Source organism: Bactrocera neohumeralis, unplaced genomic scaffold (assembly GCF_024586455.1).
Source record: "Bactrocera neohumeralis isolate Rockhampton unplaced genomic scaffold, APGP_CSIRO_Bneo_wtdbg2-racon-allhic-juicebox.fasta_v2 cluster10, whole genome shotgun sequence".
NCBI classification, from domain to species: Eukaryota; Metazoa; Arthropoda; class Insecta; order Diptera; family Tephritidae; genus Bactrocera; species Bactrocera neohumeralis.
The window spans coordinates 21005502-21077590 of NW_026089623.1; the positions used below are offsets into that span (position 1 = coordinate 21005502).

Consider the following 72089-nt stretch of genomic DNA (forward strand, 5'->3'; position numbering starts at 1 on the left):
AACAGTCCAATCGAAAGAGTTAAAAATTTCAAGTACCTTGGTTGTCAGATCAATGAAAATTGGGATTGTTCAAAAGAAATAAAATGTCGAATCGAATTTACGCGAACGACTTTTCTCAAATACAAAAACTTATTATGTAGCCATGACCTCAACATCACAACCAAAATACGTTTTTTAAAATGTTATGTTTGGTCAGTGCTTCTCTATGCGATGGAAACTTGGACTCTAAAAATCACAGATATGAACAAGCTAGAGTCCTTCGAGCTATGGCTTATTAGAAGAATCCTAAAAATCCCATGGACAGATCGAGTTACAAACAGTGAAGTTTTGAGAAGAGTGAACCGCAATAGAGAGTTGTTAAGGACTATAAAACAAAGAAAAGCAGCCTACCTAGGACATATTATGAGGCACTCTAAGTATGAGCTCCTACAAATAATTATCCAAGGAAAAATTGAAGGAAAACGGGGTATTGGCCGTAAACAACTTTCGTGGCTTCGAAACATTCGACAATGGACAGGAATCCAGAACATTGGCAACCTTATAGATGTGGCGAGAGATAGAGAGAAATATGCTGCGATAATTCAAAATCTGTGATATTTTTATTTTTTTTTTCTTTCAATATACAATATATAGTATATATTTAACATGTAAATACATTATTATATTAATATTAAGCTTATTAATATTGTACATAGTACTAAATGTTATATGATCACCAATATTCGAATACGAATTGGCAAATAAAGAAGAAGATAATAACAGAAAGAAACAAGTAAGGAAGGGAAACTTGCAAGAATTAAAGCCAAGGAAATACTTCAAGGTTTAAAACGTCAATTAGTGGATCTGAATCCAAGCTATTTTAAATACACATATTCTATATTTAATTCATACACTGTATATATGTAGTATATGGGAGTTGAGGTAATATCGACCACATTTTATCTATTTTTGTCAATACCACATACTGTTAAGATGCCGCATTCTAAAAATATGTTCCCTGGGTTTCATAAAGTACAGCACATATAATCAGCAATTATATGGAGTAAAGTCAGCCGGATTTTCGAAATCCCTGATATTTGTTATACGAAGACTGGGCCAAGTTTACGCCCAATTTTATTCACAAAGATATATTATGAGCAACACATATATATCACATATTAGACGATAAATGCGATATGAAGTCATTTATTAGATATATGTATAGGAGCTCATGAAAATAATGATTGTATTCAACCCATTTGCACACCACAGAAATTCTACTCTCAGAAAACGATTTTCTACAAATTTAAATTATATATCTCACATTATATTTGTTAAAAGTCGACTTTAGCTACTGGTATACGCATATTCGATACCTTGGGACTTGAACAGTGTTGGTTAGACTTGGACAAGTTTAGTCATAATCTAAAGCCATTACTCGTGCAAAGTTTTATACCGTTATATTAATTGCTTCTTGATTTGTGTATTGGAAAGTGAAAGATTCAAATGGAATTTAAAATTGAGCTATATGGGAAGTAGTAGTGGCTTGTAGTGCAATTTCGCCGATTGCTTCCCAATATAGGTTATGATCAATGGCCGTCCTTTCGGGACATGTTCCCAACCGTATAGATAACCATTCTAAACTATCACAAGCAGAACACCTGTACCGTCTCAGGTTTCAGGCCGTATCGTTAAGTGATTCACTTTGAATGACGACTGGTTTAAACTGGTTGCTAACCAAACATCTGTTTTAATTAATTTGCCAAAATTGCAACAAAAATCCAACTAGGAATTTCAAAAATTATACTTAACGCTTACTAATTGTTTATCGGTGTTAGAAACACAAAATATTTCATAGGATCCTATTCTAGAAAATATTTGTGCGACATTACTCGATGCTGCTTTACTACTCTGGAAGCAATCCCTAGTATGAAGAAAGATCTTCAAAATGGCACCAAATGATAGAATTCCTAACTGCTCTAAATGAATTAGCAGAGCGAGTGTACAAAACGGTTGCTAAATAGAAAAGTCATCAACTTGACTCAAACAAAAGCTTTTTAAAACTATAAGCGAGTAATAATAGACATGTTAATAAAAGCCAAACATTCATGTCTAAATCAATGCAAGCATTATGAGTAATATGTGCCACAAAATTAGAAATCTTACAAGAAATTAAAAAAAAATGTCTGCTGCATATTGTTTGATAGCAGAAACTCTGTATCAGAGAACATAAAACATAGAGAAGGTGCAGGTTCGACAGCGAATATTTGATAAATTTGCGACACGGAATCTCACCACACAAATACAGAATTCACGCTGTGAAATGTTAACATTTTTCAGTTCTCCACATATTCAACAAAGAATATGAAGAGAAATAAATATATGTATTTACGGCATATGATGAGATGGCATATACATATGCTCAAGCAGAGAATATTGAAGAAAAATAAGTTCTTTGATATTTCACTTTTAACAGCGAAAAATGTGTACAAAACGCACGTCTCACATAGAGAACATAAAAACGTTTTTTATTGTGTTCTCTATCTCACATGCCCAAGAATATGAAGACATAAATATATGTATGTATGCAGGCTCCTTATGATACTCCCAACCACATCATTGTGATATTTTCATGCTTCAATTTTAGCTTTGAACCAGGCAATCGCAATGTATGCAAATATGTATGCTTTTGCGTTTTGCCGTCGGCATTTCCATATTGGCATGTAAAAATAATTATGAGTATAAACGCATGAATAGTAATATTTACAGTCAATTTGGACTTGCATATTTAATAATTTTATTTGATTTTTACATAGTATACTCTAATATACTAATAAATATTTTTGTATTATGTTTCTTACTAATAGAAATTTAATTTATTTACATACATAAATATATCGTCTATCATATTAATCTTATTATCTGCCCATATGATTGCATGTATACGCATGTGCGCATTCAGAAATTCAAATCATGATTTTATCACTTATCAATACACATATTACATGTGCGCGCATTGAGCTGCATGTTCATATGTACATTCATATATACTTATATGTACATATATTTGCATACATTGCCGAACAAGTAAGGCAGAAGCATACAAACATAAATGCGTACACATGTGAATATGTCACCAACAAAAAATTGAAGCATTGTTCTACAAAAACAACAATTGCCTAAATAGCATAAGCAAGGCAAGCGAATATGGAAGCCGAATTGGCGAAGCTCAAATGTAGTAAATTTTACAACAAAAACGATTTCATTCATAAACGCAGGCGCAAATTCCGCAAGCGACTTCGCTTCATTCATAAAAACAGACGCCGTAACATCTCCCCGAGCATGCCTTCGCCTACAAGCGTCTTTGGCAAAAGCTAAAAATCATAAATTGAACAACTTTCTGATGATTCTTCACAGAAAGAAGTGACAAAAGTGGCAACATAGCCGTTGTCGATTTACAATATTTGTCTAAAATATTTTTCCGTGACTCGCAAAAATCTGCGACAATCGGCGATCGTTTGTTAGTTTCTTTCGGCACAGCTCGGATTTTCTACCAACAACACAATGTTGTGGCGCTTTACCGTCGCGTCAGTGTTACATAACTGTGTTCATAAGAACGTGTGTATTTGACAGATGTCGCTTGCAGTCTGTCGTGCTCAATTTGTTCAGCACTTGACTCTTTGACTCTCGCATGAATTCAGTCGCTTTACATATATTTCTGCCATTGCACATGCTCAATTCTGCTAAATAGCAGCGAGAATGGTGAAATTCCGTCTCGCAATTTTATAAGCTCTGTTAACCGCCCAATCGAACGAATCATACAGAATTCAATTTGCGCCTTCTCTATGTTTTAAGTTCTCTGCACAAACCTACGTGGACGACCTTTTATCAGGACAAAGCACTAAATTCAGCCGGGTTTCCCCTAAAGAAAATAACTTCAAATCATCCTGACTTAATAAAAAATATAAAAAGGTAGATTTATTAGACATGAACTTCCTTAAATTTGAAAAATCCATTACAACAAAAATTCTGGCAATTCAATGGCATAACCAAACGACAAATAATGTCCTCAGTGGTTAAATTTTTGACCGCAGGATGGCTTCCTCCAATAATGATGCAAGCAAAAATCCTCATTCAAGAACTGCGGCAAGAACACTGACACCGTTTCTGTGATGCCTCTGAATCGGCTTACTGCGCAACAATTTACGTACGCACGATAAATATGATAACACAAACATTTCACATCTTTTGATAGCAAGAAAAGTCGCACTCTTGAAAACACTGAGCCTTCCACGGCTTGAACTGAAAGGTGCTCTTCTATTAGCAAAATTGGTTTCAGAGGTTCAAACCAATCAAAAACAAACCCTTCTGGCCACCAAGGCTCCCACATTAATTAATAAACCGTTTCGAAAAACTTAAGATTCCTCATCATGAATTCAGCCTCAGGTGGAAGGAAGACAACCTTAAGGATTTACATAAACGATACTGGATGAAAATAAACCATAAGGAACCCAGCAGGAGAATGACTCATAATAAACGACGATTGTCTTCCTTTTACTTAGTGGCGACTTGGTCAAATTAAAGCTGTACAACCGTTGTCAGAGTAGGATTATCCTTGAATTTTAATTGTATACAAGGTGCATTCCAAAGTAAACAGGAAACAGAACAGATGGTTTTTTCGGCAAAATCAATTTATTTTATTTAAAATAGTCTCCTTCTGCTTCAATACAGCTTTTTGCACGGTCGAACGAGTGTTTTAACTCTTTGGCCGGTATGGCCGCCAGTATGCGTGCAAGCCTTTTGAATGGCCTCTATGTCTGCATATCGCTTTCTTTTCATGGGCAAATGCATTTTTCCGAAAAAGAAGAAGTCGCACGGTGCCATATCAGGTGAATACGGGGAGTGAGTAGTTAATAATTAAAATGTGACTTTTGGTCATATAATCGGTCACAAGCGTCGATCGATGAGACGTCAGTCAATTTGTGCGGAACGAACTGTGCACACACCTTTCGTAAGCCCAAATGTTTGGTTTCGGTCAATTTTTGATGTATTCATGCACAGTTTCGATGGAATTTCCGGTGATCACGGATTTCATCAATTGAAACGTTTCTGTAAAAGTTTTACCAATTATAAAATAAAATTTAATGTTAGCTCTTCGTTCGAAGTTAATTTTCACACCGATAACACAAACATACTGACACTTAAAACGCAATAACTTCAAATCGATGAAATGTCCTGAAATTCTGACTGGACAATCGATAAAGATAGTAGATTCTAACGCACAAGTCGACATATAGATGGCGCTACCAGGGGTCCTGTTTTCTTTGGAACGCACCTTGTATCTTACACATTGATCGATTATTTTTTTCAAAAGTCAACTATAGGTACTGAGGTCCAAATATTTTAACCATTTTTGTTCATAGGGTGGCATATACTAAAGGCATTGCTCGTGCAAAGTTTTATCCTGTTATTTTAATTGCTTCTTGATTTGTGTACTGTAAAGTGAAAGAATCAAATGGAATTTAGGATTCTGCTATATGAGAATTAGATGTGGTTGTCTCGTGGTTTTGTCAAAATCGGTTGGTCTAGTCCTGAGATATGAGATTTCAACCATTTTCAGTCTGTCGGTAAGATATTTATATTATAATATTATGCTGGCCGAGTTTGGTTATTGTAGCTTTAAGGGTTTAGGAGATATGTACATTAAACTTATTAGAGGGCGGGACAAAGCCCACTTTTTCTAGAATTTCTGTCCACAGATGTTCGTTAATACAGCAATTCCCTGTGCAAAATTAGAGTTTTATACCTTAGCTTAGTCCATAGTTATGGCAGTTTGTAAGTTTCCCGTTAATGACGTTTTGTGGGCTTGTAGTGCCCCGATAACGCCCATATACGAATATTTTTAAATTTAATTTTTTTGTATAAAATAACACGCATATCAGGTTTCATCAAGTTCTACGCAAGTTACAGCATGCACGGACGGACGGACAGATAGTCAGTCAACCCGGATTTCAATTTTTCTCGCCATCATAATCATCTATACTTGTATATAAACAACCTTATGTGATACGAACAACCATAAGGTGAACAAATACGCCAAAACCTGTGTTGTATCATGGATTTTTGCCATTGTCAAAATGCTTTTATGAAACAGTGCATTGTCCTGATGAAAAAGAAGATTTTTCTTATACACACTGGGTCTTTTTTCAACTGTTCGAAAAGTTTGCAATAATATTCAGAATTAATTCTTTTACCAGTTTTCAAATAATCCACAAACAAAATTCCTCTCGCAACCCAAAAAATTGATGCCATATTCTTCTTGGCCGATTTATGTACACGAACTCGTTTCGAAGCCGAACAACCAGGTTCACACCACTCTTTAGACCTTGTTTTGATCCAGGATCATGGCGATAGACCCAAGTCTCATCCGTCGCACAAAATCCACTTTAACCTTCCAAATATATAAAAATAATATTGCTGAGAAAGTCGCATTCGAAAGTATTTGTGTTCCGTTGCTAGCGAATGCGGCACCCATTGTGCATACAGCTTTCTAAAACCCGAAATTTCACTTAAAATATGGCTCACACTGCCTAATGAGATGTGTAGTGCCTCTACTAAATCGCTCTCAGTCAATCGATGATCTTACAAAACTATATCCTGTATTTTGGCTATGATTTCTGGTGTTGATGCGCTTTTTGGGCGTCCTTCACGTGGACCGTCTTCAAGGCTTGTACGACTACGATTAAATTCAGCAACCCATCTGTGCAAGATTTAAGTTCTTTAGAATGCAGTCCTGCGCATAATTCGTAAGGACACAAACCAATATCAGTCAGCTGATTGCTGAATGATCAGTATAATTGTGTCCCACTCTCGTACGTATACATGTGATCACACATCTTTGTTGCGCTCATTCAGCAGTGCCATATAAAAAGGTATATCTGTCCTGCTCTAATATCCAATCGACGGCTGATGCAGGGTTGGATTTTTTGATTCCTACTTTAAAAATTTCTTAAAATTTCAAACAAAACTTTTTGATTTTTAAAATTTTTATTTTATTTTACTTTTTACATTTTTACATAAAGTTTGTTACAGTTTATATATAAATAAAAATATATTTAATTTTAAGAAATAATTAATATCTGAAAAAAGATAATAAAAGACAAATATCTAAAATAAAATAAAGGTTATTAAAACCTGAAAAAAAAGTGGAAAAAGATTATAAAAGACAAATACCTGATTTAAAATAAAGGTTATTAATACATGAAAATAAATAATAATAACATTTAATTTGTAAAGGAAAGATTAATTGTATAAAATGATAACAATATCTGAAAAAAAAGATTAATATTATCTAAAGGAATAAAATATATTAAATACAAATAGAATTTACTCTGAAAGCAAAGATTAATTAAATAAAAATAGTGATAAAATCTGAAAAGAAAGATAATTAAATAAATATAATAATAACATCTGAAAGAAAAGATAAATATCATTTGATCATTTAAAATATAAAACAAACATTTGTTTTCACATATTATATTGGATTGTGCAGGCCGCCTTAAACGCATAAAATACATATGTGTGTATTTATTTTTGCGTATTATATTGGACTGCGCAGTCCAATTTCAAAGTACACACATTTTTTTCACATACTTACTCAACAATTGATATTTGCCGCTTCTGATGATATAGCTGCTGCTGCTACTTCCAATTCAGTTCTGATTTCCAATGCTATAAAAATAAATGAAGTAATAATTTTCAAAATATTGTTAAAAAATCACATAAAATTTACTTACCTTCTTGTTGTACGAGCCTCCTTTACGATGATATGATCACGAACGACAGCGTCTTTCAATCGTTTTTTTTTTATTACCCTTTTTGGGTATTTCTATTGTCACTATTGACAATTATGTTTTCTCCTTCACACTGTAACAAAAAATAACCTGAAAATGTGCGTTGGTGTTAGTGCATAGAGAAAAAATGTGTAGTTGTATTGGAATATTTGACACAAGCGGGTAGCCGTGGTCGGCAGGGTAGTAGTTTCACTTTAGCTTAAAGTGCCCATACACGAGCACACAAGTGCGTTCGATCGGTATGTGTGCGCTTGCGGTTTATCGTGTATGGGCTTGTTCGCGTACCGATCCATGTTCCCGAAAGAAAATGTTTGATTTTTTACGATCGTGTATGGCGTTGTCTGCGCACAAAATCTCATTTCTCTCGTGTCGCCGAACAGTGAAGATCGCGGACTATGGCAAGTGTTAAGGGGAGAGCCTGCTTTCGAGGCTTCAAAAAATCGATTTTTTTGAGGATTTTTTTGGGAGGGAAAGAAATAATTGATTCAAGCGAAATTTCTAGGCTTTATAGTTATATATTTGAACATCTTTCACAAATGTTTGGATACGAAATCTTTGATATTCTGCCTTTGGGAAGCAATTGCCCAATGCATCTCGCATGTACATTTTTCGGACGGCGGGCAGGATACAGATCGCAATTTCTATCGGAAACAAAAAATTCAAAGAGATTCATATTTTTTATTAATTTATCTTCTAGTTAAACTAAGAAAATTAAAAAAAAAGTCTAAAATTTTAAAATTTTTTTAAAAATTGAATAAATAGTGGCTTTTGACAAAAAAAATTTTACTTTATGCTGTTTAAAAATATGTTAAAACTTGAGTTTTCTTAATATTTTTTTAGTTTAAATAGAAGATAGTTTTATGAAAATGATAATAAACTTTGCCCTAATTCCATACGACGTTTAGTTTTTTTCTATCCTGCCCGCCAATTAAGAATAATTGTAAAAATGAAAAACCGAGAAATCACGCTTCAAAGTTTTCGCTTTTTGCCCAAGCGCTCATACATATGTATGTATAGTATATCTGCTAGAAGCTCGGTCACTATTTCCCTTCTAGCTTCGATAATATTTCGAATTTCCATCTATATTGGGACATATTCTTAGATAATTTTTAAAGAGATTTAAAGATCAAAGAAAAATCGATTGTTTGAAGCTTTCGTATCAGAATTTATTGATCTTATAAAAAATGAATTGGCAATTTGGCAAACGAAAAGTGATAAATATAAAAATAAAATTGAGAAAAATAAAAGTTGAAATAACTTATTAACGAAATACAAAGAAATAGATAAAAATGCTACATTAGAAATAAATTCCAAGAAATGTTCCGCTTGCCTGTCGCACATGTTAACTTTGTGAAGAACGAACGCAAAATGGATTTGTGTGTTGTGTATGGGCAAACGAATACATACCGATCGAACGCACTTGTGTGCTCGTGTATGGGCACTTTTATTGAATGTAAATGTAAATTTACAACATGTAAACTATAGACATACATATATGTATGTACATACATATGTACCAGCGTGATGCTACAATCCGTTAACAAATGTATAGTATATTTAAGGAGGTATTCAATAAAGAAGCAGCCTATTTCGTGATAGACTGGTGTACGATCCATACGAGCTTTTTCAATTATCGGAAATTTAAGTAAACTTTTGTACATCATATTTCTATTGTTTTATTTGTACAACTGATTTTCGTGAAAGTCGAAAGAACAGCTAGTACAAAGAGGGGCTGTCGTATCGAAATGGCGAGAATGCAAACAACCTACCTCGCAATGTTGATATTAAGATCTTAGAAACTGGCCGACAGAGGTAATGATTCAAAATTCGGCAAAAATATGCGGCGACTAATGGAAGATTTCAATACCGTATCATACCACCCAAAATTATGTAACATAAATAATTCCCTTCTTCTTCTTTACTGGCGTAGATGTACTGAATCGAAAACCGTCAAAGCTGGAGTAGTTTCTGCCTTTCGGACACCATGACCTTGCCAGCGCAGCTGCTGTTTCTTGATTTGCTACAATATGTCAATATCGCTGTATATCTCGTACAGCTCATCGTTCCTTCGACTGCAGTACTCACCGTTGCCAACGCCGAAAGGACTATAAATCTTCCCCAAACCCTTTCTCTCGAACACTTCTACGGCCGAATCATCAGATGGTGTCATTTTCTATGCCTCAGCACCATACATCAGGACGGGAATGATGAAAGACTTGTAGAGTTTGGTCTTTGTTCGTCGAAAGAGGACTTTGCTTTTCAATTGCCTACGCTGTCGAAAGTGGCACTTGTTGACAAGAACAGTTATTATCGTTGAGTTATTGGGGCGCAAAATAGCAAGAGGGATATCGTCATCTGACGCCCTTTCTTATTATTATAAAGAATTTGTTTGATCATTTTTCATCTCCGTCTACTATATCCCAAGGGCTTAATATCAGAAAAGTCACGTACGTAGGTAGGAGTGCAGCCCTATCGGGCTCAATTAGCACTTGATGTGCCATTTTGATCCACTATTCCTCCTGTATCTGCTATTACGTTTCACCTTCTCTCTCAAACCGTTTTGAGGTTTCGATGTAACTACTTATGTCTGATATGCTTTTAGTAGAAATCCATTCAAGGTTTGGTGCTTGATGGATTCCTAATGTTATGTGTCGGATCTGTGCTAGAGCTGGGCATTCGCAGAGAAAGTGGAAAATTGTTTCCTTGTTCCCTGCTACTCCGCAGCCTCGGCAGATGTCGTTTTAGGACATACCCATTTTGGACGCATGTTCCCCAAATGGCCAGTGCCCTGTTGTGGTAGCTGTTACTCTGTAGATGCTTTTTCTTGACCTATTTAATACGTCGTTGGTTCTTTTCCTGTCATATGTTGGCCATAATTGTTTAGTTATGACGCATTTTGTAATGTTATTTCACCTGTTATTTGCAACTTCTTGAAATTGTCTATTGATCTCTCCTATGATCAATCCTAGCGGGCTTGGTATTAGTTCCGCCTTGGATTCGTTGAGGAAAGCTCCTGTCTTTGCCAACTCGTCTGCTTTTTCGTTACTAAAAATGTTCCTGTGGCCGGGAACCCAGATCAAGTCTAGTTGGAGCTTGTCTTTTATTGAGCTTAGTGCTCTCTTGCAGTTGCTAACTACGCTGGAATTTGTCATGGGTGAAGACAAGGCCAGGAGCGCCGCCTGGCTATCCGTAAATATAGTTGCTCTATGTATATTCCCGTGGTTTTCTAATAGAACTTCGCAGGCTTCTTCTATGCCTAGTACTTCTGCTTGGAAGATGCTAGCCGAGTTCGGAAGACGTATAGAGAGAGATATGCTTAGATCAGTGGAGAATACCGCCGCACCTAGTCCGCAGTCCATTTTGGACCGTCGGTACAGACGTGGTATCCTCCTCTCCTATTGAACCTCTTCTCCATTCTCGTCTAGATGGTATCCTCACCTGGAAGTGTTATTGAAATCCAGCTTTGGGAGAATGTAGTCTGATTTACTAATGGTGAGCTTGTTTAGGATTACACTATGTCCGTAGTTTTGCTGATTCCAACCACCCAATTCTTTTATTCTTATCGCCGCAATAGCTGCTGTTTTTTGAATAACAATGTCCATTGGTAGTTGATGCGGGATCACATTGAGCGCACCAGTAACACCCGCACATACTGCTCTTTGTATTCCATTTAATATTTTAATGTTGTATTGTTTGTTCAGCGCTGGCCACCATACCAGAGCTCCATATGTAAGTATAGATTTTATGACAGCCGTATACATCCACATTATTATATGTACTTGGTTTGAGGCCCCAATTCTTGTTGACTATTCTCTTACAAGTATAGTAGGCCATGTAAGCTTCGTTTATTCTTTTTTCTATATTTATTTTTCAGGACAGTTTGGTGTCAATCTCCACCCCCAAGTATTTAGCTTTGGGGGATAGAGTGAGTGATGTACCGTTTAGTACCGGAAGTTGAAACTGAGGTATTTTGGTTCTGCTTGTGAATAGCATCAGTTCTGTTTTGTTCGGGTTAACTCCTTGACCATTGTTCTTAGCCCATAAGTTTAACCTACGAAGTGCTCTTTCCATAATCTCGCTGACTGTTGAAGGAAACATACCTGATACCAACAACACTATATCGTCTGCATACGCTACTGCTTTCACTCCTCCACCGTTAAGTTTGAGTAGTATTTCGTTCAGCGCTGCAACCCATAGAAGCGGAGAGAGGACCCCCCCTTGAGGCGTCCCTCTACTCACATAGCTTGTTTGTCTTGCAGCGCCGTTTGAAGCTATAATCTTCCTATTCTCAAGCATCGATAGTATCCATCTGCTCACAGTGTCGTCTATGCCACCATGTGCCAGAGAATTAATTATCGCATTTACTTCTATGTTGTTGAAGGCGCCCTCAATGTCTAGAAATGCAGCCATGGTATATTGTTTGTGGTGTAGTGATTTTTCGATTACACTTATCACCTCGTGAAGGGCGGTTTCGGTTGATCGGCCCTTCATGTACGCATGTTGGGACTTCGATAGCTTCTCCGCCATTATTGTTCTTACGTGTAGATCTATTAGCCTTTCTAGTACCTTCAGCATAAAGGAGGTAAGGCTTATAGGTCTAAAATCCTTGGCATTCTCGTGTGTTCTTCTGCCTGGTTTTGGAAGGAACACAACTTTACTTCTTTTCCAACTTCTTGGGATGTAAGATAGTTGAATGCTAGCCTTGTATATATTTTCAAGCCTTAGAACCATTGGTTCTACCAGTTTTTGCAGCATTATGGGCATAATTCCGTCAGGACCTGCCGCTTTAAATGGTGCAAAACTATTTATGGCATATTGGATTTTTCTTTTGTTTTTTTTTTTGCCAAATAGTAGGGCTTCGATAGTCAGCTGCGTTCAGCGGTGGTTCTGGTTGAACCCTCGTTGAAGGTGATTGCTGACTCCCGGGGAAGTGCGTTGTGATTAGTACCTCCAGAGACTCTTTTGGCGCGGAGGTCCAATCACTTCCCTCAGCCCTAATGTAGGCAGTATTAATATGATCTTTGGATAGCATTTTGCTCAGCCTAGCGGTTCCTCTGCAACTTTCTATCGATGTGCAGAAAGATCTCCATGAGTCGTTTTTAGCTTTCCTGACTGCTTTTTTGTATCTTTTCATACTATCTTTATATGGCTGCCAGATTTTGGTTCTAAAACTCTCATTGACAGCTTTCCTTAGTTGTGTTCTCAAATTCTTGAGTTCACTGTTCCACCAAGGAAGAGACTTTCTTCTTTTAAAAACTGTTAGTGGAGTGGATTTATTGAAAGTTATTGTTAAGATTTTTTCCAACTTCTCTACTTCCGAATCTAGTTCCTGAGGATTTCTAATACTCTTATTGCCTCCCTTTTCAAGGCATTTTGTTGCTATACTGGTAAATTTTTGCCACGCTGTTCTTCTAGGGTTCCGATATGTGAGAGGAGCACTATATTTCTCGCGGATGCTGAAGAGTATCCAGGACTGAACCGATATGGAAGGCTCATCGGATACCCTCCAGTTATCCACAACGAGATTGTCTGTGTCTGTTAATAGCGTGAGGTCCAGCACTTCCTCCCACCCTGGAAACCTATCAGAGCTTGGGAAAATAAAGGTTGGCTAATCGCCCTTGTTGCATATATCTGGATTACTATTCAGAATATACTGCAAGAGTGACTCACCTCTGGTGTTTATACTGGAGCTACTCCATACGTTGTGCCTTGCGTTAGCATCACACCCTATTAGGACATCTTCCTTCCTGTTCTCCTCTACTAGTCTGGTGAGCGGGGCCGGTGGTATGTCTTCGTCATGGGCCAAGTAGGCCTGTGCTGTAATTAGGACAAAGAATTGCATTTATAGTTCTATTGATAAGAATGCATGCCCTAGATTTTCCTTTGTTCCGTGTGTAAAAAAGGTTATAGTTGGTGCTGTTTAGGCCTTTAATTGTGTCTACATTGACCCAGGGCTCCTGTAATAGGCTGATGTCGATGCCCCCTCATTCATGAGGGTTGTCAGATTCGCTGTAGCACTCTTCCAGTGCTGCAGGTTTATCTGCACGCATCTTAAGTTATCGGGCATCTCGGGTTTCTTCGATGCCCCCATTCCTTTGCAACTGGCTGGTGTCGTCGAGCTCTTCCGTGTCGTCTTCGTCAGCCGCTTTGTCGTCTTGGAAGATTTTTAGTCTGGCCTTGCGAATTCCGAAGCTGATTTTGTAGTCAGTCGTCTTGAGAGCCTCAATGGACTCATCACTACCCGTCAGGAAATCTAGCGAGGCCTGGTCAGCGCACTTGATGACCCTGTAGCCCCTGAGGGTCTCAGAGGAGTCAAACTCCGGGTGAGGACCCGCAGGATTGTCGAGTACAAAGCTTAGCACTATACTCGACAATCTGACGTCGATATCCACCCATCTTTCCTGTATAGTGCTCGGAGAAGAGCCCATCTATGATGGCCACTTGCAGGTTATCTCTGGCTGCATCGCAGAAATGCCTTGCCGCTGTTGCGCTGCTCTGTTCGCCATCACTCCGCTTAGGTTTTTTGGGCGGAGTTTCTGGTATTTCCGTGATAAAGCGATTCCTTTTTTGTGAAGTGCTCTCTTGTTTGCTCTCTTCCAGACGATCTGATTGCTTCCTTGTTAGGTAGCTTTCATATTCCTCTACTCTTGTTTTGAGGCAGAAACAAGCCTCGTCAACTGGGGTACCGACTTCCTGGTCTTTGGCTATCTTCCCTAGTATGAAGACTGCCCTCTGGTACCGGTTTTTCCTCAGCTGATTCTGGGATTTCTTGCGCTTCTTTTTGTTTTCTCCTTTAGCCGTCAGTGCACTTTGGTTGGTGCTCATGGCAGCTTTGGAAGTGGACGCTTCCTCCCTTAAATCTGCTGTTTTCACTGCTGTATCTACCGGTATACTTTGGGTGGTATGCCCGGCAGTACTCTTACTCGTCTCCTGGCTGGTGGCAAGTAATTCGTCCTCCTCGGATTCAGTAATGGGATTCCTGTAATTCATGTCCTTAGTCGTCGCTGTTGTCGTCAATTTGGTTGTTGTTGCGTTATTGTTTTCGTTCTTTTTGGTACCACGAGTAAGCCGGAAAGGGTTGGTCACTCGTCCGCAGAGCCGGTATGCGGAGAGAAGGCTTTCATACCTCCGACCTCGCCCAGGCATCGGAGGGGATCGTTCGCGATCAGCTATTTATTATCCCCCGCTAACTATTCAGCCCTCGGCACGGGTACCTCGACACCCTGGCTTAGGGTGTTAGTCACGCATGTATTTCAAGGAATTGTTTTTAATGATTACATTAAGTTATTTTGCGAATTCTATGCACCTCTTCAAAATAAATGTTTACTGCTTTAAATCATAGGAATTATTCTTTAAATAACTGAAACTATCTATACATACTTGTACTGTTATTTTCAATAATCTAAGATTCCAACAGTAATTATCATACCACACAGGCAGACGACGTCATAGATAGCAAGACTTCTCTTGGTACACCAAAAAAAAACCATTTATCTATTTTCAGTCCTTGTTAAGAGTATCTTACTATCTTCGAATTTAAATAAAACTCATTTTTGGGGTAAAAGCAACTTCTTAGCTTAACTTCTTGCGGTTTTGGTAGTAATCTAGTTAAAGCGAATAAAATTAGAAAGGATGAAACGCAAAATTGTTATTAAATTGCACAATAAATATCCAAAACAGCCGGTAAATAGTAAAACCCATCGGTAAAAATTTAAAAGTAGGTCGCACAAGTATCAAGAGCTCTGCAAATAATCATAATCACTTCTAAGCTAACATCTGGGCGTTCTCCTAAGCTGATACAAAGAGAAATTAATGTTTTGAAATCACTTTTTAATAAAAGATCTTTTATCCGAGTATTTTTGGTATTGGCATATTTTAATTGTAGCATCAATTTAAAAAATTTAATAATCACTAATTGCAGCAAACCAGAATAGTATCACTTTCTATACCAAATTTGCGACCCTTTGCGAAGTTTTCAGTATTTTGGATTATTCTTTTTTGATTTTCCTATGAAATGGTGCAGTCTCATCCGCATTATAAACTTGAGAACATGTAAGGTACACCTCGGAAATTTTTTTACGGAGTTTGTTAATAAACGGTTGCACACTAACCGGATCGTTCCATGGCATGTAGTCCTTAAATTTTAGCACAGAGTAGCCTAGCCGTTTCTTTCATGATCACGGATGAAATTGGTGAATTACTTATCAGTTGGTATTAAGCAGTTTGCATAACTAACGGGGAATTCCCAGAAAGTAACAGTCGAAAAAATGAGAATAAATACGTGTCTGAACTTATGATGATTTACCTAATCGAACCAAACACTGTGTATTTTTACAAAAGAGTATCCCTACTTGTACGCCGTCCAAATTATTTCATCCTCCATCCTCCTCTTTTCGTATTTCGTCAATCACATTGTGTCATACCATATAGTGTTGGAAAGGTCAGATTTTAAGCTTCATTTAACCATAAAAACTAAATTCGGGGAAGTTGGAGAAAAGCTACAGCTGTTCAAAAATGAGTGAAAATAATGAAGAAACTCGCCATAATTTGAAATTTTTGGCCACGCGTTGTTTTTGTTGCCTCGACAAAGCTGAAGTAGGCATTTGAGGAATCTCTACGGTCTTGCTGGTAAGGCTTTGAAGCATGCAAGCTAATACCACCAGTTCATATTAGGTTAGCTTAGGTTAGATGGCTGATCAAAGATCCCACGTGGACTAATAGATGCAGTCCTTTGTGATGCCATAGAAAATAGAACTCATGTGTTGGGACTTACAGATTGGCAAAACGCTTAGTAGCCAATACAAATTTGCAAAGGCGCTTAATATCTACACTCACCAGTTCGGTAGGATGTCTGAAGGTATGTGTCCCCAAGTATCTAAGTCTGACCTCCCAAATGCAGGACAGTCAAGAAGGACGTACTGGCTAGTTTCTCCCGCATTTTCTTCCAAGCAGCTTCTGCATACGGCATCCGGTAAGATTCCCAGTCTCACAGCATGTGTGCCAATAGGGCAGTGGCCCGTTAAGAGCCCCACGACTAAAGAGAGGCTAGCCTTACTGAGGGCAAAGAGATCGCTAGATCTCCTACGATCTATCATTGGCCAGAATGCTTTTGCGACCGCGCAAGTACCAATGCTGGCCCAGCGTTGACCAAGCATCCGCGAGGCCCAACTATCCAGTAGTAGAACACAAGAGGACACAGGAGCACCGACCCGTTCACATTCTACCGATAGCGACTCTTGGGTGCCTTTCCTTGTTAGCTCATCAGCTTTGCAGTTACCTCCTATTCCGCTGTGGCCCGGCACCCATACAAGCCTTATAATAAATACTGTCGCCGCCAGGGACAGTGACGCCAGACACTCCTCAAACAGCCCTGAACGCACTGTGAATGAGTTGAGGGCTAGTATCGCCGCCCTACTATCTGAGTGAATGGTCACTTCCCTGAAGGTGGACACTCTCCGGAGTAGCAAATCTGCTGCTACCTTGATGGCTGCAACCTCAACCTGGAAGACAGTAGTCGGGAAGCCTGAAACTGAAGTTGATAGAGAGCTCCCGACAGTAAGCCCTTCACCAACCTTCCTCCCAAGCTTTGACCCATCCGTAAAGAAGCTTACTGCCCCTCTCCTCCAACGGCTTCTTCATACCCATAACTCCCTCTTCGGTATATGGGCAGTAGAGTGATTCAAAAAAAATTTTTTTTTTTCGTTTGGTACACGGAAAAATTGTTTCCTAGACACCTCTAACAAAGCCTCTCCAAACTTGAGTTTTTACTTGTAACGGGAAGGTCCTCCTACATACAGTTTTCTATTTTTTCTTATTATCAGATAGAAAAATTTATATCTCGCTTCCAACTACTTGAAAAAATATCTTGTTCCTTAGATTTTGTAGGAAATTGAATGCTCTACAAAAAAGGTCTATCATGATTTTTTCGTAAACCCAAACGTTTAAAAGATATTAACAGTTAAAGTTTGATTATTTTTGGGGAAATTTTTTATTTCTTATGAATTTTATAACTCAATGAAAAAAAGTTATTATGAATGATGAAACTCACAGTTTTGCTCTTTTACTGCTCTATAAAAATGGTCTCATTTGACTTTTCGATTAAGTTAAGCGTTTACGAGATATTCAGACATCAATGCATATTAGGGTGGATCAAAAAAACTTTTTTTTTTCGTTTGGTACTCTGAAAAATAGGTTCCTACACACCTTTAAAAAAGCCTCTCTAAAAATCTATTCATAATAGTTTTTTTTTTTTGATTGAGTTATAAAATTCATAAGAAATAAAAAATTTTCCCAAAAATAATAACTTCAACTGTTAATATCTTTTAAACGTTTGGGTTTACGAAAAAATCATTTTTGTGACCTTTTTTGTAGAGCATTCAATTTCGTACAAAATCTAAGGAACAAAATATTTTTTTAAGTAGTTGGAAGCGAGATATAAATTTTTCTATCTGATAATAAGAAAAAAAAGAAAACTGTTTGTAGGCGGACCTTCCCGTTACAATTAAAAACTCATGTTTGGAGAGGCTTTCTTAGAGGTGTCTAGGAACCCATTTTTCCGAGTACCACACGAAAAAATTTTTTTTTTTTTTAATCACTCTATCCACACTCTGAATCTTGTAAGGATATCTGAGTGTTCAGGAACACGCTCATTTAGGAACCCAGATTCCCTTAGCCTAATAGCCACTTTTGCGGCCATACACCTTCCGGCAATGTCCACGGGCGTTATGTTCAGAATTGCATTAAGTGCCATGGTTGGGGTGGACCTTAATGTACCGCACATGCTGATGAGCGCAGCCCGTTGAACGCTTTCGAGTTTCTTAGCAAGTGTGGTATTCTGTAAAGCCCTCCACCACATAAAGACTCCATAGAACATTATGGGCTTTACTATGGTGTCATAGAGCCAGAGGACCACCTTCGGTGAGAGGCCCCACCTTTTGCCAATAGCTCATCTACAGCAGTATAGGGCAACCAATGCCTTTTTGGCTCTCTCCTCGATGTTCCGCTTCCATGAAAGCTTTCTATCCAGGATGTGCCCTAAATACTTCATTGAATCCGCCGGTTGTAGGCGAATACCTCCCTTTTGCGGCAACGGTGCCACCGGGATCTTATATTTTCTACTAACTAAAACCATTTCTGTTTTATTTGGGTTGATGGTGAGTCCACTTCCGACCGCCTATTTTGGTACAACGCCGAGATATCCCTGCGCCAACTCATACACGGTGCTAAGGAACTTTCCATTGACCATAAATGCTACATCGTCAGCATAAGCAATTACCCGATAGCCAACATCCTCTAGTTTTTTGTGAAGGTCGTTAACGACTTGGATCCCTAGAAGAGGAGAAAAAACTCCGCCCTCAGGGGTTCCCCTGCTCACATTCCGTTTCGATCACTCTTTCGCACAGAAGACTGAAGATGAGGTGATTGAGGTTCGATTCAACCCCAAGACCGTCTAGAGCGGTTATGACTGCCCCCGCAAGACATTGTTGAAAGCTTCCGCAATATCAATTAAGGTCCCAATAGCGAAATCTTTAGCCTCAATGGCTTCCTCCAGCAACGACACGATAGTGTGCAGGGCAGTGTCCACCGACCTGCCTTTACGATACGCATGTTGCGCTCCTGATATATAGGCTTCGTGATCCATATCATCGTCGTGAGGCATATACGCAGAGATAAGCCAGACGTTTCCGGTATCGCACACCAATTTTGCTGTCACTATGTCAGCGTTGCTAAAATTAGGTAAAAGAAATACCGTTAATTCATTTCTGACCAACATACAGGCTCTATTTCTACCTGCATCCTTGGTCGAAAGCAGCTTATGACTTTTCGTCCTCAAACCAGAAATCCTGTTGCCACTCAGCTAAGGTTTCTGGATCAGGACGACGTCGGCTTCGTCTTGCTCCAGACGAAGCAGTAGATTGGCGGAGGCAGCCTTTGGCTGTTGGAGGCTAATCTGGAGGAATTTCATCCTTCAGACTCTCCTCTTGGAGCGCCAGCTTAGCGCTCATGTCGTGATCGACCCTCACCTCCTCAAACAGTTGACGAACGACGAACCGGCTCCAGAACTCGCCACGTCCGAGAGGCTTTGGTCGTTTTCCATGGTCGTTTGACCATCGTTAACGCCGTCTGTCTTTTCCCCCGCATCTGCAGCTTTGGTACCATCAGCCCTGGTCAGTTACCTGACCAGCATGCTTGCCACCGTAGCACCCTACGATTTTTGCCGTCAATCGACGGTCCGACTTCAGCTTCCTAGCTAAAGCTCCCCTGCTAATGCCCCCTGTGGATAGCTTCATAATTCTACCAGAAGTACCTCTGCTAGTGATAGCGATTCCGCCGTCCACGAAGGCTCCACCCTTCACTACCTCTTTTGTCGGCGGGCTTGCGCCGGCTCCCCTCATCCTGCCGCCTGATTGCTGCAGCTACTCAGCGACGGTTTCGTCGCCACAGGAGCAGCAGCCCCGCCTTAAACGGATCCGGGTGTCGACTTTGACATCCCTTCACCTCCCTTCGTCGATGTAAGTGATCGACTTGTCCATGCTAAGAGGGTCCCCACTCAGAGCCGCTATCCGACCCCCGGAAAAGTAGTCGCCTTTTAAGGTCCCAACGGTTATCTCAGTGAAGAGGACAAGGCAAGGGTTGAAGTACGTACTTATGAAGCAGTACGTTCAGAGCCGAACAGCATAAAGAAGGAGTCCTCTCAACTTACACCTACCACGCCAACTTAACGACGACGCTCAGTGTATTGTTTAATACAAGCTAGGGGGACAAAAATATTTTAGTTTGAAATTTAATATATGTATGTTGGTCGTGTTGATTAATTATCTTAAGTTTCATTGAAAAAATTAATATATTTTTTTTAGATTTACGTATAGAAAACAAAAAGTTGTGTAGAAAATATTGACTAAATGGGTATCAGCCTTCCCACTTCTGCCCGTCAACACCATCCCACACATCCTGGTATGCAACATTGGTACGCCACATTCCCCACACTCATCATCATTTTCTTCGCTGCACACCACGCTCTAACACACACACAATGACATCACACACCATCAACTACTTTCGCCGAACAAAAGTACAAAAGGACAGACAACTGAAAAAAAAGCAATTCTGGCGCTACGACATCGACCCGATCGACACGTTTCTTTTTTGGCGAACGTCTACCGTTTTTTTCTGCGAACATCAAATTAAATAATAATATTTTACTTTTGCATTTTATTGTGCGAGCCACCCATTTAAAAATTAAAGTTTATATGAAAATAAATCCAGAAGTTACTAACAACTTGAAGTGCAGTGAAAACGAATTTTTAATCGCAATTTTGGAAAAAAAATATAGATACGGTGAGTGCGGGAAAGGTGAAACATAATTCTTTACATGGTCCTTCGAGCCTAAAAGAAAGGCACTACGGAAACTTAGAAAAAAAAAAATATATAAATTATATATATGGGAAAGTGACCGAAAAGTTAAACAAAATAATAATAACTAAATCTCAAAACTTAAAATCAATTGTGCTGGAAATATAAAGTGATAAAAAACTTAGTCAAAAAAAAGTAATCTAAGAACATAAAAGCAAGTTAAAGAAAATTAATATGCATACTTATACATAATATAAAAAAAAAGAAAGTGTCAGAGACAACAATACATGGTACAGCAATATAAAGTGCTTAGTGCATAAAAGAACAAAACAGAGACTATATCTCACATCATAAAGGAAAAACCAAAATAACCAAAAAGAAACCAAACGGGCGCGAACTAAATTAAACATATAAAGCTAAATAAAAACAAACTCACAACAAATTATACGGGCGCGAATTCAAACAAGAATCAAACATAAAAGAAAGCAGAAGGCGGGATAACCAGCTGGCATCCAACCAAGAGGAGGAACTGGACAACGCAGCACACTCACACTCACTTCTGATGGGTATAACCCAAAAGCCCCTGAGGGAATTCAAAGTGAGTTGTATCGTTTTAATTTTTTGGTTTTAATTTTTATGTATATATGTATGTATGTTTGCCAGTAACTACGGTTGCATACAAAACCGTTTAAGCAACATTTCATTTAAACGGATTTCAAATACCTTTTTATACGGTATAAATTAAAAAACCGATAGGAAAAAACAAAAAAAAAGTGAGCAAAATTTGGTATTATACCGCCCACGTATACTTACCTTCGTTTATGCAACCACTCACCAAAAATATAATATTATCGCAGTATTCAAGTATTTACTTGTAAAAGTTTTCAGTGAATGGGCCCTAGAAAAGTTGGTAGAAAATCAATACTTCATTCTGCTTAAATAAGCAAAATTACAGCAGTAAGCTGGGTGTGGTTTGTATTGCTCAAAGATGAAACGTAATAGCTATCGTTCGATGCAATAAAAATTATAAAACAAGATGGCAAATATTAAGAGAGAGAGTATAAACATACATATATAGATACTAAAGTCTATATATATCAAATGCTCGAAAAAGTTGCTGTAAATGTCATGAACCAATAACGTTTCAAATAAAGAACCCTTTTATGCAAAAAAAAGTTATCATTGTGGCAATACTTCTTCTGACTAATCTCTAAAGAGAGAGAGAGTATTCATATATAGATACATATATATCACTGGGACTAGTCTCGATGTGGAACAATTGAGTATTAATTAGTCTCAAACGGGTATAATTGGAGATCAATTAGTCTCAATTAATCCCTATCGGGTACTATTGGGAAAAAAGTTAGAATTTTGGCAAAAATACATTCATAAATTTCAAAGCAAAGTTACTGAATTTCCTTCCATTCAATTATCATAACCTATTACATTTAAAAAAAACCATAAGTAATGAATTTCGTACATGTCTTTGCACTAGCAAGAGGCGGTGTACAAAAACATTGAAACTTTTTACAAACTAAAAAAATTTTATAAGAAATTGTAATCAGAACGAAAGATAATTGAACTATCTCCATTTTCATATGCGTTAACATTGTATATTTTTAAACATGCTTATAAAACAAAGCCCATGCTAACAACATTTTGTATTTCGACATGTACTTTTGACTTGCATAAAACAATAAATATAGCCTTGAAGCATTTACAAAATAAATGAATTTTTTTTTAATTCATTATGGATTAAAAGATAATTAAACTATCTTTCTTTTAGTATACATTAACATTAACAATTTCCAAACATTTTTATGAAAAATAGCTTTTTCTAACAGAATTTTATATTTCAATCATGTACGTATTTGACTTAAGAGCGGCATTCAAATGTAGACTTCCATGATGATACTTGGTTTTTAATAAAATCTGGATCTGTAAAAGCATTGATAATAGATTCAAGAGCAACAATATAATCCACCAATAAATGCTTACTTAAAAAAACCAACATACCTTATTATCAAATCCCCTGCAGAACGTTCCAGACTCTGATAAAATAACCAACTGTTGCGCCGGCTATCACATCTGTTGGTTGCTTATGTGATTAGACGTAGAACAAAACAGTTGCATGCTGCAATAATTCATAATATAATTAATTTATTGTGAAATTTACACAACTATATTTCAATAAAAACTTACCAATTGCTTCATTTGGTTGTTTATCTGCACTTCTGCGACTTTGTTTACATTTAAATACAGTGTTGTTAAGTTAGGGAAATTTCCCTTTTTTTGTGCTACTTACGAACAAAGGGGAAATTTCATCGATGTACTTTTTCTTAAATATCGTCGAGCTAAATGATATAACCTAAAAGATAAATATTTAAGACGTTTGGAGATTTGATTTTAATACCTACATTTCGATTCGAAGTGAAATTTAGGTTATAATGATTAATAACCTGATGTTAGAAACAATTAATATGCAAGAGAATATTTTTGCTATACACGAAATCTCAATCTTTGTACTTTTTGTATCACTTATGGTTCAAAGAAATGATTATTTATAATAGCTTTTTCTTCAATAAGAAGATACAATACTGCTTTAAGTAAAAGCCTGGATATTAGGCATGCTGTCAATTATTCTCTAAGCATAGACCTTTGTTTCTGCAAATATTTAGTAAGCTGTAGATCTGAGCAAAGCTTGTATTTAATAAGCATATTATCATTTTTAACAATTATTGATTTGGATTTAAAACCACTCAAGCCAATTCATTTTGAAAATTGTGAGCCTTTTCAACCTAAGCTCGAAAATGTCTTACGTAGTTAACAAATAAATGTATGTATCGAGATAGTTCCAAGGCAGTACTATCGATAATATTTCCCGTATAATCGGTAATGTGCGGCCACTAGTATTGCAACAGATGATTTTTAAAAAGTAAGAAGTGCGAAAAGTGAAAATTGAAAATCTGTTTGGCTAAATCAACATTATTAAAACAAATAAAAGAAAAAAGGAGTAGCAGCAAAGTGAGAAAAGGAGTTTTTGTACAAGATGAGTAAGGTAAGCAAGCGTCACCTAAGGAGAATAATAAGTAGGGAAAGAAAAAAGAATCGTGAAAAGTTAAGACTAGGTAGAAATTACGCTGTGTCGACCGTGTCCACTGCTAGGATTGCTGGAAATGTAGAGGAGGTTCTACCATATGTGCCAAGTCGCTCAGTGGAAGTCCCATTTCAGCAGAAATTGAAAATGTGGTCAATTCGTAATAAAATAAGCCACAAAAGCCTTTCTGAACTGCTTGCACTTCTTGCAGCAGAAAATATTAAAGTACCTAAAAGTGCACAATCTCTATTAAGAAATAAGCCCCAGTTAATGGTGCAAAATATGAGCCCGGGACTTTTTTGTAATTTTGGCATTAAGGCGCAGCTATATAAAATTGGGGGAAAATTGCTTGATTATAACACCATAATTGCAGATATTCATTTTTTTTATGGAAACAATTACTAATTTTTCTTTTTTTCTTGAGCATTTCAAAAAATATGGAGCACCAAATCCCAAAACGTCGACCACAGCAATTCCAATGAAAAAGGCAAGATGTAGGTATTCATCATTTAACAATTATAATCCGTAATTCATAAAAACTTAAAACAAACTTTGCTTTACAGATGGCATTGACACTGCCCACCTTGGACAAAACATTAGTGTAACCAGTGAATGCACTATAGGTGAAGACATCTTCGAAAATGTATTTAGAAAACTACTATTACACTTAAAATGCCTTAATTTTTAGAATCACGTGGGATCAGCGTTTCAACGTCGGCCACTAAATATACCAATGGTAAATTCTTTTAGTAATAGTAAATTTGAATTTGTATGTTCGTCTATGATTCGATAATCTGTACTCTGGAGCATTTAAATTTATTGTTTTAGAATCCAACCAAGGCGTGTTTGAAGTTGTTTGCTGCAGCCACTGCAACACGTTTGAAAAGCAGTTACAGGATATTGGCAAAAAATTAGACGAACTGCAATTGATAGTCGAAGCACAGAATACTGCTATAATGGATGCAATAGCGGTCCAAAAGGTGGCGACTGAGCAATTGATTCGCCAAGAATCAAAAAATGCACCCATCACAAAATATTTCCCAATAAGTGACGTCCCAGAAATGCATCAGTTGGAGGAAAAAATTACCCCTACTAACAGAGATGTATATGTAAGTTAATTTGATATATAGATTTATATCATAGCTCAGTTTACAAATATTATTTAAACATATTTTATAGGAATCTGCGATGTCTGCTATTTTATGCAACAATCTCAGAAATATAAGGCTGCTGTTAAATAAGGACGTCATAGCGTCAATAAACGTGGATGGTTCACATGGAAAGATAAGCTTAAAATCTTTCCCAAATTTTTATGCTTCATTGACTGGTAAGATAAATATTCCATACCATTGTTTTACACATATGTATGTTTTTATTTCAAGTTAAATTAAATCTTCTTTTCATTTAGGAGCCATTGCCAAATTACCATTTAAGGGATTGTCGCCGGAGGAAGCGCTGCGCAAAGCCATTGCTTTCGAAAAAGCTAAATGCTTTAAGAAAGCTTATCGACAAAAAAAGAAGAATTCTGCATCTTAAACTACTACCCCTCCAATTGTTTTTTTTTTTTTTAATATAAAACTGCAATAGTACAAAGTTGTAATATTTCAGACTTTAAATTCTGACTTCTTATTTCTGGACTGAATTTTTCTTTTTTAATTTTTATTATAAAATTATTTAAAAAATGTGATTTATAAAGCTCGTAAAGAAACCAGAACGAATATTTATTTTAAAATTTTCGCAGCTAAAAACTCACAAGAAATATTCTCCTAAAAGTTTGTAGCCCATTTTATTTCGTTTTTTTTTCTTAAAGAATAAATTTTGTTCACGCGTTATATGAAAGCAAGAAATCAACGCGAACTTTTTGAGTGGAGTACAACACTGCGTAAACGATTTTTTTAAGATACATTTTTTTAAATTTTGATGATAATTTCTTTCATGAGTTTTGCAAAAATTTTGATTTGTCAGATTTATGTTAGAGAAGCTGTATTTAAAGTGTTTAAAGTCAATTAAATAAAAATACATATTTTAAAACGAAGGCTTCGGATAAAATTTATCTTGATTGTTAAAGGGATTTTAGAGGTTTTATAACGACTGGTCTCATTCTGCTACCATTGCGACCTACAAAGCGACTAGTCCCTTTTTGTACCCATTTGGGTATAAATGGGTACAATTAGTCTCTTCATAGGACATGCTCGAACAAAAGGGAACAGTTCAGTCCATACAAAGAGATGTAAAGTGGGATTAGTCGCATGTTCCTTTGCGACTAATCCCGGACACATCCCGGACTAGTCGCATTTTTTGCAGGGGTGGATTGTAAGTGGTGATGTGGTGAGTGTGGTAAAGTTTGCGTGTCAGTGTTGTGAGGTTGAATTCATGTGGCGTGCTAACGTGTGTGTTGATGTAGGGGGAGGATGCTCATTTATACAGCTAGGAACGCCTCATACCGAATCCAGTCGGTTCGCGCACAAATATATTAAAATAACATTAAAGTAAATGCATCAAAACAAACTTGAGTTAGAGCAATAGAAATGCACAATCACTATATCAAACAATTCTAAACATTCAAACATCAAAACAACCTTGAGTTTGAATACCACACCAACCTCATCAAAGAACAAGGGGAATGCACTATATCTAAGAAAACAATATATATGTAAACAAACCCAAACAAATAAAATAATATAAATCTGTATCTAAACAAACTATCAATTAGTAATAAGAGAATATACTAGTGATTACAAATAGAAATAAAAACCTTGTAATAAGTTAGTCTTGAGAGTATTAATAAAAAGTACACATTTCGGTGCAGCTCAAAAATTTATTTTTATTTATGTAAAAATTAACTCACGCTCCGAAGTACAGTCGCGGCGGAAGAAAATCAGTCCTATTACTTTCTGGACAATCCCTGTATATCACAGTGTGAAAATGGGGAATATAACCTCTCTTACTCCCCATATAACACTCTTTTAAATTCCACTTGATTCTTTTACTTTCCTTTATACATATAAAGAAGCAATTAGTGTAAATATAATAAAAATTTGCACCAATAATTATTTTAAAGCATGCCACCTTATGACCAAAAACCTGTCAAATCCAACCAAAACTGCCCTAAATACTGGATATGTTGACTTTTGACCAAAATATGGGTCAATGTATGTATATAATCTTTTCTTAGAAATAGTAACACTACGTATCAAAAATGGGTTAATTTTTGAAAGACGTTGAAATGGAGAATTCAAAGTAACTAGTTGGTGCTCCCTCGTGGAAATATATGAATAAAGTTTACACCGTTGGAAAGGAAAAGACGTGCACAAATTTTTACGTTTTCATGAACATAGGTAAACTCCATTGTGTTAATTTCTTTGTTGAAAAGATGTTTTTTTATTATTATTTTGTACAATGTACCTAGTAAAAAAAAATAAAATACTAACAACAATTCTAGTCTAATTAATTAGGAGAAAGGATTCAAAGTGAAGTATCAGTTTGCGATTTAATCTGTATTTCATTCAAACAATTCATCAGTAGTGGCTAAATGAGATAAGCTTCCGTCAAAAACCACCACATCAACACAGCCGAGAGAGCACTCCACATCCACACATGCGAACAAACACCACACTGGATACTACCCATCTAACAGGATCGTCAACTCCATACGGCAGTTCTGTTGAGTTTGCACACCAAACTACACGTCGCTCTTTGGCCGCCGCTCCTCACCTTTTACGCTATGATTTCCATAATTATTAAGCATAATAACAAAAACATATTTGTATTGTGAAATGAAAATTATCCAAAATACTTTGCGAACAATAATTGTAAAGCAAATTGATATTACAAAGTAAATCCGAACCTCTTGTGAAGTAGAAACTGGGTGTTTACTTTAAACATTGGTCCTTGGAGTTTCAAAGAAATGCACTATTATAAACAAGACAAAAATTCAAGCAGTAAAATTAAAGTGTGGTGCATATATGTACATATGTATATACAAAAAAAAAAACACTTTGAAAATCGGAAAATACGAAACGGTACCGTGTTGTTATTACAAAATCAAAAAAAAAATTGTAAACCGTGTGCAGTTATCAAAAAAGAAAAAAAAAACACATACATATATATGTATACATATGTATGGTTGAGAAAGCAACACAGCTTTCTCATATTTCCAAATAGATTAATACCCCAAAGCGGCAGCGAGAAGCATCGGGAGAGCTACCCCCACATAAAAGGCTGCTGAAAAGGTGCAATAAATGACCAGTGAGGCCACGAAAATAATAGATATCACGGGTCAACATAACGCATGTGAAAAATGGGTGGATGTTGTCAAAAAGAGAAAGCCGATTCAGAAGAAAATAAGAACGAAACCGGACGCCATCATTTTAACCAAAAAGGAAGGGTCGACGTACGCTGATATTTTACGAAAGATAAAAAGTGACAGCGGTCTTGAAGAGTTGGGAGCAAACGTGGCCTACATAAGAAAAACGATGAAGGGAGACCTGCTGATTGAGCTAAAAAATCAGGCGGACAAGAGAGCCGAATCATTCCAAAGCGTCTTAGAGGGCGCGGTGGGTGAAATGGCGCTAATACAGCCAAAAACCCATAGCGTCACAATAGTGTGTAAGGATTTAGACGAAATTACTACACCTGAAAAAATCTGTGAGGCGCTAAAAAAAGAGTGCGGGATCCAAAACCTGGAGAAATCAAGCGTCAAAAGTATGAGAAAAACGCGTAGTGGCACACAGATAGCTCTAGTATGCCTACGTGCTCAGGATGTCAAAGCTGCACTAAAGTCGGGCAAAGTTAAGATAGGATGGTCGATCTGTCGCCTTCGAGAATACTCGCCTATTCCTAGATGTTATAAATGTTTTCACCTGGGTCACATGGCGCGTAACTGTCGCAGTTTGACAGACAGATCTTCTCAATGCACCCGTTGCGGAACCGCGGGACATTTAGCAAAGGCATGCACCAACGTTCCGAGCTGCATGCTCTGCAAAGAGGAACACTCAGTATTGAGCATGACTTGCCCCAAGTCTCTAAAGAAATGAGAATAATGTAGTTAAACTTAAATCATTGCGCAGCAGCACAGGATTTACTAGACCAGACAATCACAGAAGAGAACATTGATGTCGCCATACTAAGTGAACAATACTCCCAGCGCCCGGAAAGCACATGGATTGCAGACAAAACCGGCAAGGCAGCAATATGGTCCCGCAAAGGACAACCTTTCAAGACCAGCTCCAGAGAAGCTCATAACTTTTTCACATGGGCGAATATACAAGGGATATATTTTGTTAGTTGCTATGCTCGTCCCAGCGCAGCAATTACAGAATTTGAAGATTTCCTCTTAAGGCTCTCTTTAGAAACCAGAGGCAAAACTCCAATTGTAATAGCGGGTGATTTTAACGCATGGGGCAGCAGATATACAAACCATCGCGGGCGCCTAATTCAAGAATTCCTAAGTCAAACGAACCTAACAATAATAAACAGTGGAACGCAAAACACGTACCAAAAAGGAAACAAAGGATCCATAATTGATATAATGTTCGCAAATGATTCACTCAGGCACATGAAATGGACAGTGTCAAATATATACACATATAGTGATCATATGGCGATTATAGCTCAAATTTCGTAAACCCCAGAGCCGGAACCCCTCAGCAAAAGCACTTCCCGAAAGCGAAGCTGGAAGCAACAGGAGTTCGATCCAGACCTTTTTGAGCTAGTCCGGAGTGCATCAAGAGCACCAGATGACGATGCCGCCCATCTGGTAACTGCGGTGCGAAAGGAACTGGTCGCAGCATGCGATGCAACAATGTGCAGAACAACACATCATAACAAACGGAGGCCTGTATATTGGTGGAATGTGGAAATTTGCACGCTGAGAAAGCTTTGTTACTCAGCTAGACGGCGTCTACAGCTTAACCAGGTTGAAGCGAACGAAAATCGCCTAAAAGAAGAATTTAAAAGCCACAAGAAGCTTCTGAAGTCGGCAATTACCCGGAGCAAAAAGTCATGTTTCGAGAAGCTCTGTAAAGAAGCAAACATTGACCCTTGGGGAACTGCTTACAAAATCTGTATGTCAAGATTTAAAAATAAGCAGCAGCAACCGAAGTATGCATCTTTTATGGGAAAAGTCGTCGAAACATTATTCCCGAAACACGACCAGATTTCATATGCCAAGCGACAAAACGAAGCTGCAGAGTCACCCCCTTTAGTCACAGAAAAAGAGCTCCTGGCCATAGAAAAGAAAATAAAAAACAACAAAGCACCTGGATTAGATGGCATACCTAATAGAGCTTTGAAGGAAGCTATAAGCTTAAAACCTCAACTGTTTGCCAAAATGTACGACGCTTGTATAAAGGAAGAGGTACTCCCCGACTCGTGGAAAGTACAACGTTTGGTTTTGCTCCCAAAACCAAAGAAACCACCTGAAGAACCTTCATCGTACCGACCTTTGTGTATGCTCGACACAATGGGTAAGGTGTACGAAAGTATAATACGAAACCGCTTGGAGTTAGTAATCCAGAAAGCCGGCGGATTATCAGAGAGACAATACGGCTTTATAAAAAAGAGATCCACTACGCACTACGAGAAGTCCTCGATACTGCGAAATGTGCAGTAAGGGGGAGAAGATGGAAAGGTGGCACGAAAAAGTACTGCGCACTGATCACCCTGGATGTCAAGAATGCGTTCAACACGGCAAAATTGGCACACATAATCGAAGCCCTGGATAAAATTCGCGCCCCAGAATACCTCATAAACATTATAACGAGTTACTTTAAAAATAGAAGGCTGATTTTTAATACGGACGAAGGCACCAAGAGCTACTCTATCTCGAGTGGAGTACCCCAAGGGTCAGCGTTAGGCCCACTATTATGAAACCTTATGTATGACGGGGTGCTAAGAAGACAGCAACCAGCAGACGTGAAACTAAGAGCTTATGCGGATGATCTCATGGTCGTAGCAGTGGCCAAACAATTAGCCGACCTGAAAAATAAATGTAATGAGTGCTTAAATGGTTCTCTTCTGTGAGTCTGAAACTGGCGGAGGAAAAAACAGAAGTTTTACTAATAAGCACTAGAAAGATAAAAGAACGAATAGAGCTCACCATAGGGGAGTGCGAGATTACTTCGCAGAAGTAGCTGAAGTATCTGGGGGTAATATTAGATTCTAAATTAAAATTCAAAGAATACCTAGAGTATTCCTCCAGTAAAGCAAACAAAATTTACATGCACTATTGAGAATGATGACCAATACAGTCTGTGTGCGTTCCAGCCGGCGATTCTTAATAGCGAAAGCAATGAGTTCCGTAATCCTGTACGCAGCACCAGTATGGATACAGGCAATGAATATAAAAGCATATGCTAAACAAATAATTGCAGTGCATAGGCTTTCTGCAATTCGAGTAATAAGTGCTTTCCGGACTACATCAACTGACGCTGCTGAAGTATAAGCCAGCCAGCATGCTGCCCGTTGACATCCAGGGAGATGAACTCGAGCGTTTATATCATCTATGAGTGCCTAAAACAGTATCGGCAAAGACAGAGGAGAGGAACAAGAGCATTAAAATGTGGCAGGAGCGGTGGAATTCCTCATCCAAAGGACGTTGGACCCACCGACTTATACCGGACATCCATTCTTGGATTGATGGACGACATGGGGACCTAGACTTTTATCTGACCCAAATACTTAGTGGACATGGGTGCTTTAGAAGCTACTTTTTCAGATTACACAATGAAATGACTAATGAGTCCGAACTGTCCGACGTGTACAGAGCATATAGAAGACTCTGAACATGTATTATTTTATTGCCCTAGATTTTCAAATACAATTGAAAAACTAAAAACCACACTCGGTGGTAGTTTTACAGTCGATAATTTAACGACACTCATGTGTCAGTCGACAGATAAATGGAAAGCTGTCAGCGAAGCGTCAGCATCCTTAATGACAAAACTGAGACTTTTTGAACAAATTAGGCGTCCGTCAGTCCGCGCGATAGAGGAGACTTAAATGTCCTGTCCCTCCCACGAAGTAATACTTAATCGAGTCCTGAGTTGGGAGTAGGTTAGGTTTAGCGGATTAAAGTTCCGCACTCCGGCTTTCGATGCTTCCCCCTACTATAAAAAAAAAACATATGTACATAAAATCCGGGCGAGAAATATTATTTATTTTACAAACATATAAAACGCAAAGCTTATAACATATATACAAACTAGTTTCAATGTGAAAAACGTAAAAAAAACGTGATACAACAGAATAATACAAAAAACCAAACCACAAAGGAAAATCAACAAGTACGCAAGAAACAGCAAAAAGGACACGAAACGGAGGCGAAACGAATTGAACGCAGTGGCATAACCCCCCCATATCTTAAGCACATACAAAACCCTCAAAGACCCTTGAAGGGGCACTAAGTGAATTGTATCGACTCCATTTGTTTCTTTAAAACTTTAATTTATTTGCATATTTCTATGTTGAAAGTTACAGTTCATCTTTCTAAAAACTGTATTCAAATCAATTAATATTTTAATAGAACGGTTGCTGCCAAACTGTTTTAGCTTATAATTATATATATTTTTTTGATATATGTATGTATATATCTGAGAAAAAAGGCCTATTTATGCTTACCCTTGTGTATCCAATACACTTGACAACATTTTCCGGCAATACCCCTTATACTCAAAACAGTATAAGGAAGCATCGAAAGCATCGGCCGGAGTGCGGGACTTTAATCCGCTAAACCTAACCTACTCCCAACTCAAGACTCGCCCACGGAACCACCAGATAAGTTACAAGATATTTTACGTCTCCTCTATAGCACAGACGGACTGACGCCTATTCTGTTGTATCTGTCTTAATGTTGTCATGATGAAAGTTGCCGCTTCGCGAACAGCTTTCCACTTCTCAGAGGACTGACACATAAGTGCAGTCAAACTTTCCACCGTTAAACTATCACCTAGTGTTGTTTCTAACTTTTCCCTTATGTTTAGAAACCGAGGACAATGGAAGAACACGTGCTCAGAGTCTTCTATTGACTCCGTACACATCGAGCAATACGGACTGACGTCGTTTTGAAATTTATATAGATAGCCTCTGAAGCACCCATGCCCGCTTAATACTTGGGTCAGGTGGAAATCCAGGTCCCCATGTTTTCTACTTATCCACGTATGTATGTCAGGTATAAGTCTGTGGGTCCACCGTCCTTTAGTTGAGGTTTGCCACCGTTGCTGCCATATAGTTATGCTCTTCTTTCTCTCTTCTCTCTTTTGGATTTCGGTAATTGGCGCTGATAGCTCATATAATCTCGTGAGCTCGTCACCCTGGATGTCTATGGGCGGCATACCAGCTAGTACTTCAGATGCTTCGCTGGAAATAGTTCGGAAAGCACTTGTTACTCTTATTGCTGTGAGTCTGTGCACCGCATTTATTGGTTTGGCATACGCTTTTATGTTTAGTGCCTGTATCCATACTGGAGCTGCATATAGTATAACTGAGCTCATAGCTTTTGCGATTAGAAGTCGGCGGCTGGAGCGCACACAGCCTCTATTTGCCATCATTCTTGATAACGCGTTATAAATCTTATTTGCTTTATTTGCTATGTTTGCCAAGTGCTGCTTGAATTTCAGTTTGGAGTCCAATATTACCCCTAAATACTTCAACTGTGGTTGTGAAGTAATCATACACTCTCCTATAGTGAGAGTTATTTTTTCCTCAATTTTCCTGGTGCTTATGAGCAGTACCTCTGTTTTGTGCTCAGCCAGTTCCAAACTCTTGGAAGAAAACCATTGGCGCAGACCATTTATGCATTCATTACATTTATCTTGTAGGTCTTCAAGTTGTTTATCTACTGCTACCACTATAAGGTCGTCCGCGTATGCGATTAGCTTAACGTTTTTAGGCTGTGGAATTCTTAGCATCCCATCATACACTAGATTCCATAAGAGAGGGCCTAAAACAGATCCTTGTGGTACTCCGCTCGTAAAAGGGTAGCTCTTGATGCCTTCGGTGGTGTCGTAGATCAGCCTTCTATTTTTAAAATAACTCATAACGATATTTATGAGGTACTGAGGGGCGCGTATTCCATATAGGGCTTCGAATATATTTTCCCATTTAGCAGAGTTGAATGCATTCTTCACATCCAGGGTGATCAGCGCACAATATTTTTTTGTGCCACCTTTCCATCTTTTGCCACTTACTGCTCTTTTCGCAGTGTCGACAACTTCTTTCAGTGCATCGATAGTAGACCTCTGTTTTCTGAAGCCGTATTGTCTTTCTGATAGTCCGCCGGCCTCCTGGATTGCAATCTCCAAGCGGTTTCTTATTATGCTTTCGTACACTTTGCCCATTGTGTCGAGCATACACAGAGGTCGATACGAAGAAGGTTCATCTGGTGGTTTTTTTTTGGTTTTGGGATTAAAACCAGGCGCTGAATTTTCCAGGGATCGGGGAACATCCCTTCTTTTATACAGGCGTTGTACATTTTTGCGAAAAGAGTGGGCTTTGAGATTATGGCTACCTTTAGAGCTCTGTTTGGTATGCCATCGATACCAGGCGCTTTGTTGTTTTTGATTCTTTTAGCTATGACCAATAGTTCCTCTTCCGTAACCAGTGTGGGTGATTCAGCAGCTTCGTTTCGTCGCACAGCGCTAGTAATTGGGGCGTGCGTCGGAAATAATGCCTCGACGACTTTCTTCATAAACGGGGCGCATTTGGGTTGCTGCCGCTTATTTTTGAATTTAGACATACAGATTTTATAAGCAGTCCCACAGGGGTCTATATTCGCTTCTTTACAGATCTTTCGAAACAATTTCTCTTGCTACGGGTTATAGCTGACTTTAGAAGCTTCTTATGATTTTTAAAAGCTTCTTTGAGACGGGTCTCGTTTTCGCCACTTTGATTGCGTTGTAGGCGACGTCGGGCTGAGTGACAGAGCTTTCTCAGCGTGGCAATTTCTTCATTCCACCAGTATACAGGTCTTCGCTTATTGTGACATTTTGTCCTTCGCATTGTAGCGTCGCATGCTGCTATCGCGCCGCCTTCGCCTGGTGCTATTGCTGCACTCCAGACTGTCTCAAAAACGTCAGTGTCAAAATCTGTTTGCTTCCAACTTCGTTTATGTGTAGTGTTACTGCGTGGGGGTTCCTGGTCTCGAGAGAATAAAACTTCTGCGATGATTGCCATATGGTCACTATTTGTGAACATGTCTGACACCTTCCACTTAATGTGTCTGCTTAGTGCGTCATTTGCAAACATCAGGTCTATTACAGAGCCTTTATTTCCTTTTTGGTAAGTATTTTTTGTGCCACTGTTCATTAATGTAAGGTTGGTTTGGCTCAGGAATTCTAAAAGTAGGCGCCCGCAATGGTTTGAACTTCTGCTTCCCCAGGCAGTAGATCATGCGTTAAAATCGCCTGCCATTATTATCGGTGATTTTCCTCGGCTTTCTAAGGATAATTCCAGGAGGAAGTCTTCAAATTCTCTAACGGACGCACTGGGACGAGCATAGCAGCTTACGTAATAAATTCCCCCTATTTGCGCCCATGTGAAGCCATTTTTTTCTTCTCTGCAGCAAGATGTGAATGTTTGTCCATTACAGGACCATATTGCTGCTTTGCCACTTCTGTCTGTAATCCAAGTGCTTTCCGAACGTTGGGAATATTGCTCACTCAGTAAGGCGACATCAATGTTGCTTTCTATTACTGTTTGTTGCAGCAGGGCTTGTGCTGCAGCGCAGTGGTTTAGGTTCAGCTGCAATATTCTCATTTTTCCATTGTTTTAAGCAACTCAACGTATTTGGGGCAAGTCGTGCTTAGAACCGAATGTTCTCCTTTGCAGATCATGCAACTCGATGTGTTAGTGCATACTTTTGCAACATGTCCCGCGTTTCCACAACGTGTGCAAAGAGAGGACCTGTCGATCAGACTGCAACATTTACGCGCCATGTGGCCTGGATGGAAGCATCTGTAATAGCGGGAAACAGGGGAGTACTCCCGGAGGCGACAGATCGACCGCCCAATCTTTACTTTGCCAACTTTAAGGGCAGTCTTGGCATCTTGGGCACGCAGGGATATAAGGGCTATTTGAGTGCCGCTTCTTGTTTTCCGCACATTTTTAACGTTAGCTGGCCCTATGTTTTGTATTCCGCACTCTTTTTGTAATGCGCAGCAAATTTCTTCAGGAGTAGTTATCTCATCCAGATCTTTGCACATCATAGTGACGTTGTGTGCTTTTGGTTGTACTACAGCCATCTCGCCAACCACTCCATCTAGGGCGCTCTGAAAAGTTTCAGCTCTTTTGTCTCCTTGGCTTTTTAGCTCTATGAGCAGGTCTCCTTTGAGAGTTTTCCTGATGTAGGTCACGTTTGAACCCAGTTCCTCGAGGCCACTGTCACCTTTAATTTTACGGAGGATGTCTGCATACGAGGCTCCGTTCTTTTTTGTTAGAATTATAGCGTCTGGTTTCGACCTAATTCTCTTCTCCATGGTTCTCTTCTTTTTTCCCACTTCTACCCATTTCTCGGGTGCTGGTTTATTTGGTGCGGTGTCTTTTATATTTGTTTTAATGACTTCACTAAAGGTTCCTTGCACTTTTTGGGTCATGTTTTTTGGCTTCTTCGTAGGTGGTAGGAAGCCTGATGTCTCCCGTGCTCTTTTTGGGGTATTTTGGGGCGATACTTGTGACGCTTTCCCTATCATTAGTACTTTCGAATGGATTTCGTGATTTTCTGTTTTGCCATACAAGTATGTTATGCTGCTGATAAGCTCTCTCATGGCTTGGTTTATGTGTCTCTGTCCGAACATCATATTTTCCAGCTCCTTTATTTTTCTGCCCAATGTGCAAAAAATATTATTAGATTCTCTACTTTGCGCTCTATTGGGTTTGCCACTCTTGTTCTCATTGTCGGCAGTTTCACTATTTCTTATTGGTCCAGCAACGGTGGACTCCTCATTTTTGCCATTTGGCGGCGTTCTTATAATTTTTGAAATCCTCCTAAAAGGATTTTCTGGTGTACACCCTGAACTATTCTCAGAGGCCATACCTCACTCGAAAATAGTTGGGAACACCTGCCAACTAGTCTGTTCAGTCTCTTCCTCTTAAGTCTAATTTAAGTTTTCGATGGTTGGCAACGCCAAAACCGAAAGGGAATGCAAAAAACAAAACATAAAAGAGGAAAAAGAAAAAAAGGGGAAAACAGCTGATGTCTCCAATCACAACGGCAAAACAAAATTTATAACCACGTTGTGCCTGGATTGCTGTTCTCAGGGGAAACAATTTTATTAAAACATATTTTGCCGCGGAAAAAATGGGCAGGTATGTACAAATAATTTAATATAAGATACAAAATTGTACTTATCTCTTTCGATTTTAATTTCCCACTTGCGTCCGTCACCTGATTGTTTCAGGAGAAACAAATTTAGTCAAAGCTGCCTCAAAAAACTTGGAAAACACTATGAAAACACTGGAAACTCTTCCGCTGATTTACCAAGGGAAATAAAACTTTCAAAAACCAATTCAAAAGGAATGTCCTTATAAAAGGACGAAATCTCCTTACTAGCTTAAATAAACCATCAGTGCCACCATAGAAGTGCCACCAAATATTATAAACAAAAAAATTTAAAAAAAAACCATCAGTGCCATCATAGAAGTGCCACCAAATATTATGAACAAAAAATTTTAAACCATCAGTGCCACCATAGAAGTGCCACCAAATATTATTTTAAAACCATCAGTGCCACCAAATATTATGAACAAAAAATTTTAAATAAAACCATCAGTGCCACCAAAAAAGTGCCACAATAAATAAACCGCCAAGCATTGCGTGAAAATTGTTTAAGTGAAATCATCACTGCCACCATAAAAAAACTACCAAAAAATTTTGTTTGGCGAAACTTGTAGATAAGAACGTTAAGCGCCACAATAAGATCATCAATAAATCATCAAGCCACGCAGAAGCGTTACTTTCGAGGGTCAATAATCAAGCATCAATCATCCACTGAAGACCGAAAGCAACTTAACATGGGAATATTTATGATAACCCTACTCTTGGCAATGAACCGTTGGACTACCGCGAGGATATTCAACTATACCCTCTCTCACTACATTCCATTAACAACAGGAAAAGTAATCCTCCATGAACAATACGAGTTTTTACTACACAAGACAAACTTATCAAAATTCGAGACGATAGCCGCAGAGACGGACACAATATTAAAGCAATTTCCGCATTCCCACGCCAGGCAACTACTTTGAAACGACGCTAACGAAATATTAAAACTACTAGACGCGGTCAGAGTACATCACCGACATGCGCGAAGCATCAATATCCTCGGGACTGCATTAAAGAACATAACCGGCACCCCGGACTTTGATGACTTTTAAACAGTTGAGACCAGAGCCGAAGCCCTAATAAAACAACGAATAGCAGGCAACAATTAATTTAGTTACACAGAAACAAATAAACGAATTGACGGTGACAGTTAATAAACTTTTAGCACAGGCAAAACAGACACAGATCGACACTGGAAATCTCTTTTCTTTAGTCAGAGCTAGAAATAGAGCGGTGATAATGGAATTAGAAACCATTATAACGTCGGTAGCTCTAGGAAAAGTAAATGTTATTAACCCGATTCTGCTTAATGGCATGGAAATAAATAATATTTTAGCTGCTGAGCTCTCTACAAATACCAGTATAGCTGACATACTTTCTGTTTCTAAACTTAAGATATTTCAAAATACACAATTTATTTATTTCATTATTAAATACCCAAAAATAGCTAGAGTTTGTAATAAAGTAAAGTTGCTGCCCGTAATTCAGGAAGGAAAGATTATTTCCTTAGAAACAAATCTTATTGCCGAATGCAACAGAGAATACATCCCACTTTATAATTGCAAAGAAGCCATAATAGCAAACTTCTGCCAACCCTTAAAAGAGAGTCCCTGTGTACGACAACTATTGAACCAGCACTTCGCAGAATGCAAATCCAAATCCGCCGATCACGTTCCCGCTCTTGAGGAGATCGATAACGGCGTAATTCTAATTATTTATCAACCCGCTGTAATAAAAAATTAAAATTTGACAAGATTAGCTAGAGGAACCTTTTTGATAACATTCAAGGGCGAAATTACGATAAACTCCACCGTTTATAGCAATTGGAATGAGGTAATACTTTCGCATCCTAAAGCAGTACCCGCGCAGCACGTTAACTTTACAGAACATATCGAGTTGTTATCACTCCCACACCTACAAAGGGTTAATATAAAAAACCTCAGGCACATAGCGCACCTACAGAATCTTATTGAAACCCGCACCATACAATCGGGAACCGCCTTGCTCCTAATCCTAATTGCCACAGCTATGAGCATAGCAATATTTCTGCCAAAACGACAAAGAAATATGGTAGTACTGAAGAACATCATAAAGGAAACCGAGGACGCTTTCACTTCAAGAGGGGGAGTAGTTAGCACAGGTAACCAAACATCCGGCAAAAATATCACTTGCACCGAATTCGCTGACGGCGCGTCTACAACTTTACACGTTAATAAAAACTCAATACCGCATTAAGTATGCATCCGGCCATTATGCTGATCGAACACTTTTGGCCTTGCGCGAGTTAAGGAATGTATTCCTTATAATAGTAACAAACATCAAAACAACCTTTTGTTTCAGTAAACAGAATGCAGAAACAACCTTGAGTTAGAACAATTGAAGTGCACTGTCACTACAACAAATAATCCTAAACAAACAAGTATCAAAACAACATTGAGTTTGAATACCACAACCTTATCTTAGAACAAAGCAATTGTATCTAAGCAAGCAATATATATATAAACAAACCTAAACAAATAATATAATCTGTATCTTAACAAACTATCAACTAGTAATAAGTAAACATATTAGTTAGTATAAATAGAAGTAAGAACCATGTAATAAGTTAGTCTTAAGAGTATAAATAAAGAGTACACATTTCGGTGAGCTCAAAATATATTCTTTTGACTCATTTTTACTTATGGTAAAAATTAACTGGGGGCTCAACCGGGATAGCAAATTTATTTGCTATACAAAAAGCCAGATTTTATTCCGAAAGGAATAAATCAAAAAATTCCACAGGAAGTGGGACTTCCAGCACTAAATGCCTGAAAAAAGTGCAGAAACAAATGGCAATGGATATAAGTAGAAGTCCTGTAACAGCGGACAATACTTCCAGAACGAATCAAAAGCAGATCCCGAAAAAACGGACAGCGGCGAATTCAGCAAGATTCACAACAGGCCCTGGAAGAGCGGACAGCGACAATTCCTGAAAAAGTGGAACAAGGTAAAAAAGTATAGGCCCTGAAATAATGGATAATACTTTCACCAAGATTCGCAATAGACTCTGAAAAAGCGGATAACGTTGAGTCCTGAAAAATCCTGAAACATTGGACAGTTAATTATCAGTTAGGAAGAAGCAAAGATGGTCCAACTCCAAGCACAAGTAACTGCATTGATGGTAATTATAAACAAGCAACAAGAGGAATTTATACAAATTTATCCTCAATCGAAAAGTGAAAATTTCCATAAGCAACACCAATTACCCAAAAAAGGCACCGAAAACAAGGCAAGCCAAAAAGGAAAATGGTTGTTGAGTTCTGGAAAATTAACGCTAATTCAAAACGAACTAAAAGAAGACATCATTTGAAACACGAAAAAATAATTAAGTATATAATATAGAAAGATATTAATTATAAACATAAAAAATTTTTCACACATATACGAAAAGTGAAAATTTTCACAAACACAGCCAATAATTCCAAAAAAAAGGCACCGAAAACAAGGCAACCCAAAAAGGAAAATGGTTGTTATATTTTAGAAAATTATTAAACTAATTAAACACTAAATTATAAGAGAAAGGAAAGCATTATAAGAAACATGCAAAAATAATTATTTACTATATAATATAATATAAAAAGGTAAACTCAAAAAATTAATCAAACACATAAAATAATTAATTATTATAAGCCGACATCAAGCCTAGATGTTTTGAAATGAGGACATTTCATTTTAACAGAGGGGAGAGTTAAGGAATGTATTCCTTATAATAGTAACAAACATCAAAACAACCTTTTGTTTCAGTAAACAGAATGCAGAAACAACCTTGAGTTAGAACAATTGAAGTGCACTGTCACTACAACAAATAATCCTAAACAAACAAGTATCAAAACAACATTGAGTTTGAATACCACAACCTTATCTTAGAACAAAGCAATTGTATCTAAGCAAGCAATATATATATAAACAAACCTAAACAAATAATATAATCTGTATCTTAACAAACTATCAACTCGTAATAAGTAAACATATTAGTTAGTATAAATAGAAGTAAGAACCATGTAATAAGTTAGTCTTAAGAGTATAAATAAAGAGTACACATTTCGGTGCAGCTCAAAATATATTCTTTTGACTCATTTTTACTTATGGTAAAAATTAACTCGCGTGACAACAACAAAATAAACGCAAGACAGCAAAGAATTGGGTAAACAGTTGCTAGTGTAAGCAACTAAGAAGTCACGCGGCCAATAACGTGCAGCAACTAAAGTTAGGGCAAAGTAGTGTAGGTATCTAACGTCGCTCTTATGTAGTCAGTTATTTCAACTCATCCGCTGAGACCGGCTGCCCTTGGGATTACCAAGGGAAATAAAACTTTCAAAAAACCAATTCAAAAGGAATTGTATTACTTACACAAGCATACGCCATACAATTTGCCACATATGTACATAGAATAGAAAATTTAATTAAAATTTTTAACTTAACGAAAATAATTTCAAAATTTTGAAACACTAAGCGGAGCGGTAAATGCAAAAATTTAATTTATCAAAAATAAATTTAAAAAAAAGTAAGGAAGGACTTTATACTCTTGCAACTTGTAAGAATCAAAGCCGGGGAGACACATTAAGGTTTAAAACCATTCATATAGATAGTAAAATTCGAAAATCCTGATATTGGTTATAAAGGGGCTTGACCAAGTTTTCCCTCAAATTTATCTATTTTGGGCACAAATATATAATGTAAGGAATAAACCATGCTCTCTCATTTCCATTGGGATAACTCACATATTGGCCGTTATATGCGGTACAAGGTTACTCCGAAGTTTTTTATTAGGTATGGGAAGTATTTATATATAGTATGTGTTCGTGCAAAATTTTCACCTCTATCATGCATTTCGATTACGTTCCTGCTCTACGCTCCGCCGTAGTCGAAAATAGGTATCATGTGTTGCAATTGGATTGAAAGAAGAAGAGGAAGAGTTATAACTCTTTCAAAATCAGCTGTTTGCCTTGAAATATGTGAAACTGGAACATAACAAAGCAAAAAGACATAAATTACTGCTGTTCAAAGAAAATAAATAAAAGTAAAATTTTTATATTGTTATTATTTTTATTAAAGGTAAGTATGGAATCTTTATCCGCGGCGATATTACTGGTTGAGGAGGAGAGCAGCGCATCTCAGATGAGAATTGACAGGCGAAGATTGCGGGATATGTGCGTTCCCTTCCAGATGAATGATGGGCTGTGAGTAATTGCACGTGAAATTAGACAATTTTCTTACAATTTGTTTAATTACTTAGATTCAAAAAAACTTTCGTCTGAATAAGGACGCATTCAAGTATGTTTTAGATACGTTTGCTCAAGAATCGACGGCAAGTACATTGTCCTCGTTATCTCCTCTTAACATTGTAGTATCCGCTTTAAGATTTTTTGCGGAAGGCAGTTACCAGCATGGAGTTGGCACAGACCACAATGTTGGAATGGCACAGTCAACCGTGTCAAAGTGGCTGTCAAATTTTCTCGAAATAATGCAGCGAAAGCTATGCCCACAGTGGATAAAATTCGAGCAAAATGAAATAGAAAAGCAGGAAGCAAAACAAGATTTTTTTACGAAAGCTGGTTTCCCAGGTGTTATCATGTGCGTTGATGGTACGCACATAAAGCTAATCAAGCCATCAGATGAACCTTTTCTTCATTACAATAGAAAAGGATTTTATAGCATCAATGCTATGGTGGTGAGGATTGTATTTCATGAAATCAATTCCATAATTGAAAATTTATTTTTTTAAGTGTGCGATCACAAATTACGAATAAGAAGCATTGACGCTATGGAGAGATCCTGCTGGAGCTGGCGCGAGATCAAAGAGGAAACAGCAATGGATACAAGGAAGAAATTCGTAAAGTTCTAGGCAATAAGGTGGAAATAAGAGTTTTAACGCACGAGAAACTAATAGAAATTCGGGACTTAGACGATGTAACTACAAAGGACGGCAAGCAATTCGGTCGCAGCTAAAAGAACTCAATGTGGAGAGGAGTTCTATTAGAAACATTAGAAAAGCGTATGCAGGAACACAAACAGCAGTTTTAAGCCTTCCAGAGAAAGAGGCAAGGCATCTACTAGACGCAGGAAAAATCAAGATTGGCTAGGTCGTGTGTAGAGTAAGGGAAGCTTAAAAAATGCTATAGATGCCTCGAATATGGCCACATAGCAGGCAAGTGCACAAACCCAGAAGACAGAAGCAAATGCTGCATGAAGTGTGGAGAAAAGGGACACTTTGCTAAAGCATGTGTGAAGGAACCATTTTGTGTATCCTGCAAAATCAATGGAAGGCCGAATACAAATCATCAAATCGGCAGTAAAAGATGTCCAGTTTATCTAGCAGCAAGCAGTAATAGGAAATGAAAATCCTCCAATTAAACTTAAATCACTGCGAAGCAGCGCAGGAACTGCTAAAACAAACAGTGTACGAAAAGAAAATCGATGTTGCAATAATATGCGAGCAATACAAAAGTCTAAAGACAGGAACATGGGTCTCAGATAGCACAGGAAAAGTGGCAATATGGGTCTGCGGCGATAAGGCGGTGCAAGAAAGAACACTGACTAGCCGATCGTTCTATGCTAGAGCAAAAGTTTGTGGTACCCACATCTATAGTTGTTACTTGCCACCAAGTTTATCGCTAGAAGCGTACGAAAAAATTCTTGACGAACTTGTTAGAGATGCCCAAACAACAACTCCGAATCTAATAGCAGGAGATTTCAACGCTTGGGCCTTGGAATGGGGAAGCAGAAAAACAAGTCAACGTGGGAATGCCTTGCTCAAAGCATTCTCGTTACTTGATGTGGTGCTGTTAAACACGGGAACCAAGAATACGTTTGAAAAAAATGGATATGGTTCCATAATCGACATCGCGTTTGTGAGTAGATCCCTAGCAGGAAAAACGAAGTGGCAAATATGTGATATATACACACATAGTGACCACCAAGCGATAATAATGGACACTTGCAATAGTAATAAATGCCAAAAGAGAACTGGGTGGCCAAAAAAAGCTCAAAGTAGAGGATGGAAAGACGAATCAATAGATGAAGACTTATTTAAAATGATGATGGACGAAAAATTAAGCAGTTCAAATGACGCGAATAAACAAGCAAAATTATTGACTGACCATGTTAGCAGAGCTTGCGATGCTGCTATGGTAAGGAAAAAATACAACTACAGCCGAAAGCCAGTATACTGGTGGAATGGTGAAATTGCTGTTTTAAGAAGTGACTGCAACAAAATCCGCCGGAGATACCAAAGAAGTAGAGGAACCTTGGAATTTGAGCGACTACGCGAAACGTTTAAAACAAGACGGAAAGAACTCAGAGCAGCAATCAAGAAAAGCAAGGCTGCGTGCTTTAAAGGACTCTGCGATAAAGCGGAAGAAAATCCATGGGATGGAGCGTACAAAGCGGTAATGACAAAGATTAGAGGTGACAAAGGACAAATGCCGACCTGCCCTATACTACTTAAGGAGATAGTAGAGACTCTGTTTCCAAAACAACAAACGCAAACAGTAGACCTAGATAGGTTAGAGCCTCCAGTTTTTCTGCCAGTGGATGACAATGAAGTCGCAAAAGCTTCGGAACGTTTTGGTAACGCAAAAGCACCTGGTTTGGATGGCATTCCAAATAGGGCTTTAAAAACTGCCATCAAAGTCAAACCCAAATATTTTACGGACTTCTTCAATAAGTGCCTGAGGGATGGAGTTTTCCCGAATAAATGGAAAATGCAGCGTTTGGTTCTGCTTCCCAAACCAAACAAGCCGCCAGGTGACCCAAGTTCATACAGGCCCCTGTGTATGATCGATACTATGGGTAAAATCCTCGAACGGATAATAAGTGATCGGCTAGAAAAACACCTCGAAGAAGTAAAGGGCTTATCTGACAAACAGTACGGCTTTCGCAGAAGACGCTCGACAATTGACGCAATCAAAAAAGTCACCGAAATTGCAGACAAAGCCATCGAGGGAACTAGATGGATGTACGGTTCCAAAAAATATTGCGCCGTTGTCACGCTGGACATTAAAAATGCATTCAACTCCGCTAGTTGCGCCCACATAATGAAAGCACTAGAGGCTCTTAAAACGCCAACGTTTCTTCTGCGTATCATAAATAGCTACCTCTCGAACCGAGTACTGTTGTATGATACGGATGAAGGGGTAAAGCGGTATGCAGTTACTGGTGGAGTACCACAAGGATCGGTGCTAGGCCCACTCCTATGGAACATCCTCTATGATGGAATCCTTCGACTTCCAACACCGAAAGAAGTGGAAATAATAGGGTATGCGGATGATATAGCGGTGACAATCGTGGCAAAAGAACTGCACCAAATCGAGGACTTAAGCAGCAATATTGCACACAAAATAAAGAGATGGTTAACCACAGCGAAGCTTCAACTGGCAGGACAGAAAACTGAAGCAGTGCTCATATCTAGCAGGAAGAAAGTGGAGGTCGTCACCTTGGATATTGACGGGCATAAAATAACGTCACAGTCATTCCTAAAATACTTAGGCGTAATAATTGATACGAGGATGAACTATAAAACAAACATAGAGAAGGCTTGTGAAAAAGCGGCGCGAGTTAACGCGGCTTTAAGTCGAATAATGGCTAATACAGGCGGGCCAAGTCAGAGCCGAAGGCTATTACTGGCAAAAGTGACTCAGTCAATAGTCATGTATGCAGCACCAGTGTGGGCTAATGCTCTAAAACAAAAAACGTATGCGAAACCTGTAAGGTCCTTGTTTCGGTTAAGTGCGCTTAGAGTTGCCAGCGCCTTCCGTACGGTGTCTCACGAAGCCGCAGGAGTGATTGCAGGCATAATGCCACCTGAAATAATGGCTAGTGAGTTAGAGAGAGTGTACAGTAAAAGCAAAAGTAGCGGGGGGCCCCTAACAGCTAGAGAGCGCGAGAAAGAAAGACAGCAGAGTCTGAAAGAATGGCAATCTATGTGGGACTCAGCGCCCAAAGGACGATGGACGCACAGGTTGATCGCAAATGTGGAGACCTGGGTTAGCAGAAAGCATAGCGACGTTGATTTTTACTTGACGCAGCTATTAAGTAGTCATGGCTGTTTTAGGGAATACCTCCACAAATATGGCCATGATGAGGTAGAAATATGCTCATCTTGTGGTTATGGAAAAGAAAATGCCGAACATATCTTTTTTCATTGCCCAAAATATGAGGAGGATAGGACATTTTTAGAAACGGAAATTTCTGAAAGAATAATGCCAGATAACATAGTGCCACACATGCTGCGGTCAAAGCAGGTGTGGAACCATGTTAAGCACTGGGCCGCAAAGGTTATTCAAGAGCAGCGAAGGCTAGAACGACTGCGATATAGTGAGGCAAACAGCCAAAACCAGTTCGAAAATCCCTGAGATGTTATAGTCAATAGGCTTAGCTTGCTCTGCGATGTAATACTTAATCGGTGGTTCCGCAGGGCATTTCACCAAAGCTATGTGTCGTTTTGAGATGTTTTTTTAGTGGGTTAAAGTCCCACACTACTGTTGTAAGGGCAACAGTGTCTTTTGATGATTTTTTTACATCTCGCCATAAAAAAAAACAAAAAAAAAAAACAAAAAAAAAACAAAAAAAAAAAAAAAAAAAAAAAAACAAACGCATTGACGCTAGATATCCTGGGTGCAATCACGACGTTCATGTATGGGGATTGAGCAAGCTGAGGTGCTATAATGACGATATCGTGAAGGTGAAAGGAACACATGGCTGTTAGGTATTTAGGTATATATGTATGTTTCTTAGACAATTTAAAATAGTTATTTGCTTTTTTTCAAGGCGATGCTGGATACCCATTACAACCTTGGCTAATGACTCCGTGTCGTTCCGCAAGTCAAGGCAGTCGACAAAGTAATTATAACATAAAGCACTCCAAAACTAGAATCATTATAGAGCGAACGATCGGGTTTTTAAAGAACCGCTTTCGATGTTTGTTGGGAGCTCGAGAGCTGCATTACTCGCCTCAAAAAGCGAGTCAAATTATAAATGTTGCTTGTGCACTACACAATATTTGCATTTTCTACAAAGTGGAAAATTTGAACGCAAATGCATTTAATTTTGAAAGCCGTCAGGAGGAGGAGGAAGAAGAGCAAAGCAGTGACCCCGATTACACTTCCATAGCAAATCGTATTCGAGACAACATACTCTCTACTTTTTAATAAATTTGAGAAACGAGTAGAATAATAAAAACATCTTTATTAAATTCTAAATTGTATGTATATATACTATTCGTATATTAAAAAAATAATTTGCATTCAGTGCATTCACAACTTGTTACTTAAAGATAACAAATTGAATTTAGTTCATTCACAGCAGTTCAGTTCACAGCTTCTTTCTTAAAGATAATTGAAACAAAAAACTAAAAAAAAAGTTCAGGTACAAAATTTAGGTTATTTACTAAATTCATTCGAATCTGATTTATAATTTGGATCTAACTTTAGCATCTGCATCTTTATTTCCACTTTTTCCCTTACCAATTCTTCCTTAATTTTATTGTGTCGTTTCTGTTCTTGTAGTTGCTTCACTGCAGCGTCCGCCATACATTCTAAAGAACGATTCATGCGACGTATATATGTAACCACTTCTTCCATTTTACTAACCGCAGCTTCATTATGGTTTTTGGTGTCCTCGTAAAATTCTTTCTGGAGAGCTATTTGTTCTTTGAGTAAGGAAGAAGCGCTCTCCTTATCAGTTCTTCTTTCTCCGCGCTGGCTGCTAATTCTGCTGCATGAAGGAATTTCATTTCGATCCTCCGAACGTGCGGAAATGTCCATTTCGGAGGTTTGGGCAACGTCTTGTACCTGCGCACTATCGCCATATTCCCGCGCACCTCTTATTCCACTTGTACAAGTTTCCAACCCCGTCAAAGCTATAACCTTCTCCTCAAGTGGGCTTATTCGTTGCAAATGACGAAGACCTCCACCTGTGCTCATAATTTCCTTTTTATTTGCAGACAGCTTGCGTTTTATATAGCACTTCCAGTTAATCCACACCTGTAACAAAACGTTTCAAGTATTTAAAAAATGTATTTTCAGTAGTACAATACCTTTTTCCATGTACTGGAGTCTTTTGATGGTGGACCAAGTGCATTTAGGGCATTTGCAATTTCCTCCCAAAACTGCTTCTCTTCTTCCTTCGGTCGCTGTTGGAAGCCCTGCGCAACATCTATTTTGGTTGCCATTATATCAGCCAATTTTTCATATTGCTCTAATTGTTGTTTCTGACCTGAAAGCATATCAAAAAACATCATTAGAGTGCAAAATGTAGAAATATCGTGTGTTTTACAACTTTTAAATACAAGTTTTACTTACATTTCTAGAAAATTCAAAAAAACATCACGCAAATAATAAAATTATCGCAGCAAAATAAAAACACAAGAAGTTCTCCGCCAACAAAATCGCAACTTAGAAGAACGGAGCTACGATCGAAATGCATGATAGGCAGAATTGTAAATTTCGAAGTTGAACTGAACGGGAACGCATGATACCAAAGTTGCCAAACGGAGAAAATTTCAATCCAAGTCGAAATGCATGATAGGGGTGTTTATCTCTTTATATTAGTTTCTTCTTCATTTATGTACTATGAACTGAACGAATCAAGTGTAATTTAAAATTGTGCTATATGGGAAGTAGGCGTGGTTGTAATCCGATTTCGCACATTTTCGAACTGTGATATAAAAATGTAAGGAGAATGCCAAGTACTGAATTCTTTCGAAATCAGTTGGTTGGGTCCCGAGATATGGGATTTCACCACAAAGTGGACGGTGCCACGCCCATCGGCAAGGATTATTATAGGAAATGTGTACATTAAACTGGTCAGAGGGCGGCGCCATGCCCGTATTTTTCAGAAGAAGATTCTAACCACTTTTCCCCTAACACGTACGTATACATGTGATCATACATCTCCATTGCACTCATTCAGCAGTGGTATATAAATTATTTATGTAAGAACATAGCTGAACTACTTTAATTACCCTAATCATCAGCTGAAGCATTTTTTGATTCCTAATTTTAAAGTTTTTGTAGAATTCTAAACAAATATTTTACATTTAAATTTTTTTATTTTTCTTTATTAATAAACAATTAACAACCATATTCAATAAAAAAATTATTAACATCTGAAAATAAAGAATAATTAAATACAATTATATAAAATTTAATATATTATAAAAAACAAAAAGAAAGTTTAGTTATATAAAATGACAATAATATCTGAAAGAATGTTTAATGAAATAAAAATAGTGATAAAATCTGAAAAAGTTAAATTAAATAAAAATAATGATAGCATCTGAAAGAAAAGATTAATATTATCTGAAAAGAAACAAAGCTTATGAAATACAAATAGAATTGACTCTGAAAGAAAGATTATTTATATAAAAATGATAATAATATCTGAAAGAAATATTAATATTATCTGATAATTTACAATATAAAACAAACATTTTTTCACATATTATATTGGATTGTGCAGGCCGCCTTAAACGCATAAAAAACATACATACTATGTACATATATGTATATGTATTTATTTTTGCGTATTATATTGGACTGCGCAGTCCAATTTCAAACAACACACACTTATTTTCACATACTTACTTAACAATTTATATTTGCTGCTTCATATGATATTGCTGCTGCTGCTATTTCCAATTCATTCTGATTTCCACAGCTATAAAAACAAATGAAGTAATTGCATATTTACAAATTATTAAATATAAATCACATAAAATCCATTCACTTACCCTCTTGTTGTACGAGCAGAAAACGTATATAATAGAGAAGGTTCATGGCGCGGAGAACGTAAAAATATTTTTGGCTAACATAGGGCTGCCATAACTCTGACTCCGCTCACCAGGACACTTTACCCAAAAATTTCCCACTTATAAAAAAAAACCAAAAATTTTTTTTACTGATAAATTTATCAAACATTTCTTTGAAAAAAAAATTAACAGTTCACTTAAACATGTATTCGAAAAAAAGACTATTCATTTTAACATTATAAGTCTTAGTATTTCTCTGAACTTTGAACTTTGCGCAAAACTTCAGTTTTTTCTTTGATATAGTTGTAAAATTCATAGCATGTCATATTAAAATTAAACTTACATTGAATGATACATTCTAATTTATCATAATTTGAAGAATTTATTTCTTTGGTCCATTGTGAACTTATTAATGAAAAGATACGTTCTACGTAAGCATTATGACTGGGCATTGCGTATAAATATTGTACTATCTTTAACAAATTTTCTTTTCGCTCCTTTTCAGAAGTTTTTTCAAAAAAACATAACCATTTTTTGATTGTATCCTTATCCTTTAGATATTCTTTATTTATCTCTAAAAATGACTTAGGATAAGAAACTTCTTGGAAGGATTCATCAGACAAAATAATATTCGTTTCTTGAAAATAAGTTATCGTTTTTTGAACGTCAGTCCATTCAGGTATATTTTTTAATGTTACCCAATTAAAAATTGCATACTTTTTTAAGGGGACCACCCAATCCTCTAAGTAGTTAATTGAAGTCGTAAAAAAAGTTTTAACGTCATTTTCAAAATCAGAAATTTTATCATTCAAACATCTGTTCTTTAAATTATTCAAAACTGTTTGTGTTTGAATTCTAATAAAATTGTTTTCAAATCTGTCTTTCATATCACATATAGTTTCACTTAAAATTAATTGAACTTCCATAACTGAAATATTTCGCTTTTCAATTTTTTTGATTTGTTTCTCAATTACAAATGCTTGGCTGTGTATGAATGTGAAATATAGTTCTGCTAACGGATTTTTAAAAAAGTCAGTAATTACTTTCGCTGCTCCTTTTTCAACCTCAAAGAATTCTTTGAGCGGTATCCAAAGCTGTAATATACGCTCTATTGCAGGCAAAAGTGACAACCACCGACTTCTTGTATAGGAGAGTATTTCGTTAAATATTACCTGTGCGTTTTCACAAAACTGTTTCAATCGTTCAGTTCTAACCGTGAAGATGCAGAAATATTTATATATCTTCAAAACAACAGATTCAATGTTAATTGACAGTACATCTGTAGCACGTGAAATTGTGTTGTGGAGGATATGAGCAGAACAACCAATGCCCTCTATTTTTCGACCCAATTTCGGATTTCATCTTGTAAAAAACGTTAGTTACGCCATTCCTTTGTCTGCCCCCAAAATTCGCGTTTGTGTTGTCTGCACCAAAAACCGTAAGATTTTTTAGTGGAATATCAGCTGTTTTTAGTGCATCGATGCAGTACGTTGTTATTGTTTCGGATGTTTCATTTGGCAATGACTGTATTTTTAATAATTTTATTTCCAACCCTTTCTCCGTAAAATAATGAATTATCAGGGGGAACATTTTCTGCGCTTTGTGATTCCTCGGTAGATATTAAAAAGAATGGAACATGATCTTTTAGTATTTTAGTGAATTCCGTAACTGAATGTGGTGCCAAAACATTCTTTATGATGGCTGTTGCTTTTGTTCTGGCGTTCGATTGTTTTGCGGCGATTTTTGAATCTGGATATAATACGGCAACCAGTTTTGTGGTACAATCCAATGAGCTGAATGATTGATGATGATTTACAATTCTGTAGGCGCTTGTGATTTCAGCAACCTTTATCAAATGCTCAAGTTGTGTATTCTTCTTAACCATAAAAGAACTAATATCTTTTGAACATGAAACAATTGTTATTTTTGAAAGATGTTTAGCACTTTTTACATGATCCTGAATGCTTGACTTTCCACCATTTGCAATGTTAATGTCAAATCCACATATCGAGCAATACGCAGTGTCATCAGTTTTTCCTTTTTTCATATACGACCATTCAGCTGTGTAGGTGTCTAAAAATTTGCACTTTCTTTTTGGCAGTTGCTATAGAAGAATGAAATAACATTTAAATGAAATTTATTAAACGGATAATAGAAAAACTTATGAGCAATACAAATCCACGTTCACCAGCAATGCATAAATCATATGATCAATATGATAGAGAAGAAACAAATTTTAATATCGATTTTCGATTAAACTAGCGATGAACATTTTTTCATAATAGCGGATTTACACTTGTCAAGTACTTGAAAGCAACTCTGCTCGCATAGGATGAGAAGCAGGGGAAATTTCTCTTGCTTTCAAGTACTTGACAAGTGTGAATCCGCTCTAACAATAATCTGAAAAAAGAAAAGCTTTTTTTTCATTTTATTTATTCACATACATGACAATTTGACAGTAGACCAGGACAATTTAAGGGTTGACCCGGACACCAGGACAATTCGTGCAAAACCAGGACAAATCCTGGTAAACAAGGACGTATGGCAGCCCTAGGCTAACAAAATGCGATGACCGTATTTTACCACAGCAAGCTCAGAAGGAGAAATTTTGACAGTGGCGCGTGATCAGAGCTGAGCATTCATTGAAAATTATGCTCAGAAATATACATTGCTATTACAGACGTACGCTGGCCTTTTGCATATAATTTTATACGTTTACATGCGTATTAATTGATGTGATTTGCGTATTTATATGAATACATTGAAAATTGATAATATTATAATTATATTATGCTATTTTAAAATTCAAAGTAATATATGTAGTTAATGTACAAATAAGAGTTACTTTCTAAATATTTCGTATGTTTGAAATATATTGTAAATTCGCAAATAAGTATGTAGATATGTTATATATACAGTATACTCTCGAAAAGTAAATCGATTGGTATTTTGGGAAATTTACTTTTTCGAATAATTTACTTTTCCAAATATATATATAAAATATCTGTTTTTATAATATTAAATGCATTTTTAAACTTAAAAAATTCATTCATTTATTTGCTTCAATAAAACATATGGATTTACATGAAAAACATATTTACATTTACATACATACATATGTATTTACTATAAGGAGAAAAAATCTAAAGTCTTGCAAACTCCGTCTTAGCAATTGATTTTAAGATTGCGCCATTAACATTACAATTGCGTTGTCTTTGCATAAAAACCAATCATAAATTTTTTGTTCCAGCTCAATAAATTCTGGTTTATGCAGTGTTTTCCTGTGTAAATCACCATATGAATTTGAAACTGCTTCTAAAATTTCAAATCTCTTCTTCTTAATTTTTGTTATTGTTGCTTCACAAACACCATAATCAAATGCCAACCGTTTACCACTTACACCTTTGTAAATTTTTGCAATGATCTGTGTTTAACTAAGTTCAATCTTGTTTGTTTTATATTTTGCTTTTTTGACATTTTTTAAGACGTCAAATTTGCGTAATAACTATTCTTGTCATGTGATGCATCAATAATAACTACAGCATGTAAAACAAGCGACGCGATACTCAATAAAATGTGCAAATACAATATTATTTACAGTTACCTACATTCTCAGTAAAAAATGCAAAAAAAAAGAATTTTAACGAAGCATCGTTACATATTGAAATATGTAGGTACATACATATGTAAGGCAATAGCAAAACAAAAAAATTGTAGCACAAACAAATGAGGAACTAAAATGGTAAGTACATATGTACATATCTCAAAGTAGGAGAGTTTATTTACTAAAAAGACGCGATAAACAAGAGACTAAGTGTTTTTGCAACATCGTAAAAAACGCTGCTTGCTTCGTTTCGAATTTTTTATCACACTCTCTAAAAAGTAAATTAAAAAATTAAATTAAAAAATTTACTTTTTCGAGGTGCATGTGTAATCTTAAAGGTGATTAACTTTTCCGCGATTGTTTACTTTCTGAGAATTTACTTTTCGAGAGTATACTGTATATGTATGTATATAATATATTTGACATACTATCATAATATCCAAAAAACTTAATGTATTACAATAGTATTATATGTATGTATGTAAATTACATTAATTTTAATTTTCATACGCATCAACATCTCAGAACAAATGTACATATGTATGTAAGTACAATTCAAATACATATCATGATATTATAGTTTATCAGTAATATAATGTGCGTGCACTGCTCTATATTTACATACATACATGCGTATGACATTCCCACACAAATAATGCATATATTTTTTTTTTTGTTTTCGAAGGGGGAATCCTCTAAAGATACTGCCAGGGTGAGACTGGTAACATGCACTATTCATATTGTTCGCTAGAGTACACCTCTTTCGGGACCACGCCGAGGCAGTATTAAATAACTATGCTGGACTTGCGAAACAGTATGCCTACGTACTAAACCCTTAACTCCGGCTGCTGTAGCTTGTATTCGGACCTGCGGGACCGCCGGAACAAAGCTGGGCGATAACTGCCTCTTCACGATCTACCTCCAGGCTTATTCATGTGGTCTTATGCTTCTGCGCTGCCTTTCTTTCATTCTGAGTTCTCGGAGCGCTATTGCAGTCCACTCTTTAATTTTAGCCCACACCAGCTGTGATCGCAGCATGTTGTCGGGCGTCATCCTTTCATTTGTTACCTTTTCTATGGTCTCTCTCTCCACTGTATACCTCGTGCAGGAGAAAAAGATGTGCTCTGCGCTTTCAGTGGCATTTCCACAGAGAGAACAGTGTGCTTCGTCATCATGGCCAAATTTGTGCAGGTATTCCCTGAAATAGCCATGGCCCGATAAGAACTGTGTTAAGTAGAAATCTGTCTCCCCGTGTTGTCTGTCAATCCAGGCCGGTACATTCTTAATAAGTCTATATGTCCATCTTCCTTTGTCTGCCGCATCCCATTGCTTTTGTCATTTCTCGAGACTTGTCTTTCTCTCCTTTTTGCGCTCATCGGCCGTTAGCCGCCTATTCATGGCTTTTATTTTACAGTATACTCAACTTAACTCAGAGACCATTATATCCGGTGGCATAAGACCAGATATGATAGCACTCGCCTCGTGCGACACCGTTCCAACGCACAGGCAGCTCTGGCTGCAGCTTATTACTCGTGGGTCAGTCTTTAATTTTCGACAAGGTCTCATTGCATATGTTTTGTATCTGGAAGAGCTTTTTAGCAACGATCGTTACGGCAATGTCGTCCGCATAGCCAATTATTTGTACTTCTTTTGGCAGCGGTAATCGTAACACCCCGTCGTACAGCACATTCCATAATAATAGGAATAATACGGTGCCTTGTGGGACTCCACCTGTCACCATGTAGGTTTTTGGACCTGTATCGGTATCATACAGCAGTAGTCTGTCAGACAAATAATAGCTTATTGTCCTCAGAAGATACCCCGGGGTGTTTTTTGCCTCTATCGCCCTCAGTATATGTGGCCAGTATGCAGAGTTGAAAGCGTTTTTCACGTCAAGTGTAACCACAGCGCAGTATTTTTTATCTCCATGCATCCATCTGGTGCCCTCTATAGTCTTGGCCCGTCACTTTCCCAACTGCGTCTAAAGTGGACCGATGTCTTCTGAATCCAAATTGGTTTTCAGAGAGACTTTTCTTCTAGGTGACGTTCTAGACGTGTGCATTTCAGTCTTTCCAGTATTTATTCGTGCAGAGTGGGCGGTATGCACTCGGCTCTCCCGCCGGTTTGTTTGGCTTTTGAAGAAGAACTAACTAAGTTTCCAAATTTTCGGGAAAACTCCTTCATTTAGACATCGTGAGTAGAGTTCGGCGAAGGCCTTGTTCGGGATGCTATCAAGTCCTGGTGCCTTTGCGTTGCCAAATCTCTCCGCCACTTCCATTACCTCCTTATCGTCGACAATTGCAGATTCTATCACGGTTGGTATCGTTCTACTCGATTGGGGTTCTTGCGTTGGGAAAAGCGTTTTCACCACCTTTTCTAGGAGGGTCGGACAGGTTGGTGCTTGACTTTTACACCCTCTGATTTTCGCCATCACTGTTTTATACGCGACACCCTACGGATCCTCGTCCACATTTTCAAATAGTTCTTTAAAACTTGAGGACTTTTTTCTTTTGATAGCTTTCTTGAGTTCCTTACCTTTCTTTTTGAAACTTTTTCGCAGTCTTGTATGGTGTGGCGTACCTTGGCTTCTTTGGCAGAGTCTTCTCGCTTTATGGCATTCGCTTCTGAACGTACTGATCTCTTCGTTCCACCAGTATGCGGGCCTTTGGGTTATGTTGTGCTTTTTCCTACACATAGCAGCATCACAGGCTTTACTTATGTGCTTCACTAGTTTTTCAGCCTGTCGATCAACATTGATCGCATCATCTAGATTCCCATCCAACAAAAGTTTGAAAATTTCTTCATCCAATGTTTCGAACTCCCATCCTTTTTTCTGCAAGTTTTTTACGCTGGATCTTGGTTGTGTTTGCTTGCGGATTTCCAGCAAGATGGCCATGTGATCGCTATGTGTGTAAAAGTCGCACACTTTCCAATTTGCAGATCGAACCAGCGTGCTGCTGGCGAAAGTAATATCTATTACCGATCCTCGTCCATTCTTTTCAAAAGTATTTCTACCGCCGGTATTGAGCAGCACTGCGTCTAACATAGAAAACGCTTTGAGTAGAGCAATACTCCGTCTGTTTTTGTAGCTACTACCCCATTCAATTGCCCATGCGTTGAAATCGGCTGCTATCACGTTTGTAAAACTCAAATCGTAGCTTTTTCAAAACAATCGTTCACATCCAAACAAAACAAACATTCGTCATGTGACGTATGCACAGGAGGGCATAAACTCAAATCTTGCGAGAGGTTTAAAATTTTAAATATTAACGAAAGAAATAATTTCGTAAAAACGAAAAGACTTTGTACCAACTGTTTGTCAAATGCGCATACGCTCAAAGATTGCGAAAACAAATTTAATTGCGTTCATTGCCAGAAACGACATAATCCAATGCTTCATATTTGTTTAAGTGTGTATCCAATATATTCTGGAGTACACACTACTGCTTAATTAAAATAAAAACCGCATTACACACTTTGGTTTGTTAACAATTTTATTTATAATATATATTATAAAGTTATAAATATCGACGGATGGAGAGACTTCAATTCAGAAATTATTTGCCGGAGCTGGCGATCGGGGTTCCGCGAATCGAGGTCGAATCGGCTAATCGTCGATCAGAGAGATGTTGAAGCCGCGCAGGGTATATCTTTGTAGACGAAGTAAATTAGCGTAGAGTGCTAACGCGGCGCAGTGAACAAGCGAATGTTGATGTGCGATGAGTTTTTAACGAATTGTGTTCGCTATCCCTTTTCCCATCCTTTTTGTTGAGTGTGTTGATTGTTTGGTGAGTTGTGTTGTGTGGTGATGTATGGATATGGTGTCATCGGACGTGGTGAGTTCAGCTGTTCTTTTAGGATGCGCCAGTTTTACCGTGTATAGGGCGTAGATGCTTAACTCATTTGAACAATATTACAAATTTTTTCAACTCCGCTCAGAATAACGCTAATGCAATCAATTGCAACAGCAAATCCCGACTTGCAAAGGGCCGAAAATTACCAAGAAGCAGCATGCTGGACAAAGGCATTTAAAACTCAGACGCTACACAGCGAAAACCAAAGCAGAGTATTATTACCCACAGTGGTCTCCATCGAGCACCAAGGAGAACTGTTTAAACTTGGAGCCTTAATAGACCAAGGATCTCAACGATCATTTATAGCGCCTGGAGCACAGCAGTTGCAACGATGTCAACCCAAGTTGAGAAAATCTCCAACGAATACTGAAAATTCTTAAGTGTTTTTAAGATTGAAATTAGAAAGTTAGACTCACTGAGATACGCAACTTGATTAAAAAGCTAATTGCCTATGCTTTGGTCGAATTTAAGAATGCCGATTAAAAAAGTCAGTTCGCAGGTATAGTCTTTATACAATAGAATTCTTTATTACATTAGTTTCATGAGTTAGCCTAAACCTTAACCAACGGCTTAGACTAGTGGTAAGTATGTGTACAAAAATGTGGTAAGTATATCTATACTAATATTATAAAGAGGAAATGTTTGTTTTTTGTTTGTTTGTTTCGAATAGGCTCCGAAACTACTGAACCGATTTGAAAAATTCTTTCACCGTTGGAAAGCTATACTATCCCTGAGTGACATAGGCTATATTTAGTCAAAAAAAATAGGGTTCCTTACCAAAACTCCGATAATGTAAAAAAATACCAAACAACTTTCTTTAATCGCGAATGCTGCGAAAACGATTGAAGATATAACAAAGTGATATACTACAATTTTGTAGAACTTATCATTATCTACAAAAAACGTCGCAACATCATACCTCTAACTATTATAGTTTTGTCACAATAAGCGATTTTATATAAAAAAATTAATTAAAATACCACTACTTGAAAAGGCTCTTTATTTATACCTTAGTATTGATCCTTATCGAAATAAATGATTTATTATTTAAGATCGGTTCAAAACCTTTATACAACTTTTTGAATTATTAGATTCTGACATTCCATTCAAAAGACATCACGAGTTAAAAATTTTTCAAAGTCGCTCGGCGCGAACTACGCGTTGTAGAGTTGTAGGCGTCAGGGTTAAGACAAAGAATGTATAATAATAAGAAGGAGCAAATGTTAGCTGTGCTAAAATGTTATTTGACATTCGGGAACATCGAAAAAATTTCGTAGAGTAATCGAAAAAATTTCGAACAGTATGAAGGAACACACCATTCAAAAGGGGAAGCAAGCCAATGTTTACCACTCTATAAGGGAACTTGCCAATTGCGTGCACCACGATATAAAGGAACATGAGAACAGAAAATGTATCAGAGAAACTACACCACACTATAAGGGTACTACTCTATAGAAATTGCCCACGCAGATGTTCTTTGATATGCGCATAAGGGAAAATTTGAATAATGTGTATTACAAAAAAATAATTATAGGGCAAATAATCAAATAAATAGTAATTAAAATGGAAATAAAATAAAATGAAATAAAAAAACAAAAAAGTCAAAAAATATATACATATTTTAGAAGTTCATGTAGGCTTTGAACCCGAACAAAATATTTGGAGGTGCAAAATGTTGATCAGCTAAGTACACAGTACCAACGCCAACTTTGGAAGTAGAGAATTTATTGTGGTATACGTACAATAAAAGCGATATATACTCCTCCACCCAAATTTTCCACCACTTTATGAAGGAACACGACAAACTACACCACATTAATAAAGAACATGAAAAATGTCAATGTCAATATGTATGCAAAAGTTCAATGCCCTGGATTGGGTGAAATTGCGCCAAAATAAGAATAGGAGAAATGAGAATACTGATTTCAATGAGAATGTTGACTTTATGCATATGCCAAAATCCAATGAAAGAGAGTATGCTTTGGATTGGTTAATTTTTAACGGCTAAAACTGTTGTAATAATTGCGCCAAAATAAGAATAGGAGAGAGAAATGAGAATATTGATTTCAATGAGAATGTTGATCTCAATGTTGCAATAATGTACATTTGTATTATATGTATATGTAGTGTTATTATACATTCTTTGGTTAAGATCACTCGCGCGGTCGGCTCCCTACTGAATGGTCGTGTGCGGAATTAAAAAAAATTGTCGCTTTATAATATTTTGTCGCTTGATAATACTTCGTTTAGTAGGTAACTAAACCCATTCAAAAAGTTCTTTTCAGATCTAGACCCATATATATGTATAGCACAGATATTGTACATTTAGTTATCCTAAGAAATGAATTGAATAAGTTTTATGATTTAATTTTAATAAATAGGTTGTAGTTTTGTATGTTGTTATAGTAGGTAGTTGTAAGAACCTCAAAGATTAGTTTAAAGACGTTTTTTTCTTTTATCATTTAAAAAAAAATGCCCAAAAGATCAAGATCTCAACTTTCTAGAAATAATTCCCATGCCAGGGCCACAAAAATATGTCGAAATAAAGAATCTTCATCTGAAACTGAAAATCGTCTTTTAAGTCAGAGAGAATATGTGGCGCAATCGAGTACCGAGCATTCGCAACGGCTCGCTGAACAAAACATGAGAACCTCTCAAAGACGCGCGCGGGAGTCCAGTCTTGAGCGTTCGCAGCGCCTAGCTAAACAATATTTAAGAACTTCTCATGTGCTCGCGCGAGAGTCAAGTACTGAGCGTTTGCAGCGGCTTGAAGAGCAAAATTTCAGAAGTATACAATCCCGCACTAGGGAATCAAGCTCTGAGCGTTCCCAACGCCTTCAAGACCAGAGAGAACGACAACAGACTTCAAGAGCTAGAGTACGATCCACAGATTGATTATGCTCAACAGTCTTCCGTCCAAATCGGCGACATGAATAAGATTTGCCCTAAGTGTTCTGCCAAAAAATTGGTTGATGAAACTAATGGTATGTGTTGTGCTTTTAGAAAAGTTATTATCCCCATTATTCAAGAACCACCACAGCCAATAAAAAATCTTTTGACAAATAATCATTCGCTATCTAGACATTTCCTAACCAACATCCGTAAGTACAATAGCCTTTTTCAAATGACTTCGTTTGGCGCCAAAGAAATAAGAGAAGGTAATTTTATGCCAACTCTCAAAATAGAGGGCCAGGTATATCATCTTATTGGTAGCCTTTTACCACCATCAGGCCAAAATCCACAATGCTTACAGATATATTTTATTTCAGACGCAGATCAGCTATCGTTGAGGGCAAACATAGCTCCAACGCTAAAAATAGATTTAATTAATGAACTACAGACAGCACTGAAAAGCCACAACGTATATATACGAAGCTTTAAACAAAATATTGAACGCAACTCTTCGGATAATTTAAAGCTAATTATTCTTTCCAACCGCCCACCGCAGACTGCTCACCCGGGTAGATACAATTCTCCAGCTGTAAACGAGGTAGCTGTTCTCTTGGTTGACGAAGAAAAAGGCCCCAGAGACATAGTGCTGCACGGAAGAGACGGCCAACTTAAAAGGGTATCCGAATTACATCGATCATATGATCCACTACAGTATCCCTTAATGTTCGTTAAAGGAGAAGACGGTTATTATTTAACTATTCCACAGGAAGGTACAGCGCGTAACAAAACTGTGACGTGCATGCAATTTTATGCATTCAGGTTGATGGTTAGAGCAAACAGTTTTAATCCATTACATTATTACAGGGACTTATTTAGCCAATATATTATTGTATTATGATGGCAAAAATGATATCGGAACGATTGAATTACATATGTCGTAACCAACAGAGACTAAGGGCTGAAGAATACATTCATCTCCGAGACGCTTTAAATCAAGACGGAAATGTTGACCCATCAAATATCGGTCAGCGCGTAATCTTACCATCTTCATTTACAGGTTCTCCACGTTACCTACATGAAAAAACACAAGACGCGATGACGTATGTCCGAAACTACGGGAGACCAGACTTATTTGTCACGTTTACGTGCAATCCTGAATGGCCTGAAATTAAAGCGGAACTACTACCTGGTCAGCGATCTTTCGATCGTCATGACATCATTTCAAGGGTGTTTCACTTAAAAATGAAGAAATTCATAAAATTATTCAACAAAGATGAAATATTCCGCAAAGTGAAATGTTACATGGTGAGTGTGGAGTGGCAGAAGCGAGGTTTACCACACTGTCATATGCTGTTTTGGCTAGAGACAAAAATCCAACCAGACGAAATTGATAGGGTCATAGTTGCGAAACTTCCCAACCAACAAAACGATCCAATATTGTACGATATCGTAACTAAAAATATGGTGCACGGACCATGCGGAGAACATAACTTAACAGCACCATGTATGAAAAACGGAATTTGCACAAAAAAATACCCGCGACGTTTGGTCAACGAAACTCAAACCGGAGATGACGGATATCCAGTATATCGTCGCCGTGATGCCACAAATGGAGGTCAGAGCGCTTCGCTCAATATCAGAGGCAGTAATTTCACTATAGATAATAGCTGGATTGTCCCTTATTCTCCACTTTTGTGCAGGACGTTCAATGCTCAAATAAATGTTGAGTACTGTCACTCAGTTCAAGCCATCAAATACATTTGTAAATACATAAATAAAGGATCGGATCAAGCTACATTTGGCGTCAGAAACCCAAATGATGAAGTGGAAAACTATGTGAATGGCCGCTACATAAGTACTTCCGAAGCTGCCTGGCGAATATTGGAATTTCCGATCCACGAGCGACATCCTACAGTCTTGCAGTTAACTGTTCACTTAGAAAATGGCCAAAGGGTGTATTTTACCGCAGAAACGGCAGAACAAGTGGCCCAAAATCCACGTAAAACAACTTTGCTGGCTTTTTTGAGCTATGTAATGAAGATGAATTCGCAAAAACACTTCTATGCCACGAAGTCCCGCAATACTATACATGGGCCAATAATAAGTTCAAAAGAAGGAAGCGTGGTGAGAACGTAGTTGGCCATCCAGGAATAAAAAAAGATGCAGCTTTAGGCAGAGTCTACTGTGTCCATCCTTCTCAATCCGAGTGTTTCTATCTTAGGATGTTGCTACATCACGTACGGGGCCCAACCTCATTCCAGTACTTGAAAACCGTTGACGGAGTTCTCAAAGAAACATATCAAGGTGCTTGCCGTGCTAGAGGTTTGCTAGAAAACGATGACCATTGGGAAAATACTCTGAGAGAAGCTTTGCTTTCTCAATGTTCACAACAACTGAGAGAATTGTTTGTAGTCATACTTTTATTTTGTCAGCCATCGGAACCATTAAAATTATGGGACATTTTCAAAGACAATTTATGTGAAGATATTAGACACAGAATCAGACAGCAAAATCTAAACTTCACCTTACCATACAATGCGGATATTTACAACCAAGGTCTGATACAAATAGAAAATAAACTGATGCAATTAAATGACAAAAGCCTAAGGGACTTTGGATTATCATGTTCAGTTCGTACAGAAAATAATGGAGCAGAGACAATGACTAATCACATAATTTGACCGCTTTTGTTAATGAAAACCTACCAAAATTAGTCCCAGATCAAAGAGATGCTTTTGAAACTATAGTCGATAGCGTCATTAATGACAAAAGAAAAGTTTTCTTTTTGGATGCACCCGGTGGAAAAGGAAAGACTTTTCTTGCTAATTTGATACTTGCTAAGATAAGAGAATCGGGGAAGATAGCAATAGCAGTTGCTTCCTCAGGAATTGCTGCAACTCTCTTGACGGATGGAAAAACTGCTCATTCTACTTTTAAACTTCCGCTATCCGTAAATCTTGAGCAACAATCTACATGTTCTATCCGCAAAAATGGGCCTGTTGGTAAATTACTACAAGACGCCTCATTGATTATGTGGGACGAATGCACGATGAGCTATAGAGCACATATAGAGGCCGTGAACAGAACCTGATAGGATCTAAGGAACTCCTCTGCAGTCATGGGCGGGATTACTTTTGTTTTTGCGGGAGATTTTCGACAAACTCTCCCCGTTATTAATAGAGGTACGCGAGCAGATATCATCAAGGCATGCTTGAAATCGTCACCCTTTTGGGCTTCAATTGAAACATTGAAATTACGAACGAATATGAGAGCTCATGTTCATGGAATCACTGATAGCGATTTCCCACAACAACTGCTAAAACTTGGAGAAGGAATTTTTCCCACTCCAAATTTAAGCGATCATAGTGGCATTCTTCTGGATGAGTCCCTAGGTCAAATACTCCATAATTTGGAAAACTTAATAGATGCTATATACCCTGATATCGAGAATTTGCACCAAAAGGACTTTCATTGGCTATGTTCTAGGGCTATAGTGTCTCCTAAGAATGATACTGTTAATGAAATAAACAATCTAATAGTTCAAAAAGTCCCCGGCCAAAATAAAACATACAAATCAATCGACAATGTGACTAATATCGAAGACGCAGTCCATTATCCACAGGAATTTTTAAATTCGTTGAACCCTTCTGGACTGCCACCACATGAGTTGTCGCTAAAAATCGGAATCCCAATAATGCTTTTAAGAAATTTAAGCCCTCCGAACATGTGTAATGGGACGAGGCTGCTTATTAAAGAGTTAAAGGACAATTTAATTGTAGCAACTATTATTACTGGCCCAGCAGCTGGTCAACTGGCTCATATACCGAGGATACCGATGATCTCGACTGATGTGCCAATCCCATTTAAACGGCTTCAATTTCCGGTAAAAACATGTTTCGCATTAACGATTAACAAGTCCCAAGGTCAAACCTTCGAATTAGTAGGGATCGACCTGCGAAAGAAATGTTTTACTCACGGTCAAATGTATGTGTGACTATCAGTAAAACAGTACAAAAAAATCTTAAATAATATATAAGAATTAAATTTCATATTTTTTTTTAAATTCGACGCAAAAAATTGTGAATATTTGTGTAAATGTCATGTTGAGTGCCCGTGCGAAGCCGCTATGTGTATGTAACAACATCCACTGCAATGTTCACAGTTTTTCTGTAATGTCTTTAGCATCAGCATTGCATCCGTGCGAAGCCGGGGCGGGTCGGTCCTAGTGTAGTTATAATTCAATTCAGCAATCTCATAATTCATGGTAAAATAGTGTTCTAATACAATGGTATTAGATGATGGTTTTGTTAATATACTATAAAAATTGTAAGTATTTTACATGATATAAAACATTTTATAATATAATCAAATATTATTCAATTAACTTTACAAATTTGTTTCTTAAACATTATTTTTAGATTTACAAAGGCGCTTGACGCAACAGCTGCCACCTTGAAAGGATCATGATCCTGCCTTGGTTACCACGTCTGCCACTCGTACCTTTCCGTCTCGTCCTTCTACGGTTGCGGCGATTCGTCCCAGTGTCCACTGCTGCGGTGGCGTGTTGTCTTCGTGGACGAGGACGAGATCGCCGGTCTAAAGGTTGGGTTCCGGGTGCAGCCGTTTGTCGCGCTCCTGAAGATTCGTAATGTACGTTTTGGACCACTGTCGCCAAAACTGTTGCTTGAGACAGCAAACAAGTTGTCATCTCTCGTAGCAGCGAATTAGGTTCGTTGACACTTGTGCCGGTGATAAAGCTCGGAGGGAGCACCCTATGAGTAGGTGTGCTGGAGTCAATGCTTCGTCGTCATTGGGATCCTGTCTCAACGGTGCGAGGAGCCGCGAATTGAGGATGACCTCCACATCGGCCAGCAGTGTTCCCAGTTTTTCGGCGGTGAGCAGCACGTTGTCTATCGCGCGCACGGCGAGGTGTTTGGCGGACTTCACTGCCGCTTCCCATCATCCGCCGAAATGCGGCGCCCTCGGTGGTATAAAGGTGAATTTGAACCCTTCTTCGGCGGCGAATACCATTATCTCCGGAGACTGAAACAGAACCGTCTCTTTAAGTTAGCGCAACTTGCGATCGGCGCCGACGAAGTTGGTTGCGTTGTCGTTGTATATCGTCTGTGGCATACCACGGTGACCAATAAACCTTTTTAGGCCGAAAATAAAGTAATTAGTCGGTAAGTCAGAAACTAATTCTAGGTGTACTGCTTTTGACATGAAACAAACGAAAACTGTGATATAAGTTTTTACGGGTGGTCGACCGCGTATTTAAATGTAGTATAACTTGGACCACAAAAATTTACGCCACATATAAGAAAGAGTCGTAGCGCTCGAAGTCTTTCAACTGGCAAGTTTCCCATTATTTGGGTTTGCAACTTCGGCTTGTAATGAAAACAATGTATACAGTTTCTTACGGTTCTATTACAAGCTTCTCGGACATTAATTAGCCATATGGGTTCTCGAAGAAGCGCAACCAACGCTTTGGACCCAGCGTGGTGATTTCGAATGTGTAGGAACCGTAAATACGTTATAACGAAGTGCGAACTTGTATTTAGTAAAAGCGGAAATTTGGCATCGTATGGGAGAGGTGCATTTAATAAGCGACTCGGATTAATTCGAACGACAGCGACAACGGGTTGAGCGTTTGCAAGTTTTTTTGCGGGTAGGATGGTATTTTATGCAATTTTTGAATAACATCCGAAAATTCTGAATGTTGGACCACCTGTGCAATTTTTAGAAAACTCAAGTTTAACTCTTCTGAAGTCAGATCCCGTCCCATGGAGGATTTTGGTGGTCATCTGATCCATTGTAATATGTATGCTACCACACCAAGCAATTCTTTATGAGAAGAGAATTTTTCCATCAGGTCCAATATAGAATTTTTCCCACTAGTCGGAATTAGTGTAAATATATTTTTCTTCTTTGCTAATGCTGAGCTGGAAATGGTAATAATCTCCTAGGAGGAACTGTGGACCATCAAACCATATCGATTTATTCAATTCGTCCATGTTACAACCCCGAGACACTTGATCCGCAGGATTTTGTTTTGTTGGCATATGCCAATGTACTTGTCAGTCAACTCTTGGATTTCGGACACTCTGTTTGCGACGAAGGTTTGTAGTGAGGATGGATGTGTTTTAATCCAATGTAAAACGATTTCAGAGTCTATCCAAAATGTAATATTTTGTGAAATGTCGACTCAACCTAGGCGCTACTCTTGACCATAATTTCGAAAGAAGATGTGCTGCCGAGAGCTCAAGACGCGGGAGAGACTTGGTCTTCAGCGGAGCCACTCTAGACTTTGTAGTAAGCAGCATACATTTAATACCACTAGCAGATTTGCTTCGCATATATATGCAGCATCTGTACGCTCTTATTGAGGCGTCGACAAAGCCATGTATGTGGGAGATGGCACTCGACTCAACGTTTACGTAACGAGGAATGCTGAGAGATGAGAGCTGCATTGGCTTTAAAATTCTGCCAGCTAGTGTCAAGGCGCAATCGAATCGACTCATCCCAATCTAGTTTTTGGATCCAAAGCTCTTACAATAATATTTTTGCTTTGGTAATTAAAGGGGCTAGAAATCCTAGAGGATCAAAAAGGCAAGCAGATTTCTTTCTTTGACTCGCAGATCATTAAAATTGTCATCTAAAACAAAGCGAAACAAATCCTCTTTCGGCAACCAATGGATTCCTACTGTTTTAGTAGAACTTTTGTCATTGAAGCTTAATGACTTTTCAGTGCAATCACTGTCGAAAAAATTAGGGTGATTCCAAAATCATTTCGTTAAGGTGAATCCGGCCGAGTTTAATATTTAAACTTTTAAAAGATCAAGAGACTCAAAATCTTCAGACTTTGTTAAAAAATCATCAACGTAAAAGTCTCTTTTGATGGCCTGAACCGAGAGGATATTTCATTGTATTGGCATCACTGAGCATTTGCAAACACCGTGTTGCAAGAAATGGAGCAGGCGCAGTGCTGTATGTTACGGTGTTAAGACGAAAATTTTTTATTTGGTCTGAAGGATGCTCTCTCCACACAATGACTTGACAATTTCTCTCTTCTCCGTGCATACTTATGTAAGCGAAAACGAAGAAGAGTTGAGTATAACTCTTCTTGGATGGTTGGACCTACCATCAAAAGTCCATTACTGCTATTTGAGTTGAAGACCGACTCGAAGCATCAAAGACAACACGTAATTTGTTTGTTGTGCTCTCGGGCCTTAAAACGCATTGATGCGGAATAAAGTAGTTCTGGAACTTTTATTGTTCTTCTCTTCAGGGCCTGAAACCGCCAAACTGCGGTTTCATAGCAGTCATCGAGTAACTTACGGTCAGCCTTAAAAGACATTCTGACTTGAAGCCGTCCTGAAGGCAATACTTGAGTTGTATTTACGAAAAATTTTTCACACTCCTGTTGCTCTTGTGTGAATTTAATGCCATTTGAATCTAAGGGTAATTCTTCTAGTGCTCAAAGTTTTTGGACTACGGAATCTATTGACGTAAAGTCTTCTTCAGCTTGGCATATTGTTCTATGTAATCTGAGAGGAGAACTTAAATTGCGGCCGTATTTGCCAGATACAATCCATCCTAAAAGGGGTTTCTGAAAAGTTGGTTGATTAGGACCATTTTTAATTTGGCTATTAAAAGATCGAAAAATGTTTCAGCACCCAAAAGCATATCCACTTTTTTAGATTTGTAGAATTCTGGATCCGCCAATTTAATATTGTGTGGAATTTTCCAACCAATAAATTAATGGTATGGTCTGGATGATTAGCCGAAATACAACGCATAATCCAGAATTCCGCCGAAAATTCATAATTATTTACCTGCGACTTAACAAATGCGCTTAGTTTGGCCCCGAATTTTGTACTTGAATTTCCAATTGCTATAATATTTTGTCACTTAAGTCATTTGCACACGACCGAAACCGGAAGAAATGGGAAATGCACAGACAATTGCTCAGAGGTAGAAATTAAATTAATACGCTAAAAATTTTTTTTTTTTTCGAAAACCTTATTACACTTTTAAAGCCATGCACTGAGCCCCTGCTCGGGCGCCATGAAAATTCTTAAGCGTTTTTAAGATTGAAATTAGAAAGTTAAACTCACTGAGATGCGCAACTTGACTAAAAAGCTAATTGCCTGTGCTTTGGTCGAATTTAAGAACGCCGATTAAAAAAAGTCTGCTCGCGGATATAGTCTTTATACAATAGAATTCTTTATTATATTAGTTTCATGAGTTAGCTTAAGCCTTAACTAAGACTAAGACTAGTGGTAAGTAAGTATGTATACAAAAAAGGGGTAAGTATGTATATGTAGTTATAATTCAATTCATAATTCATGGTAATAGAGTGTTCTAATACATTGGTAGTAGATGAAGGGTTTGTTAATATACTATAAAAATTGTAAGTATTTTACATTAAAACATTTTATAATATATTCTAATATTATTAAATTAATTTTACAAGTTTATTTCTTAAACATTATTTTTAGATTTATAAAATCGCGTGACGCAACAAGTACCTCAACACACAACTGAAGAAATTTTGGGAGTTAGAAGAACTCCCCCATATCAATCACAACCCCAGAAGATCGATATTGTAAGGATTTTTACAAAACCATAACTACTCGATTAAATAATGGTCGCACGACCACCACTCACTCGCCTTAGGTCATTCCCGCATCTCTGCTATCCAACAGTTTTTAAGTATAGAAAAAACATACTTGAAAATGGCGAGCTAAAACCAGAATACGATAGGGTCTTAGAAAAATAAATCCATTTAGACCACATGGAAGAAGCCAGCCCTGGCGAAAAAATTATAAATAGTAAATACTATTCATTTTACCTGCTACATCATGCAGTATTAAAGTCAGACAAAGCTCCACAAAGGTAGGAGTTGTCTGTAATGTGTAATCCTAAAGTTCGGGGAATTCCCTAAATGACATTTTATTTATGGGACCAACACTTCAGCCAGAATTTATGCTTCTCATATTTAATTGGTGTATATACAAATAAGTTTTCAATGTAGATGTCGAAGAAATGTATCTAAATTAAATTAAAAACGTAGCGTAAATTGTGCCCCATGCCTAGCTATTCATACACTCCACGACCTGACTGAAGACACAAAGTCAGAATTTCCTCTGGCAACACAAGCGTTAAAAACTTACACATATAGTATGTAGACAACATTCTGTCTGGAAGTCACACTCTTCCACATACATAAGAATCTATATCATAAGTAATAAAAGCCCTGAAATCTACAGAGTTCATATTAAAAAAGATTACAGCAAATCACCCAAATATATTAAAATTCATACTAAACGAAAATTTGTTAGACACTAATTTCCTTATATTCCTTTGGACATCTAATGGAATGTCGGAGCAGTTTTCATACATGACTGAGTCCATATCCGCATAATCCACCATAACAAAAAGACAGATTTTATCATCAGTGGGAAAACTTTTCGACCCCGCAGGATGGCTTTCGCCAATTTTGATACAAGCGAAAGTCCTGATCCAAGAATAAACGGAACTGACAGGGACGAACAAGTGAAACCTCTTCGCTTAAAAACGCCACTACACGCGTGGAAAACCTATATTTATAATCGAACGTCGCAAATACTTGACCTAGTAGGATCAGCCAATTAGCGATACGTATCCAGTGCTGACAATCCTGCTCATCTAGGTTCAAGAGAGTCCAAAACCCTGCATCTCGCCACCACCACTCTATGGTGAAATGGTCTCCGATGGTTCACAGAATCTCTCGATTCTTGACCACAATCGCCAACGCGCAATATAATCGCCCCCGAAAGTCGAAAAATCAACACCTATCACACAATATTGGATGATAATGACATCCTTGAACGATTTTCATCGTTCTTCCGAGCCCTCAGAGTAGTCGCCTATACGCTCAAGTTCTTAGAGCGGCTTTAACTTAAAGTTAAAGGAGCAACTTACCTCCCATGTGATTGTGTCCTGATTCATGATGAATGCCTACCGAATGGCAACAGCTGCAAATATGAATTAACAAACGGGTCATCCAAGTAGAGGTACTTTTTTTGAGTTGTTGTCAAGCTGTCATGTTATTTTTGTTCATTATTGTTTTTTAGTATTTCCCGCGCCTCCCTCATTTTATGATCAACATCAGGGGTGGGCATATTAGCCCTCAGTGGCATTTTGCCCGTTCGGGCACGAGTGCACATTTTGAGGGCTCGATGAGGGGATCATCGCGGGCAAACGAACGATTTTACCACTCCATATTTACAAATGAGAGCGCGGGCTCATGGGAATTTGCACTGTGGGTAATAACTGTAAAATTGCCTAACAATTGTAAGCTTCTTTGTAACTACTAAAAATGTATAAAATCTAAGACAAATAACAAAAAGTATGATAAATATTTTATTTTAGTAATAATTTTTTTAATACGTTTTTATAACAGCATTTAATTTAGTTTAATCTCATTTGCTGTAGCTACACGCATTATTGTAACACTTCCTTATAAAAAGTAATTTCAATAATAACTTCAGTTTATGAACCACTGTTTCTTCAAACACATATGCCCAACACCGCTTCTATCGCCCGCTTACCATAGAACAGTGGGTGGTCGGCATTTCTTAGCACAATTGTGCAAACTAACTTCACACGTACGCTTACGCTCTATCGTTCAGTCGTTGTCAAGCCAGCAACGAATTAACGTCACGTAAGACTATAGCGCAAAACCAAATATGCCCTGCGAGAAATACTTTATGATTCTAAATGCCTTTGGTGTAATGCAATGCCTTTTATGTTCCAAGTCTTTTAAATATAATAGAGACTATTAATTATTTAGATGAAAAAGAACGCAAATGTCATTTTAAAGAAAAAAATATATTTTTTTGCAAAAAAATATCTGATTGGTTACGTTAAAACGAATACTTAGATTATGGTGAACGTATTCATGAAAACCTAAAAAAAAGATTGATAAAGATAAATTTTTAAAGATATAACATTAAACAATTAGTTTGAGCTATATTTATATTACATATATAAATTATTTCCTTCATTTCGAGAAACTGCAGAACTTCTTATTTATCTGTTTATTATTTGCTCTGAGATTTGAATAATCGTTTATTTATATATAGCTTTTAGTTTTATTGAATATTTTCATATATTTTTACTCCAACGTAGTAAAAACATATATAATTTTCAAATTTTATTGAACAATAATTTATTTTATAATTTTGCTTATAAAATTTGCTTAATTTTAATTCCAATTTCTCACTGGGCTACTTTTTTTTCGTGCTCACCAACACAGTGACAGATCCTCTCATGCCGACCACTGCCATAGATTCCAACGATTTGGGG

At 37.6% G+C, this 72089-nt stretch overlaps 1 protein-coding gene and 1 long non-coding RNA gene across 5 annotated transcripts; one reads left to right on the forward strand and one right to left on the reverse strand.

Moving 5' to 3' along the window:
* Window positions 1–22762: 22762 nt before the first annotated feature.
* Window positions 22763–24089, reverse strand: LOC126765409 (uncharacterized). 3 transcript variants are annotated; one of them, XR_007668352.1, is made up of 4 exons: window positions 23842–24089; window positions 23388–23553; window positions 23202–23319; window positions 22763–23123 (listed from the first exon to the last, which is right to left on the reverse strand). It is a non-coding gene; the product is annotated as an uncharacterized LOC126765409 (long non-coding RNA). The 3 variants fall into 3 exon arrangements; XR_007668350.1 differs by having other exon boundaries at window positions 23388–23539; window positions 23603–24089; XR_007668351.1 differs by having other exon boundaries at window positions 23603–24089.
* Window positions 24090–24104: 15 nt separating this feature from the next.
* LOC126765317 (uncharacterized) lies at window positions 24105–28146 on the forward strand. 2 transcript variants are annotated; one of them, XM_050483040.1, is made up of 7 exons: window positions 24105–24243; window positions 24707–24776; window positions 24846–24905; window positions 24971–25018; window positions 25111–25391; window positions 25462–25609; window positions 25691–28146. In XM_050483040.1, exons 1-7 carry the CDS (start codon window positions 24235–24237, stop codon window positions 25816–25818), a joined length of 744 nt encoding a protein of 247 aa, XP_050338997.1. In that variant the 5' UTR covers window positions 24105–24234; the 3' UTR covers window positions 25819–28146. The 2 variants fall into 2 exon arrangements, with proteins under 2 accessions (XP_050338997.1, XP_050338996.1); XM_050483039.1 differs by having other exon boundaries at window positions 24106–24776.
* The last annotated feature ends 43943 nt before the right edge of the window (window positions 28147–72089 follow it).

Coding starts and splice junctions, on each gene's coding strand:
- LOC126765317 (XM_050483039.1), top strand. CDS start 24,671: ATGGAAACAATTACTAATTTTTCTTTTTTTCTTGAGCATTTCAAAAAA. Junction 24,777..24,845: donor TCCAATGAAAAAGGCAAGAT/GTAGGTATTCAT, acceptor TTTGCTTTACAG/ATGGCATTGACACTGCCCAC. Junction 25,392..25,461: donor CTACTAACAGAGATGTATAT/GTAAGTTAATTT, acceptor CATATTTTATAG/GAATCTGCGATGTCTGCTAT.